The 65,729-nt window shown below is 35.8% G+C and overlaps 1 protein-coding gene across 1 annotated transcript; it reads right to left on the bottom strand.

Annotated features, from left to right (window-relative positions):
- Window positions 1–16,746: 16,746 nt before the first annotated feature.
- On the bottom strand, window positions 16,747–34,853 carry LOC142343035 (uncharacterized). Its single transcript, XM_075394721.1, has 4 exons — window positions 34,227–34,853; window positions 26,911–27,039; window positions 23,098–23,232; window positions 16,747–17,090 (listed from the first exon to the last, which is right to left on the bottom strand). The coding sequence occupies exons 1-4, from the start codon at window positions 34,672–34,674 to the stop codon at window positions 16,969–16,971; spliced, it is 834 nt and encodes a 277-aa protein (XP_075250836.1). The 5' UTR covers window positions 34,675–34,853; the 3' UTR covers window positions 16,747–16,968.
- Window positions 34,854–65,729: the final 30,876 nt, after the last annotated feature.

Raw genomic sequence — 65,729 nt, 5'->3', positions numbered from 1 at the left:
CTTTGTCTATATGTTACGCAGTTGCGTTAAACAAAGTACACATATGCCTTTTTTGTTCTAAGGCAAGGTGCAAATCTACCACCTCTAATGTCTTTAAAGTCGTTATTAATTTACCGGCTTCGCCACGGGTTTTTCTCAAAGAAGTAAAATACTTTCCGATCTTTGTCTTTTTTTGACTTTCTTATAGTAGACTTTAGATATTTTAAACAATTACATTATTGCATATGGTTCCATTAAAAAATCTGATTACAATGTTATGTCTGTTTTTGACCTTCTTTTAGTAGTCGTGAGACGTATTCTGAATATTTTCAGGTCTTAAGCACTTTCTTTCGACGAATAAATCAATAAATTTTTTATTTCATTTTTTAGCTGATGATTTTAATGACATTGAAAATGATTTTTTTCAAAAATACAAATCATAAGACTTATTTTTGCCTTTTTTTGTCTCATTGTTACCTTTTCTCATTAAAGAGATCTCAAATACCACAAAATTGTTGTTACGGGAAGGCTCAAATTTGTTCAGGCACATTTTGTTGAACAAGTTTTGATCTTTGGAGGCTTTCTATCTGTTCCTCATTTAGCAGACTTTTATGCGTAAAATCTAGATAAGTGGTTTTAGAACTTTATATGCCAACGCACATTACCGAGCCTCATTGTATCTGATTTAGGTTTTATTTGTAGCAATTAATTCCAATAACACTTCTGATTTCTGCTTTTTGTCTGTTTTTGACGTTCTTGTAGTAGACATGAGACATATTTTGAATAATTGCAGGTCACATGCTCTTCCTTTGAACAAATAAACGAACCTGTTTTTATTTCATTTTCTAGCTACTGGTTTTCATGACTTTGAAAAAAAATATTTTCGAAAAAACAAAAAAAACTTATATGTGTCCATTTAGTTTTTTGTCTTCCTGTTACCTATTTTCATTAAAAAGAAATCGCATACCACATCATTATCGTTCCAGAAAGAGCCAGATTTGTTCGTACACATTTTTTAAATTTTTTTTTCAATTTTTGTGGGCTTTCTATCTGTTCCTCATTTAGTAGACATTTACGCCAAAAATGTCGATGAGCAAGTTTAGAAATTTATGTGTCAAAGCACATTACCGATTCTCTTTGTATCTGATTAAGGTTTCAATTATCGCGAATAACACTTCTGATTTCTGATTTTTGTCTGTTTTGGCGTTCTTGTAGCAGACGTGAGACATCTTTTGAACAATTACAGGTCTTAAGGGCTTGCTTTGAACAATTAAACGAGTTTCTTTTTTTCAATTTGTAGCTAATGGCTCTCAAGATTTTGAAAATATATGTTTTCGAAAAATACAAAAGTATTACTTAATTTTGCCTTTTTCTTTTTCTGTCTTCTTGTAACCCATTCTCATTAAAGAGAGCTCACATACCACATTTTTGGCGTTCCAGAAAGCCTCAAATTTGTTCATACACACTTTTTTGAAAAATTTTTCAATTGTTGTGGGCTTTCTCCCTGTTCCTCAATTGGTAGACATTTATGCCAAAATTATCGATTAGCGGATTCGGAACTTTATGTGCCCACTCACTTTACCGAGCCTCCTTGTATCTGATTTAGGTTTTGAAAACCGCATATAGTTGAAATAACACTTGACATCATTTTTTCCCGTATAAAGAAGCATTGTACACAATCAATAACAAAATATTGCTAGCTTTTCAAACATGATTCATAAAGGAGGGTTTTGACAGCTAATTGCCGTTTCAGCATAGGGTTTTTTCACGAAAGAATCTGCAACATCAGCATACTATAACGAACTACAAAAATATATTCAAGGTGAAACTACTGATAATTTACAATAAATTCCTTTGTTGTATCAATATTTTTAGACTTTTCACCAAAATAGATGTTAGGTTGATTTACTTATTAGTTGGCTTCTGTTGACGGCTTTATGTCTCCACATAAACGATCAAGCCACCGCAAATAAACGCTCTAAGGTAGAGCAACAAGAAGCAAACATTAATTAACAACGAATCGTGTACAATAATTTTGAGGAAGAGAGACCTCGACAAGATGCTTTCGCCAACGCCATTATAAAACTTACAAACCTAAGAGATCCAAGTAGTGTCAGAGAAATGCCAATGAAGAATGAAAGTTCCAAATGGAATCAAACAGGAGTTTCAAATATACAAAGTAAAATTAACAGTAACAGCAACAAAAGCCGGAAAAAAGTAACACCACGCTTTGTTATTACAAAATTTTGCCAGATGTTTGAAGCGCATTTCAAGAACAATTGAATCAACAAAAATTAAACCCAAAAAGATGTTCAGATTCATAAGCAGTGTAACAAATCAAGAAACAAGATAAGTTGAAGATGAAAATCAAGTTAAAAAGCAATCATGAATGGTTTAGTATTGTGCCTACAGATGTGAACCGTCAAAACAGCTACCAAAATTGTGCAATGCTTCAAATTGCAAAGCACATGGTCACAAAGCAGCAAACTTTGACAAGATGCCGAAGAAGCGGTGGACACCACAACATCAAAACTGCAATTAACATGATACTTGCTGCCCAAATTGCAAAGAAAAGCCCAGCGCTGCATATAAAAGCTGTCAAAAAGCAAAACAACATGGTCATATACAGAGGCCCTCAAAAAAACCAGAAAACAAACAAGGACGAAAGAATAGCACAAAAGAATAGCAATTGATGCTCAAAATCGAAAGTATGCTGTGGAATCACTTTAGCAAACTCAAAAGCAAAAGAGAGCAGATAACAAAAATTGCAACTGAGCGACCCACAATCAAACTCAGGAGTCAAGTTGACCAATTAAACGCAAGCGCACAAAATAAAATAATACGAAATGAAAAACCAGAGAAAATATTAGGAAAAGACTCATGGAAGACAACACAAATGTGCTATGAGGAAAACTAAAAGACAACCAACTGACAGTAGATGAACGGAAAATTAGATAAAAACTAACCAAGTTCGAAAACAGAACAAAAAACCAGAACATTCAGCATTGAAATAAACAACAAGTGGAAATAACTTAAAAATGAGAACCGTTTAAAACTAGAAGCACAAGGATTGAAAAACAAAATTTACAAAAGACGTTAATAGTCATGCAAATAAACTGTCGCCGACTAAATAGAAAAATAGAAAAATATAGTAGAAAAACTCAAGCCGACATAGCTTGCCTCAACAAAACCAACTTGAAAAGTAAGCCATAAAAAACCACCGAAACCTAAAGGGCTTTACCTTTGAAGGAAACACTAAACAAAGCCATTTAAGATCTGCAATCTAAATCAAACGTCAACTAGATAACGATCTACTGGAAACGAAAACATGTGAATCAAAAAGCAAAATATGACATGAGTGTATCACTATAGAAAAACTCTACATAACAAACAACTATGTATCACGGCAACTAGAAATAAGAACGGACCAAATCACGAAAAAACAAGACAACAAAGCCCACTTAATTGCTGGTGACATCAGTATGAAAACACCCAATGATTGGAGTAATTGACCAACTCTCTAACAGAACAGGAGAACAATTGAACAATGGTTTGACGAGGTAAAAATTATAATACTTAAGAATTATGAAGCTACGCACAAAGATGGAGGAACACTAGACGTGCACCTAGCCAACTCGAAGCTAACAAATTTATTTGATAAATTTTATGTCTTTAATGAAAACCCTCCTGATCATTACCCAACTGTGAGCACCTATAACATAGAAAAACCAAAGCAATCGCATAACAGAATTAACTGAGAAAGGTACAAAATCATATCTTGCATAATTCAAATGCCCTAGATAGGAACATAATGAACAAAGTAGAATTAGAAAGAAACATAGACAAAATTACACAAAACATTCGAGCTGCATTGAAAAGAAGCGTATATGTGAAAACACATAGCTACAAACCATCAAATCAAAAAACTGACAATAAAAAAACATAAGTTATGAAGAGAAAAAAAAACAAATTAAGAAGGGACGACGAAATAAACACAACCCAACTCCACATAAAATGAAAAAAAAAATCAATATACTTACGAAAGAAATAAAAAGAATAACTAACACAACAAGACACAACAAGAAAATAACCAACAAAACAAGAAAAACACAACAAGACAACAAATGAAACTAATTGACAAACTAAACCAATCAAGAAAAAGTAATACCTTTTGTAAAGCTGAAAAAATATTACTTATCCAGAATCAGAAAAGCAACCAAAAATTTGCAATGAATAATCACGAAGCTGCAGAAGCCTTTGCCGAAAAACTAAAAACAACAAAGAAAACAAACGAATCAAAAACAGGTAAGTAAAAAAACCACGAGATTACTGTCTCACTGAAAATAACAGAAATACACTTTCAGGCAATCAACCTAAATGAAGAAGAAAGAAGTCACACAGAAGTAAAACCTGCAGAAAATCTTCAAAAAATATCAAGAAAATTAACGCACCTGGACATGACGGAGTAAGAAATCAGATTATTGAAACAACTATCATTAAAAACAGAAAAAACTTCAGCTCAAACAATTCAATTATCAATACTTTTCAGTCATGTACCAGCCGAAAGGAAAATTACAATTGTAACATTGATAGGAAAAAAAGAAAAGATTGCAAAACGCTAAAAAGGGACAGACCAGTACCATTATTAACCAGCCTTAGAAAACTATGCGAGTGCACTGTAAATGAATACTTGGTAAATCACTGTGAAAAAATTGTTTGGAGACCCAAAAAACGCCTATGGATCTGGCAGCTGCACTACAGACAATCTTCTAACACTAACGAAACAAACAACAACAAGCATTAAATGGAAAGGTGCCACAACTGCTGCCTTCTTAGTTGTAGAGCAAATTTTTGACTCTGTATGGCACGAAGGTATCGTGTAAAAGCAATTGCAAATCAACTCTTCATGGTGAATCACAAAACAGACTGGCAGCTTCCTTAGTAACAGAAAAGCCAATGAAAATTACAACCAAGCGGTTTCTATAAGCTTTACACCGGAAGCAGGGGTCTCCCAAGGGAGCATTATAAGCTAAATCTTCTTCAATATGTGTGTAAGAAAACCGAAATGTAAAGATACATCAATTGCATAATATGCAAGTGACATCGCTATATACGATACACATGAAAAACAACAAAGAACTACTAAGCCTCTACAACGCTGGATAAACAATACACATTTTCTTCAGTAGACAAATACTGAACACAAATCTGAGGTTAAGATAGGGTGAGACATTAACTTAAGCAAAAGTGTAAAACTTCTAAGAATTGATTTAATTTTTAATTTGATCTTGACAAATCATGTCAACAAAATATTCACAAAAACGCAACAATCAAAATAATCAGACAACTTAAGGCAAATAAAAATAAAATCCAATAATATTGTTTACGTATATAAAACAATGGTGAGACCACCAAACATGAAGACAAATGCAAATTGGGCAAATGTTACAAAAATTGATCTAAACAAGACACAAAAAGAATAAATTAAATCTATAAGATTTGCATATAACCGGCCATTTTGGACGATTTTAGATGCACTACATCAATAAGGAAATTAAAAAGCAGTAAGCAAAACAGTCCAATAAATAACCGCAGACTACCTCGCGAGGGCTATAATAAAAAATAAAAAAAACAGTAATAAAAACATTTGTATATTAGGAGCCAGTTCAAGATGAATCAAACGCATTTGCTAAACATTTCATAAAACATCAACCATTGTTGGACGCGGACGTCTTCGGGTATGACCCGAGACTTGAGCTGATGTCATTTAAAAGGAAAATAATAAAAAAAGGAGTTGAAAGGAAAGAAAGAAAAAGAAAAACCAAAGCTCTAAAACAAAGGATGATGTGGACGTCTTGGGGTATGACTCGAGACGTTAGCTGAAGTCATCAAAAATAGTGGTGAATTTTCTTAAAATCTAAACTAAAGGAAAAAAATGTGGATGCGGACGTCTTGGGGTATGACTCGATAGGTTAGCTGAGTCATTCAAATAGAAAAAGAAAAAAAAAGAGCAGGAAGGAAAAACTTTGACAAAAATCGAAAACAAAGGTGGATTGGCATGTCTTGGGGCATGACTCGAAACGTTAGCTGAAGCCATCAAAAAAGTAGAAAATTTTATCAAAATTTAAACCAAAGGAAAAAAGTGGATGCGGACGTCTTGGGGTATGACTCGAGAATTTAGCTGAAGCCATTATAAATAGTGGCAAAATTTCCCGAAAAATAAAAAATAATCCACAATAAAGGTGGGCGCGGACGTCTTGGGGTATGACTCGAGACGTTAGCTGAAACCATCCAAAAATACACTGCCTGGGCTAATCAATTTTTTATTTTTATTTTTTTTGTGCATGAGTGATTGTATATGTGTTTGCATTTTTGTTTGTATGCCTGGATGCCTGATGTGTGTGTTTGTGTACATACTAACCAAAAAATCGATGAAAACCACATCAAAAAGATCAGTGCGGGAGACTAGACTGATCACGGGAAACAGTCTAGGTCTTGAAGCTGATCTGAAACCAGGGTACCAGTATGGGAGGGCAGCACGATCGTGTGAATCATGCTGAGGTTTTTATACCGGCCCTATACTCTAACTCCAGTGCACCAGTAAAAGAGATAAGCATGATCTTTGGAATCACACTGAGGCCTTGATACTAGCCCCACACTCTTTTCGCGCTTGGGATCAACCACTCATCCCCGCAAGGGCAAAAATACCCGCCTCAATAAAAGACATAAACTGAAAGCCTTTTAGCTCTCCTCTCAGTGCACAAGCCGACTGCTTTTTCTCTGAAAAGGGGGACTGGCTGCCAGTTGTGCACTGAGGGCGCCTCCTCGTTTCTTTCTTCAAAGACTCTATTTTTGTCTCTCATTCACTACAAGCATCAAAACCAACGACAAGTCGCTGTACTCTCGGATCACAAACCGGTTGCTTTTCCTCTGAAAAGGGAGTCTTGCTGCCGGAGCTGTACTGGTTAGAGCTACGATTCAGGCTATTCAAATGATTAAAGCTATTGGCTGGCAATCACAAGCTCTATATGTGATGTTTAAATGGTAGTGGATACGCTATCAACCGGCTAAAGAAAACTTTCCAAAAGTAGGAACCAAGGTCATCCTGCTCTTTGACTCTGCCGTCAATAGACTAAACACAAATCTTGCTTTACAGAAAAATGAAGAACTCTGTCCATCGCTTTTTAAATACAAATCACCTTTTTTTGGGGAGGGGGGGGGGGGTTAGGAACACCATGCCACCTTCTAATTTCAGATTAAATCTCTAATAGGCATTTTCACGCTTCGACTAGTTTCAGTGCTTAAGAAATAATCACTAGACAAAATATAGAAAATCTAGGATGAAACAAGCTGTTCTAAAAAAACGTTACTTGATTACCGAGCATTTCAAAAGAGATCTAACCAGAATGGCAGGCCAGAATAGAACACATCGAGTCAAAAGGTACATAAAACATACTTAAGCTATTAAGTCCTTTTTTCCTTAATTTTGTTACCAGTTAGTGTCAAAATCTTTTCAAAAAAACTTATCTGATGCGTTTCTGATTGCTTCAGAAAATCAGGATATATACGAAATAGTTTTATCGAAATCTCCAATTACATATGAAATCTGTAAAAGTTCTTTCAAATGTGCTGCTGTTTTAAACTGTTTCTAAAAGCCAGTTATGTTTAGAGATTATTAAAAATATCCAGACCTAAAAGTGTCTCCAGACCTAAAATGAGGCCATGCGGGGGCGTCGTGCCTTCGAAATAACATAGTCTGTAAATATCAAAAAAGCAGGAATGCCTGAACATGAATGCACGAAACTCTGGGCTTAGGCGCACTGGATGTGAACGAAAAAAAATTTGTGATGGCCAAAAATCTGGTGAACGCACGAATGGCTGGACATGAACGCACAAAAATCTGATGGACTCACGAAATTGTGGTGAAGGCAAGAAATTCTGAGCATGAACCCACGAAACTCTGCTGAACGCACGAAATTGTGAACATTAACGCACAAAAAATCTGGTAAAGGTACAGAATTTTGCTCATGGACGCAAGAAAGTCAGGAGAACGCGCTACTGTTTAGACATAAATTAACAAAAATCTGGTTAACTCCAAAAGTCTGGACATAAGTCTTTCCGTCTTTGAAAATGTGGACAGAGATACTGTTCATCTGAGACGGCCTGGACATAGCTGATTCCGCCTGGCTACTTAACTTGAGTAGTGTGCTCTTGATTGTTCAAAACGGGTAAAAAAACCAATTGCACATCTTGAAAGAATTTGAAATGAAGATCAATTTCCCGTTTTTTTGGCAAGAAAGCCCGAAGAAAAGTACCATCGAATCTTAAATTTAAATAGGTTGAAATCCTTCGGCAGGAGTTGCACCAAGTTCCCAGACATCTACTAATAATCCAATTAGTTATTCGGTAATTAAATTATTATTGTCCTGTTTTTCCTAAATTTTTTCTGGTTATTTTCATAATCACTGAAAATGTTATCTGATGAGCATCTGATTGCTTCATAAAATCAAGATATGTACGTAACAGTTTAAGCAAAACCTTAAATTATATAAATTAACTGAAAAACGTATTTCAAAATTACATGCGATTCGTACTGTTTCTAACAGGCAGACAGGTGGTTCAGGTTAATTGTTACCTAGAACTCACAGTATACCCAGGTTGAGGTCCTAGGTGGAATCAAGATTGTTCAGACGTCAGACGAGGGGACCGTATTGAGTTCACAATTGCAAAGTCTGAAATCATCAAAAAACGTACGAAAGGTTAGACATGAACGCACGATAGTCTGAGCATGTAGGCACAAAAGCCTATCAGGAGCGCACAAAATCTTGTGTAGGCAAGAAAGTCTGGTGAATGCACGGAAGTCTCAATATGAACGCATAAAAGTCTGGTGAAGGCACGAAAGTCTGGACATGAACACACGAAAGTCTGGTGAACGCACAAATGTCTGAGCAGGAAAGCACGAAAAGCTAATGAATGCCCAAAAATCGAGGCATGAATGCACGAAATGCTGATGAATGCACGAAAGCCTGAACAATAACGCACAAAACCTACCCAGTGCGAGCATTTAATGTTATTTTGCAGCAAAAACTTTTCCCTAAATTTTCTATAACTCGGACAAAGGCACAGAGATCACTAATTTTTTGGTCTGATTATCTTTTACCCAGAGTAAATTGCTTCGGTCAATCACAACAAGGTCAGGCAACAGTAGACTCAATATATATTTTTTTCTGGAGACGAGCTCATTAATTTAACAACTGCATTTACGACAAATTAAAAATTGGTGTATCAAATGGATGACAAAAAACACAATGCTACAATCAATTCGAAGGCCATTTACTTTGATCACAAGTTGTCAACGAGATTGATTAGTGTCCACTAATTTGAATACGTGAATATCAATAATGAAGTGAAACCGAAAATCAAAATCAAAATATTTAATTTAATCAAATATGATAATTTACTATTATCAATTCCTTATTGCCATGTATGCACTTGGTACGAATCCAACTTTGACATAGCAATTGAATCTTACGGTTGGTAGGGGATGATTTTTGTTGTCGGTGTAGTACGTTCGACGTAAATTCTCCATGGTTAAAAATTTTACGCTGACATCAAGAGTGCATTTAAAAAGTAACTTTTGACCACATTCTATCGACATCTTTATCTACACCCAATCCTCTTATTACGCAATTTTGACACGAAATACATGTGAACAACTCTTTAAATATTGCTTGAAGATCAAACAAATTCAGAAAAAAACTCACAGACTTGGTCTCTCAAACACATGTACATTGAGAATTAAAGTGCATTTTTTGAAAGAACAAAAAATTGGCTACTGTGTCCTGTTTCTAGATATCAGTTTAATTTTTTTATATCCTAACTAAATTCGACTTGTTAAGAGAATACGATTTAATATTTTCAATGACTTAGGAGGAAAAGAGTTCCAAATTGTGCAGTACTTTGTACGAAATAATACGACAGTTTCTCTTGCTGGTTTTCAATAGCTTAGCGTTGTCTCAATTTTTGTGTAATCCAAAGCAGCTGATTGAAAGCATTCAAAACATGGTTTTTGTTACCTTTGCTAACATTGATTGTCAGATAAAAATTTCCAAGAGCATTAACAGATCGGAGATAGAGAGCTAATAACCCCGTTCAGTAGCTAAAACAGTTATCTACGATTGGACGGAGGTCATTTTGCAAATTCAATTTATTACTTGAGTTATTTTAAAAACTCGAGCAGTGTTTGACAGCTTCAAGTTTGAGTAGGTTCGCAAAACTGAACGATTAGTTATTAGGACTAATTGAGCTTGAAGTAATGCAAGTGTATGCTATGTTATAGGATCGATTTCATTGTCATTTTTGGGAGAGCAGCCATTACATTTGCTTCATGGACGCAGAGAGATGAGGGCAAATGGTAGTTCAACTCGGTGATCACGTTAAAAGAAGGCACTAATTATCGAAAATTGAATAGAACGAAAAAACCACGAAACGCCAGCAAGGCAAAACGGAAGGTTCAATTAAACAAAAAAAAATGAAGTTAGAAACCGACTTAAAAGGAATAAGCAAAACCAAAACCAAAGCAGTCAAGCAAATCAAGCAGGTGAGATACAGAGCAAAATCAGCCAGTACGAGTAAATTTCTTATTGTAAAAAAATTAGTTTGACTTTTCGAACCACAAGTTGTACATCTGCACCGAAAGTCGTGAAGATCAACCTGAACTACAACTTTCTCTCATTTTTCATTAGCAACGAACAGATTGTTTTTTACGCAAAAAAATAATTGCTGAAATGATTGGATAAGAAGTTCAGGTAAATCAAATTTTAACCCAAAACTAGAGTCAAAAGTGTCCTGTTTTACATGTTTACTATATTCTGATAATGTTTTTACGTGCATATGCTTTTTGAAGAGTAAATTTACCCACACGTTGCTATCTTCCACTTTCTGTTTTTGGCTGCTACCAAGGAATTTAAAAGTTTATTTTTGAACGTGTAAATGCTTAAAAAATTTTTCTATTAGGGAATTTGAGTGCTTTTCCCTAGTTTTTAGCATATATTTTGATGCTGTTTGTGCGTATGTTAACTGTTGGCCTCAAAGATCTAGTTAAGAAAACCGTCCCAGATCGAGGTTTTCCTTTGTCCACGTTTATGAAGCAGACCGTTTTTGACGCACACATGGGGTACAGTGCGTTAAAAAAAACACAATTGAGGATTCTTTGCAACAACTGAAGCAATAACATTAACTGCCCAGGTTTAGACCTCGACTTATGAAAATACTTTGACTTATGAAAATACTTTATAATTCTAGTAGGGGGTCTTCATTGACTATAAATAAACAGTCCAGAACTTAGGTAAATTCAAGGTAAAGTCTTTTCATGTGTCCAGCTAAGTATTTTCATAGCCAATTAAAGTCGAGCACGGTCTTTTAAAAGGTCGAGCATGGTCTTTTTATGAGTCGAGTATCGCATTTTGTGGGATTAATAACAGTTAACCTTTCTATAATTCTATTTGTAGTTGAATAACATCTACCAGCAACGCCAAACTAGCGTTACAACAGGCATTCCAACTTCGAAAAACAGGTGGATTTCCGCCAAACAATCTTAAGAAATAATGAATTCTTAAGATAAATTAGTTTTCGCAATTAAGCAATATAGCGAATTTGTTTGGCTGAATTCAGCTAGTTAACAAAGCTCTAACAATCGACATTTCTTCATCCATGAGCTTAGTTTGTTATGATTTAGTTCATTTGGCTCTAAAAGTCGTTTTTTCAAATATATTTATAATAGCACAGTTCGTTTTTCTGGAAAACAGTAGAAACATTGAAAAAATTGAACGGTAAAACCCGTTGACTACGTTATAAGCAAAGACAAATTTGCAGTGCAAATGTAGATTTTTGGTTCCAGCATGAACATTTTAGTTCGAGGTAAAGTCGAGCATCATATTTAGGTCGAGCTAAAGTCCAGCATCAAAAATTTGGGTGGAGCCAAAGTCTAGCAGAACGATTAGGTCCAGCTAAGTTCTTATCATGGGCTGTTTGAGCCCAGCATGGTCTTTTCATAATTCGAGGCCTAAACTTGGGTGGTGTCATGAAAAAACGATGGTTATTGTATGTAACTCATTGTTCTAGCGATCTTTATGTGGTAACAAAGCCTCCTATTAATATAAAAAAAGAGTTCATTGTGGGTTTGCGTTGATATTAACTTGAACTAAGGAATTATTGAGCCAATACTGCAATAATATAGTTATAGTGGCTTTTATACCAATTTCTAAAGAAGAAAATTTGCCGTTGCAATTATCCCACTAAATGATTGGTGAGTTTGGGCCGAATAATTTTGTAAACTATCTGTAAAACCAATCTATTGCAGTCCGGAATCTACAACATAGAGGTTGTTCTCAGCTAACAAATTTGAGTTCCTTATCTGCATCATTATTCAACTACTAATCATTGACTAACCTTATTCAACGACGATTGGGCAGCACATCCTCAGGTAGTTCAATACATGAATACAATACAAAAACTGCTTTGATTCTTTTGGATCTCTCCAAGTTCTTTTTTTTCGGAACATTTACTGGAAACTTCCGGACTCATTATTAGTTCTAACACGAAATTAATTTGAATATTAACGAAAGTGAAGCCCCTTTATAAAGGACTGAACTATTTGCGTTAACAAATTTACTGCCCTAAAGGACACTTTTCTTCCCAAGTAGTTGTGACAATTCGTTTTTTATAGCAGGACTGCACAAGAGTGTACAAACAGCAAATCAAAATGTATCAAACTTATGTGACCATTTAGTAATTTTTTTCGCTAACTGGACTACGGAACAACAGGATTAGAGATATAAGATCTTTGTTAGTTTTTTAGAGTCAGCTAATGGAACCATAAGACGAGCAGTTACTACTAATTACAAACTGTTGCATAAGTTGTACTTTTATTTTGAGCCAATTTTTTTTCCTGGTCCATAGCTTTCAGCTGAAAAGTTAGATTTTTACAGTCCTGAAGAAATTTTTTGACAATTGAGCGCTCAAGTATTTGACTAGTAAATTTGGAGATAAAAGAGATCTCCCCAGGTATTTTGAGCTCTTTTATACTCCAGGTAGGGAGTGTGTTCTTTTTTGGTTGTCTAAATGACGGTATGAGCTCATTTTTCAATTTAAAAAACTAGGTCGGTCTTTTTCATTTGAGAAAACTTTCTGTAGACAGAATGGAATGTTTAGTTTTAAGGTCACGCGTTGATTTAATTTTTTCTCCACTAAAAATTTTCGAATACTTGTATATTTTATTTAGTAATTAGGTACTTGTATATAGTTACAAATTCTTGCAAACAGCATTGGTGCAAGTCCCCATTATTATAACTCCACGTATTATAATTTAGCTCTAAGGGTTCGGTTTGAATCCATTGAAGTGGGCCATTCAGCTCAATGACAACACTTTGAATAACTTCAATAATTTCTCTTTTTCAAAACAAAAATTGTTATATTTCTGCACGTACACAAAAAAAAAACTTCGGATAGAACACAGCAAAAAATAACAATTTCTTGAAGATCAAAAATTTTGTTTTAGTTTTCCAGTATGACTGATGCTACTTGACCCCTTATTTTTTATTTTGAAGGCTGAAACTAACACAAATAGCCAGGTTTCCCAATTTGGTTTTGGGTAAGGATATCGTGAATAGTTGCTCCGGATTTTAATAGACAAATTCTGACGAGATCCATTCAAATGATCGATTTAAAAGATCTGTTAACATTTTAGGTCTAAAAACTTGATTCTACCATATGTTGTTCAATATTATTAGTTGTTCCGCGAAAGAAAAACTGTATTTTGGAATACATTTTAAAGACTATTTTGATTCTTGTTTGTTATTATTTTTTGGAACTCATTTGGAGTATTTTGTTAAATGCTCTTTTTTATTCTGCATAATTCATTTTGGCATCAGTTTGGTGTATCAACTTACTTCGCATTAGTAAAGTTGGGTTTAAATTAATTTTCTAATGTTCAAATTTTTTAAATTAAATTTTTGCAAAATCTTTTAACAGTTAAACTATCACTTCGATGAGCAATTCATCTCGATTATAACACTCAATTATTTCGTTCTTATTTAATGGTTCTAAAATTCTGCTTTGGTGATACTTTTCTCCTTGGGAAACCACAGTTGGAGGGATTGGAAGTATTTAAACTTTTTTAATTTACATCTATTTGCTTCCCTTGGTAAAAAGTGCTAGCTCTTGTTTCAATAATCAAAGCAAGCTCAGCATACTACAACCGCTTCGAATTCAGCAACAATTTGAACCTATGATGCTTACTGTTCTCTATCAATTTTAGTCTTTTGACAAATTAAACCGCAAATATTTCCATAAAGAGACAATCCGCCATGATAAAAATCAAACTCAATACAGCACTCAGAGATGACCATAAGAGATAAATACGTTTACATACCGCCCGGTTGGAATCCCACTGAACTCCACTAGTGGTCCACTATAATTCCACTGAACAACATCGGTGGATCATCACTGTTTCATTACCATTTTATAGTGGGCACTTGTGGACCACTAGATGAATTATTCTGGGACACTAGTGTCCGGGCTGAGGTTTCAACGCTAAAAACGCAAAATTATGTAAGATTGGCGTTGAAACTATTGAATTTATGTAAGATCAACGCTTGAGCGGAGATCTTACATAAATTCAACGAATTCAACGCCAATCTTACATATTTTGCGTTGAATTTTAGTGTAGATCTTACCTATCTTGCGTTGAATTAAAAGTAGATCTTATATATTTTGCGTTGTAATTAGCGTAGATCTTACATATTTTGAGTTGAACTTAGCTTAGATCTTACATAAATTTAACACATTCAACGCCAATTTTACATATTTTTTCTTGAATTTAGCGTAGATCTTACATATTTTGCGTTGAATTTAGCGTAAACCTTACATCCTTTGCATTGAATTTAGCGTAGATCTTATATATTTTGCGTTGAATTTAGCGTAGATATTGCATAAGTTCACCGCTAATCTTACATATTCTGCGTTGAATTGAGCGTAGATCTTACATATTTTGCGTTGAATTTAGCGCAGATCTCACTTAAATTAAACGCATTCAACGGCAATCTTAAATATTTGGCATTGAATTTAGTGTAGATCTTACATAAATTCAACTCTTTCAAATTCAATCTAACATATTATGCGTTGAATTTATCATAGATCTTACATACTTTTGCGTTGAATTTAGAGTAGATCTTACATTTTTTGCGTTGAATTTAGCGTAGATCTTACAAATTTTGCGTTGAATTTTGTGTAGAATTTACACTTTTTGGCGTTGAAAATAGCGTAGAGTTTACATAAATTCAACGCATTCAACGCCAATCATAAATATTTTGCGTTGAATTTAGCGTAGAACTTACATATTTTGCGTTGAAATTAGCGTAGATCCTACATATTTTGCGTTGGACTTAACGTTTTTTTTGGGGGGGGGGAGGGTAAGTGTGGGCCGTATGTGTTTTGGGGGGGTTTACGAGGGGGGTTGGGATGGGGGAGCGGTTAAGTACAGTCAGGGAGGTTTAGTTGGGGGCTACGTGAGGGGTGGGGGTACGTGTGGGGGGTATAAGGGGGGTAGTAGTAAGGGAGGGTACGTGGCGGGAGGAGGTTTGTGCGTTGGGTGGGGGGTACATGGGGGTACTGCGTGTGGGGGTGGACGCTAAGTGAAAGGGGCAATTTTTTGCGATTTTTTGAAAACATCAGAAACCTGTTGCGTGGAAGAGAAACTGGAAAGAGTTGAACAGACAGAAAAGTAGATTAAAAATTGAACAAGAATCGAATGAGATCTAAAATGAATTCAACGAAAAAAAATATGTAAGTTCAACGCTAAATTCAAACCAAAATTATGTCAGGTCGACGCTTAGAAAAGCCAAAGTTTTGTGAAATCTGATGTTACACTCCGATCTGTAAAGAGCAGGGTTCCTGAGATAATTAAGGTTCTGTGATATAGTGGTAGAAGAGGCAACAAGTACGCAGGAAGTCAGTTTGAGTCACATACCCAGAGTTCTACGCCTTGATTTTTTTGTAAGATCAACGCTAAATTCAACGCAAAATATGTAAGATCTACGCTAAAATCAACGCAAGATAATTAAGATCTACGCAAAATTCAACGCAAAATATGTAAGATCTACTCTAAATTCAACGCAAAATTAAGATCTACGCTAATTTCAACGCTAAACATGAAACATCAGCGGTAACTAGCGTCGACAAATCGGAAATTTCACGGCATTTTTTAACATAATCTGGCGTTGAATGCGTTGAATTTTTGTTTTCAAATTCAACGTATTCAACGCAAATTTATGTAAGAAAATTGCGGTGAATTTTCCGACATCTCAACGCTAGTTGCCGGTGATCTTACATAATTTTGGCCAAATTCCTCGGCCCGTGTGGATCATTAGTGGGACACTAGTGGAATATTAGTGGAACACTAGCAAAAGTAGCAGTAAACGATTATTTTAGTGGAAGATTAGCGTATAGCTGGTGGCGAATTGTGGGAACCCAACTCGGGCGAACATACCGAATCTTCTAAAACCGAACATACCGAATCTCTTTTGCATCCAAAAACGACGATGCCGATTCTTTCTTACTTACGATCGAAACCGACAATGCCGGACAAACTGAACGTACCGACGCTTTCTTACGTTTGAAACCGAACATACCAACAATTTCTTACAAGTTTTTTCGTCCTTTGTTTCGGTCGTCTCAACTAGGGAACTCGTTCTCTGTAGGAGAAACTAATTTAAACGATAACGTTAAATTTTTTTAAAAAGGAAGCCTTCTGATCAATTTTACAAATAGATACAAAACTTTTTAGTTGTTGCGAATTCGTTTCTTCGTTCGTCACTAAAGGTCATCTTTCAGAAATGTGATCAGACTAGTTATGATTCATTTCTTCATCAAATCAATTACTGTTTCCTTTTTCATTGCAGTTTTTTTTTGCTCACGTCCTCCTAGTCGACGTCAGATATCAGCTATGTAAATTTGCCGTCTCATGATATCGGTTAGGTTCCACTCGGAAGAAAGATAGTCCAATGATGTCTGGTAGGAACTGGCTCTGCTCATTGAAGAGTAGTAGTCTGTCTCTGAAATACATCACCCAGTTTGAGCACTCCATAAAAACTAACCGCAATTAAATGTGGTATCTTTGACAGGAAATGAACATGCAATATGAGCACTGTCATCTAATGATTGCAAAATCCGAGACCAAATCAAAATTGATGCTAACAATAAAAATAAAAAAAACGAAAGAAGTTTGAAGACGGAAAACAAATATTAACATTACGCCGCAAAACGTATACAAAAACAAGCAAATTTGCTTAATTTCATTGGGGTTTTCAGGGTCCATATTTTAAGATCAGAGTTATAACCTACTGTGGAAAACAGTGACAGCAAGATGAATTTAGTCCAAATTTGAGAAATTTTGTAAATATCCTTAAAATTTGTCCACATTTTCTGTTTTTGAGCTACCCTCGAACGAGAAATGCGATCAAAGTGCCAATTAAACAGACATCAAAGAAAACCTAGTTGATATTTAATAAGACAAAAATTCTGATTTTACTAATTGTTCCGACCCCTTTCTGAGGGGGGGGAACTATATACTCAAATGGGTTTTTTTGTTCAGTCAATTTTGGCCGATCGATATAATAATCGTAGAGAGCTGTGAGTGGTATCATTAGAAAGCCCGTCCAGTGTAGAATATGGAACTAAAAAGATTTTTTCAATTTTTGTTTTTCATAGGGAGTTACCGAGGTTTAAATTTTTGTGAATATTAGACGTAATTCAGCTACTTTTTTCACATTTTTGACCAAATTTCCGTCAATTTTGACCAAATTTTCGCAATTAATGCCAAAATATTTTAAAATTGTTAATTGTAGTGTTATTTAATCTATCCCTAAAAATAGAGGAGGGTTGCTGAACTGCTGGATTCTAGTTTTTTGGCTAGAATTTATGCTAATATTTTCAAAATTCAGAAATTTTTCGTCGAAAAACGGCTTTTTTAGCCAACTTGCTTTAATTTTGCTGGAAGTAGCCACCTTTAAATTGCAACCATAATCTTTTTAATCTCAACAAGAGCCACATCTACTCGAGCTAGCTATAAGAGTCTTCTGAAATTATAATTTTGCCAATTTTTTTGCAAAATTTATTGTCGATAAATATACAAAATGCATTATTTATTTTTGACAAACTGAAAAATTTTGTATAGAAGTGATCTATTTTGCAGCAATTTCAAAAGTTGAGTGTTTTGTTAGACGCTCAGCAACATCTGGGCTGATCTTGATCTCACCATGAATCCTTTTGATGTAATTTTTATAGATTTTAATGAGGCGCGAACTTTTTTTTTCAAAATTTTCCGTTATGTAAACGTTTATTATGTAAATTACGGACAAAAAATTCAAATCAGGGCTCAATTATTGACAGATATTGTTTGCAATAAACGAGACTGAGCTACATTATATTATGTTTTCATGGCTCACGGTTTTCATGGCTCTGACCAATTGTTTTCGTAAAGATTTTATAGACTTCTTGCGTTTTGTTTTCATTTCTTATGATTTTTGTTTTACAATGACTTAGTGTCCCCAATCAAAATTTCATTTTTTTAAAAAAAGTATAAAGGAACCTAGACATTTTTTTCAGATGTTATCTAATGTCTGTTAAGACTCTGAATATATATTTTTTGAAAAAAAAATCGGTGAACTTTTGAACTTTGCCATTATTTTTCTTTTTTCTCTCAACTTCGGGCGCAGTCTCAGTAATGACATTCGGAAACTGACTTCCTTTGATCAATAAATAAATGCCGGCAAGGGTTTTAAATTCAACTAAATGTTTCCTTGTCGAACTATCACATTATTGGCAAGTACAATTAGAAAAAGTTATTGTAGCAAAAATGCCTAACGTTGGAAAAAGGCGTATCAGGTATGTTAATTGTATTTGTTGAATAGTTATATTTTTCGGGCTGAGACACAGTTATCTCGCAAAACTTTGTGGGTTTTTGATTTTGCCTAAGTTTGTCTTTCTTTTCGTTGTTGTGCGCGATTTACCCATTAAAGATAGACCTAAATTGCATCTCAAAGACGTCTAACGCAACCGAGTTGAAGATTTCAACTTAAGCTGTTTGTTCAAGCGACTTTCAAATTAGAAATTAAACAAAAATTTTTTTTATTTAACTCCTTTTTGCTTTTATTTTCGTCACCATGTTACTCGATCTCACTCATTAGAGATTTTAAATACTTTTGTTGATTGGAATTTAATTTTGGCGCTTGATTATGCGTTGTAACTGATTGCTTCGACCTTGTAATTTAATTAAAAATTTCGAGATTATGTACACTTTTCGGTTTTCTTTTTGTTGTCATGTCGAAGTAGTCCTTTTATAAAGAAGATTCGTTGATGAAAAGAAAAAATAATGGTTACAGTTCTTGCAGGTTACATCTTATAATAGTTCCTTGAGCAGTGTCATGTTGTAAAATTGTTTGAAATTTTGGCTTCTTTATGAATTCATTTGTTTGTGAGCTCGTTACTTAGTCTCATTATTAACAGGTCCAATTGGCTTCCTGAGTTGTTGAAACTTAATCCATCGCTTTTTGTTGTAATCTTAAGTCTTTTCCGGCTTTTGAATATATCTGTTTTCAAAAATAAGTTTTGGTTTTTGAGCTTCGTCTTTTTTGTAGAGGTTTTCGGTTAATTTTTATCTCTGTCTCCCGTGAGCTATGTTTTAATCGTTATAACGGCTTTAGTTGCAATTGTTCGTTTCTTGGCTTGTTACTTTTGCTACCACGAGATTTGGTAAAATGTTATATTTTTATATATTTGTATATTTCATATAATTTTTGGTTTCTTTTTAAATTATAACAATAATCGTTGATCCATTGGCTTTGAAAATTTGCGCCATCGAACATTGGATAGTGACTTGTCTCAAATGCTTCCTATGTAGATATAAATGAACATTTTAGTGTTTTCAGTTGATATCTAATGACAATAATAATTGTGCATTTAATTGTTCTCAAAAATGGAAAAGTATTTTTGAATTTCGCACTTATTTCCTCCTTTTTGTCTACCTGTTAACCAGTCACATTGGGGACACGTCCCATGTCTTTTCTAATGAAATATAGGTTTAATTTTTTTGGTTTTTATCTGATGCGAGTTTGATTTTGTTATGATTTTTTGTTATAGATTTGATTAATATATTTTATAGACTTTATTATAGTTTTGGTCGTAAAAAATCTTTGTTGTTTGATTTTGATTTTTGTCCTTTCTCGTAGTCCTATTATCAGAAATTTTCATTGGCCCTCTAGCGTGGCGTAATCGTATTTCATTGGTTGTTTTTTGAACGATGTGTATGTTTTTGAGTGTTTTATATCGCTTCATTATTTGGTAGCCAATTAAGTCAAGAATGTGGATGAGCGGGGTCGGAACATTATATGCGTATGCACATTACCTAGTCGCATTGTTGCGTATAAAAATGCAAATGGTTGGTTTGCAGGCAATCATAACAAGGTAAATAGTATTATTTAGTTTCTGAACTATGTCTTATATCATAAATAAAAACACTTGCTACTAATAAGAGCACTTGCTGTAGAATAACGGATAATTGAATGTAGAAAAGACCGTGGAAAGCAGTGAATTAAAGATGACAAGGTATTGTCAAATTTGTCCACGATTTTATCAGATTCGCCAAAAATGGCCGAAAATACGTTTTGTGGTGTATTGAAAGGCGTTGTTAAAATTTTGAAAAAAAAAATTAGTTCTATATCACTCTCAAACAAAATGAAAAAACAAATTAAAGAACTGCTAACAATGTAAATCTTGCAGACATTTGGTCGATCCCCAAAAGCCCGAAAGACATATGTATGGTTTAAAAAACTTCAGTAAAAAGCTACATTTCACCGAGAATTTTTAGTGTTGAAGTCCAACAAATTAAGAACTGCTAACAAAAACTTGCAAATTAAAAACATCACAGCTTTCGTTGCAAATTGTTAAGAAAGATGAGGCAAAGCTTCAATTAAATTAATAAGAAGAACTGCAAAGAATAATGAGAGCCCTAATGTTCTTAAAAAGCAATAGTTTTTTCCGAAGGAAACTTAAAATCTGAACTAACATAAAATAGAAGTTAGAAAAGTTGAAAAACAAAAAGTTGAAAGGATTGTGTAATTCTTTGAAATTTAAAAAAAATATGCCATCAATACAAAACTTTCTTTCAAAGAGTACGAAACAAAAGAACTGCAATTATAAACCCTGAATACCAGAAAAAGAGACAAATTTATCTAAGACGATTTGAGAAATGAAACAATTTTGATAAAAATAAGTTCAAATTGACACAAAATATGCTAATATGCACAAGCAGTTCAAATACCCGCAATCTATATCAACATACAATGTAAAATATGAAAATTTTCTTGTGAAAAACCAGAAGTTTTTCTCTAAAAGTCAGAAGTTCCTTTCCTCTAAAAGTCTTGCTCTACCATTATTTTAAAGACATTTTACATCAGTGCTTTATTGGTCTTATTTAAAAATGACAGAGCAGATCAGCAATACGATCCGTTCTACAATCCGACAGAGCAGACACATAATCATTAATTTCATTTTACTTATATCTAATTTTTTAAAAACGTTTGAAAACTTTAAACGCTCGAAAATAGACAGAAAATTTAAATGCATCTCGTAAGATAGCATAGATCAAGATTGCTATATGGTTTTTTATGAACTGGAGAAATTTGAGTTTATATTGGCTTATCATATGTAATTAAATGAATTTTTTAAAGAGCAAGAATGATATTTGAGTCCTGACAATTAGGATTAGAGACATTTTCAAGAAACACACTCATAGGCAATTTGGACAGAATTTGAAAAATAGGGAAAAGTTATTGTTGTATTTAAGATGCGACAAATTGAGAGAAGTCCGTTTTGGAAGCATAATGGAGTTGCTCCTCGTCATCGAGAGTGTTTTCAAATTTGCTCATATTCAGAGCTAGCAAGACTAAAAATTAAGTGTTTTGTGATTGTGTCATAGTGTTCAGAAACAGAAGAATAGCTGCCAGAGTCCCCCAAGTTTTACCTCCGTTTTACTAAATCCCACCAGATATCATACAAAGTGTTTTTTTTACAAATGTTTTAATGCCCAGCATTGGTCCAAATTTGAGTTATGGCAAAAACAAGAAATCTAAAGCTTGGATGGGGATAATGATGTAATTCGATCCTACCGATTAGTGGGATGCTAGTCGGCTGATCAAATTGATCCACTTTCCGTGCCCATTCACCATTTCCTGGTAAGTTGTTTCTCAGTTACCGTGCTTCAAATATCTCTTAACCAACGCGCGAGGTAGCAATTTTTTGCTAGATATTTGAAAAGATTCTTAATATAATTTTTAAAAAAAAGAAAAAGACAGAGATTTATTATAAGAAGCAAATGCAGAATATTGAAATGTCTTCGAAAACTCATCTCACCAACGGTTGATCTCCCACCAATCTTCTATAATTTTTACACCAAATCAGCGCTCAATGCTATCAATGTAATCAAATTTTAAAAAAAAATTTTAGTGCCTTTCTAAAAATTTTCAAAAAGTAAAAACAAACGATTTCGGCTGGTCTCTCCATTACTATGGTATCGACATGATATGTGATATACAAAAATATTAATTGTATCAAACACTCTAATTAAAAATAAGACAAACTCGTAAAATGAGCATATTTCGTAAAAATGTGGACTTGATTGAATAAGGGTGCTGAAATCTTTGGTTAACCATTTGTGTCAAAAACATGCAAGATTAACGCACCACTGTAGGCAATATGTATATTCACCGCTAAAAGACAATCAATCAATTTTTGTTTACTCACCGCATTTGTCACATTCATTGTATTGTTTTAATGCTTTTTTTCCCTAAATTGTGATTTCAATAAATTTGAATCCTAATTTAATCGGGTGAATTTCTGTAATTTCAGCGCCAAGTTGCGCTGTTTTTTAGCGCATTTACCCTTCATTTTATATAATTTCATTCTAATCACCGCCGTTTTTTAATCTTTTTGTAGAGGAAGGCGATGATAAATAGGGTAATAAAAAAGCTTAAAGACGGCGTCAATGTCTTTTATTTCGCATACCTATCGATTCAATAGATAACGTGAAGTTGCTGTTCATTGTCTTTGCATCATCGTCCAGGTCATCGTCACTGTCAATGTGTTTGTACCTTTCATTGGAACCATTGCCTTCGTCCTCTTCAGTCTTTGTGAAAGCAGCTGCTGGATTCCGACAGTGAAGATCATCAGGATCTCTCCGGGGACTCCGAGGGTATCCTATACTTCTTACGAATCGTGGATCTCTTTGATTCTCGGGACTTCGAGGGTTTCGTGGACTTCGTGAACTCCAAGGAGTTCTTGGACTGGCAGACGTTTTGGGGTGGGCGTCAAGGTTCTCGTCAGCACTGGATGACTGTTTTGATTTGTCGTCTTCGCGATGACTGTTGCTGCATCCTGTGAGATGGTCTGATTCTTCTCGGATTACTTCTAATGCAGTGCTGCTTTGAGTTACAATCACATCTTCAAATACGGGACCTAAATAGCAGAATGAACATACCATTAAATCTAATAAAGCAACCTAGTGTATACCATCGATTTAAGCTCGATTAATAAGTGATAGGAAAAAATCATACTCGATCAACTAAATGATGAAATAATGAGAATAAACTAATATTGGCAACCATCAAGCGACTTTTTTCATGAGTCGAGGTCTTGACCTGGGAAGCTGCAAGCACGATCACGTCTAATCTAATACCAAGCAGACAATGCCAGATAATTGTTTAGATTAATGGATTTCCAACGTTGAAGAGACCGATGGTTATTTCAGTTATACTACTCGAGCTATGCAAATAACTTGCTACCCAAAGGATTGAATGTTATAAGCCTCGCAAATTACACAGACCGAGATGGAGGCTTGAATATGATGGGTTTGCAAGGGCATGAACCAAAAGCGGAGGCGAAAAGGTCCGATGATTAGGCCGCAATCAAAATAACACACACTGACCACTGAAACATTGTGATAAATTCAGCTGAAGGTGTAAATATAATATTTAACGTAAACGCATTTGAGAAAATAACTTATAGAAGGCAAATATATTTATTTGAAAACAACTTGTATTTTCGTGTTTGTTGACATTTGATTTGACGTTTTTCACTCTTGGAAGTTTTCAGGACGAAGAAAAACTATATCAAGAATATTTCACTATTCGCTTTGTTATTGTAAACTGCGTCGATTTGAATAATGAAGAAATTGAGCAGGCAAAAGAATGAGCTTGTGAATTAATTAACGCTGTCTGGAAATTACTACAAACTGAGATCAAAGCTAGCTGATATTCTGCGACTAAAAAAATCCTAAAAACGTAAGAAAAATCTTTAATTTTAAATTTTGCCAATGACTTTTTTATTGTACAAACAGTAGGCAGGTTGCACAATATAAAACACTAAGACAGGGAAACGTGAAGACTTGCTCGCAATTTTGTTTTTGTTACATTTTGGATAGGGATAAAGGCAGGTGGCTGACGAGGCCCCTGCACAGTCTCCTTGAGACAAGAAAACTGTTTGAATGTTGTAATAACATGTTTTCTTGAAACTTGTCAAATTGAGTTTCCAATTGCGTGGCAAAATTATACAAACGAGATTTTTTTGAATTACTATTTGTATGTTCCATAGCATCATCAGCTCATCAGTGATAACAGTATACTACACATAAAACTTTTTGGAACGTATAAAAAGTTTTATATATTTCAATGATAGACAAGTGTTGTTTGTTAATCCTCATGCACAAATAAGGATTAAGAAGGCTGCTTTATATTAAATGTGGGGGGAAAATTTAGTAGTAATCAGTCTATTTCATGCCTTGCAAAAACTACTTTAACAGAAATATTTTTTTTTCATCACATACCTTGAATGATAGTAGGCTACAGAGTAAATTATATTCTTAGCAACAACTACACACTGTAAAAATTTTAGTGTGGGCAAAACTGATTGTGTCAGTCTTTCAAAAAAGGACTCTGGAGGAGACCCAATTTTTCTATCGTCCTTCAAACGTTGTGCCCAAAAGACAAGACTGACCATGATTATGGAAACAGATTGAAGGGACTCCGAATGCCATTTCTGCGAGTTACAAACACACGAAAATAAATTTTAGCGGATATTTGACCAGTAGCTTGAATATCGCTCTATCACCTGATAGTTCGGCTGGCTCGGAGCAAAATTGCCCTTGGACGGCTCACTTGTTGGCAATTCCGGGTACCAATATTAACTAGTTGTCTATATTATTTCCGGTATAAAAGTTAGACTTGTCTAAAATAATATCCTGTCTGCAATAATTCACATAATTGACATGACATGTCTGTTACATTTTTTGGTTTTTAATTTCATCACATTTTTTGTTCGTTCCTTTACAGATTATTGCTAAATTTTTCTGTTCTCAAAACAATTTATTTTCTAATGCGTGTTTTACTTTGTTGTGTTTATGTAGAGCTCCAAAAGAACACTAACACTCTGGTTTCAACAATTGTTCCGACCCCACTTGTGGGGGGGACTATATACTCAAATGGTTTTTTTGTTCAGTCAATTTTGGCCGATCGATATATTCATCGTAGAGGAAGGTGAGTGATATCATTAAACAGCTCGTCCAGCGTAGAATTTGAAATTAAAAAGATTTTTTTTAATTTCGTTTTTCTTGAGGAGTTATCGAGGTTTCAACTTTTGTGTGAACACGTGATATTTGACATGGTTTCGTTCACTTGTAGCGTAATTTTTGTTCAATTAAAGACTTTATCTATCGCAATTTTAGTTGAAAGTTGGATTTTACGTTCCAAAATGAAACAATTTTGCGTTCCTGATATAGGAAGGGCAAAAAGACCAGTTTTCGTCTCATAGGGAAGTTTACTATCATGAAAATCGAATTCTATTGGAAACCTGTTCTTTTAAATCGTTTAATTCTTTTTGTTTTTTTACGTACTTTAGAGACTGGTCACTTTTCATATCAAAGTTCCAATAATGATAAACGTCATTTATAGTCAAATGAGGCCCAACGAACAAATAATTCTCATTCAAGGAATTGCTCATCATGTTTTATAGTAGACATTGAGTTTTTGTAATTTTTTGTCGAGTATCGATTTTCTTTTTGAGCTTTGAACCTTTGTAGTCCTATGGAATAGAATCGTTCATTAAAAGTGCAATAGGTGTTTTAATGAGTATTAGGTAAACCTAACAATTGCTTTGAGTGGACATCTAATGTCTGTCAAGACATTAAAAATAATTATTCAAAATTTTCTTTGAGCATTAAACGATCTTAATTTTTTCCTGCGAACTTGTAGTTTTCTGTCCTACTAATGACAGAAGCCCTATTTTTATAATTGAAATCAAAACTAATCTGATTAGCGGTTTTTTCTGCTATGTATTTATTTTATGACTTCGATGACACTTTTACTATTTTTCTTTTAGTTTTGTGCATATGTGTTCATAGTTTTTGTTCCTTTGGAATTTCTATCACATTATTCTATATTGACAGTTACGACTGGCGTCGAGAGGACGTTCATTGACCATAAAAAAGTTTTCAGATGAAATTTTATGGGTTTTAAAGGCTTTGACCCTTTCTTTTCAAAATTTTCTACTGAATTTCGGTTTTTGCCTGTAGTTGTCTTTTTCTTAGTCAAAAGGCTTATTTTGATGACTTATAAAAGGAAGATGTCATTGTCCTCTCAGCTAGGCTCTCTCTAGGATCCTCATCATCAGGATCTCTCCGGGGACTCCGAGGGTATCCTATACTTCTTACGAATCGTGGATCTCTTTGATTCTCGGGACTTCGAGGGTTTCGTGGACTTCGTGAACTCCAAGGAGTTCTTGGACTGGCAGACGTTTTGGGGTGGGCGTCAAGGTTCTCGTCAGCACTGGATGACTGTTTTGATTTGTCGTCTTCGCGATGACTGTTGCTGCATCCTGTGAGATGGTCTGATTCTTCTCGGATTACTTCTAATGCAGTGCTGCTTTGAGTTACAATCACATCTTCAAATACGGGACCTAAATAGCAGAATGAACATACCATTAAATCTAATAAAGCAACCTAGTGTATACCATCGATTTAAGCTCGATTAATAAGTGATAGGAAAAAATCATACTCGATCAACTAAATGATGAAATAATGAGAATAAACTAATATTGGCAACCATCAAGCGACTTTTTTCATGAGTCGAGGTCTTGACCTGGGAAGCTGCAAGCACGATCACGTCTAATCTAATACCAAGCAGACAATGCCAGATAATTGTTTAGATTAATGGATTTCCAACGTTGAAGAGACCGATGGTTATTTCAGTTATACTACTCGAGCTATGCAAATAACTTGCTACCCAAAGGATTGAATGTTATAAGCCTCGCAAATTACACAGACCGAGATGGAGGCTTGAATATGATGGGTTTGCAAGGGCATGAACCAAAAGCGGAGGCGAAAAGGTCCGATGATTAGGCCGCAATCAAAATAACACACACTGACCACTGAAACATTGTGATAAATTCAGCTGAAGGTGTAAATATAATATTTAACGTAAACGCATTTGAGAAAATAACTTATAGAAGGCAAATATATTTATTTGAAAACAACTTGTATTTTCGTGTTTGTTGACATTTGATTTGACGTTTTTCACTCTTGGAAGTTTTCAGGACGAAGAAAAACTATATCAAGAATATTTCACTATTCGCTTTGTTATTGTAAACTGCGTCGATTTGAATAATGAAGAAATTGAGCAGGCAAAAGAATGAGCTTGTGAAATAATTAACGCTGTCTGGAAATTACTACAAACTGAGATCAAAGCTAGCTGATATTCTGCGACTAAAAAAATCCTAAAAACGTAAGAAAAATCTTTAATTTTAAATTTTGCCAATGACTTTTTTATTGTACAAACAGTAGGCAGGTTGCACAATATAAAACACTAAGACAGGGAAACGTGAAGACTTGCTCGCAATTTTGTTTTTGTTACATTTTGGATAGGGATAAAGGCAGGTGGCTGACGAGGCCCCTGCACAGTCTCCTTGAGACAAGAAAACTGTTTGAATGTTGTAATAACATGTTTTCTTGAAACTTGTCAAATTGAGTTTCCAATTGTGTGGCAAAATTATACAAACGAGATTTTTTTGAATTACTATTTGTATGTTCCATAGCATCATCAGCTCATCAGTGATAACAGTATACTACACATAAAACTTTTTGGAACGTATAAAAAGTTTTATATATTTCAATGATAGACAAGTGTTGTTTGTTAATCCTCATACACAAATAAGGATTAAGAAGGCTGCTTTATATTAAATGTGGGGGGAAAATTTAGTAGTAATCAGTCTATTTCATGCCTTGCAAAAACTACTTTAACAGAAATATTTTTTTTTCATCACATACCTTGAATGATAGTAGGCTACAGAGTAAATTATATTCTTAGCAACAACTACACACTGTAAAAATTTTAGTGTGGGCAAAACTGATTGTGTCAGTCTTTCAAAAAAGGACTCTGGAGGAGACCCAATTTTTCTGTCGTCCTTCAAACGTTGTGCCCAAAAGACAAGACTGACCATGATTATGGAAACAGATTGAAGGGACTCCGAATGCCATTTCTGCGAGTTACAAACACACGAAAATAAATTTTAGCGGATATTTGACCAGTAGCTTGAATATCGCTCTATCACCTGATAGTTCGGCTGGCTCGGAGCAAAATTGCCCTTGGACGGCTCACTTGTTGGCAATTCCGGGTACCAATATTAACTAGTTGTCTATATTATTTCCGGTATAAAAGTTAGACTTGTCTAAAATAATATCCTGTCTGCAATAATTCACATAATTGACATGACATGTCTGTTACATTTTTTGGTTTTTAATTTCATCACATTTTTTGTTCGTTCCTTTACAGATTATTGCTAAATTTTTCTGTTCTCAAAACAATTTATTTTCTAATGCGTGTTTTACTTTGTTGTGTTTATGTAGAGCTCCAAAAGAACACTAACACTCTGGTTTCAACAATTGTTCCGACCCCACTTGTGGGGGGGGACTATATACTCAAATGGTTTTTTTGTTCAGTCAATTTTGGCCGATCGATATATTCATCGTAGAGGAAGGTGAGTGATATCATTAAACAGCTCGTCCAGCGTAGAATTTGAAATTAAAAAGATTTTTTTTAATTTCGTTTTTCTTGAGGAGTTATCGAGGTTTCAACTTTTGTGTGAACACGTGATATTTGACATGGTTTCGTTCACTTGTAGCGTAATTTTTGTTCAATTAAAGACTTTATCTATCGCAATTTTAGTTGAAAGTTGGATTTTACGTTCCAAAATGAAACAATTTTGCGTTCCTGATATAGGAAGGGCAAAAAGACCAGTTTTCGTCTCATAGGGAAGTTTACTATCATGAAAATCGAATTCTATTGGAAACCTGTTCTTTTAAATCGTTTAATTCTTTTTGTTTTTTTACGTACTTTAGAGACTGGTCACTTTTCATATCAAAGTTCCAATAATGATAAACGTCATTTATAGTCAAATGAGGCCCAACGAACAAATAATTCTCATTCAAGGAATTGCTCATCATGTTTTATAGTAGACATTGAGTTTTTGTAATTTTTTGTCGAGTATCGATTTTCTTTTTGAGCTTTGAACCTTTGTAGTCCTATGGAATAGAATCGTTCATTAAAAGTGCAATAGGTGTTTTAATGAGTATTAGGTGAACCTAACAATTGCTTTGAGTGGACATCTAATGTCTGTCAAGACATTAAAAATAATTATTCAAAATTTTCTTTGAGCATTAAACGATCTTAATTTTTTCCTGCGAACTTGTAGTTTTCTGTCCTACTAATGACAGAAGCCCTATTTTTATAATTGAAATCAAAACTAATCTGATTAGCGGTTTTTTCTGCTATGTATTTATTTTATGACTTCGATGACACTTTTACTATTTTTCTTTTAGTTTTGTGCATATGTGTTCATAGTTTTTGTTCCTTTGGAATTTCTATCACATTATTCTATATTGACAGTTACGACTGGCGTCAAGAGGACGTTCATTGACCATAAAAAAGTTTTCAGATGAAATTTTATGGGTTTTAAAGGCTTTGATTCTTTCTTTTCAAAATTTTCTACTGAATTTCGGTTTTTGCCTGTAGTTGTCTTTTTCTTAGTCAAAAGGCTTATTTTGATGACTTATAAAAGGAAGATGTCATTGTCCTCTCAGGTAGGCACAATTGCTCGTATTCATTGATTCCGATTGAAAATTTGCGAATTTAAGGGCTTTTTAATACGATATCAAAAATGTTTTTGATATTTTTCCGTCAAAAAATATAAGAAAAGTTTTAACAGAAAAGGTATCTTTTATTGGCTTTGGCATTTTTCTCTCTCATGTTTTTTTGAAATTTCTGTTTTTGCCTGTTTTTTGTTCTTTATGGTTACAAAAACGATTTTATATGCTGAGAGGTCTCATTAGCGCCCAATTGAGGAATAAATGAATTTAATCAGTGCAGCCAGTTTGTAGCTTATAGTCTCAAAGTTTATGATACTAATAGCTTTCAAGAACTTTCAACTTTGAACTTTTCATTTTTTGTTGTTCTTCTTGTCAACTTGTAACTTATTTTGACAATTTAGAAGTCGCCTCCATTTCCTTGAAAATCAACCATTAACATGTCTATTGAAATTATGCCTGACTCATGCTTTGCTTGTTGAACAAAATGCGTTTCAGGGAATTTTTTTGATTTGTCAAATATGTGTTTTTTTCTTCTTTCAGCACATTCGCATTAGTAACAGATCCCCTTGATTTTTCAAGACGCCCTTTAAGACCCAACAGAAAATATTTAATTGGTAATTTTATTTCTAGCTAAATTAGTATAAATAATAATTGAATTGAAATCTAATATTCAGATAATAGGTAATTGTTTTTTTGGCTTCAAAACTTTGTGTTTTCGTTAATTGTTTGTATATTCTTTAGTTGTCTGCTTTTTTGGTCTAGTTCAAGTGTTTATTAAATACAAAGATATGTCCTATTGGTTTCTTGAGTACTTTTCAGTAAACTTATCAAGAAATTTTTAGTTAAAAGCTCATGATTTTATGATTTTTAAGACTTTTGTTGAAATTATTTGATTGAAAGATGTTGATGGATTTTCGAAATCACTTTAAATTATTTTTTCTTTTTCTCAACTTGTTACCTAGTGTCATCAGGGACAAGTTGCATCTGCAAAAAACTAATTTTGTGTATTTAAAGTTTAATCTGATTGTTTTTTGACTTTCGTACTAGATACTTTTAAATTTATATCTTGAATTTTTGCCAGGAAAAAGCGTTTTTGTATTTGCTTATTTTGCTTTTTTTCTTTCTTTGTAGTCTTAACAATGGCAAATCTCTTGAGTGCTCCATTATGGCATGCCATTATTAAAATCATTTAGTAGCTAGGGTGTGTAACGATCTTTTAAACCCCTGATGCCTTCATTTTGATTTAGAAAAAGGAACCTTCATCGTTACCTGGGCTTTGAAGTTCAGAGAGTCTCTGAACCAGGCCTTTCACTCTAACTAAGACACACTTAATAGTTGCTCCGAACCCTCTTGAGGGGGGAGGGACTATATACCCAAATGGTTTTTTTTGTTCAGACAATTTTTCGCCGATTGATATATTCACCGTAGAGAGTTGAGACTGGTATCATTGGAAAACTCTTCCAGCGCAAAAAAAGGAATTAAACTAAATTTTTTGTTTTTTTCCCAGTTTTCATTGGGACTTGTCGAGGTTTAAACTTCTGAGAAAAGTAGAGTGAATTCCGTTGTTTTTATTCACATTTCTCTGGAATTTTTGCCTAAAGTTTCGTCAATTTTGCTAAAAAATGTGAAAAATTTAAACAAAAATGGTGTTGTTGATTTTGTTTTTAGAAGACAAAAAAAATATTGTTGACTAACTTTATGTAAATTTATTGTGAAAAGTTCTGACTAAATAAAAAAAATTTCTTGCCTTTTTCATTAAAAACAGCACGAAATAAGCTTCTTTAGCTCACTTTGATTAAATTCGCCAGAAGTACACCCCCAAACACCACTAATACAATCCTTGTAGACTGAAAAGGAGACTAGGGCTAACCCTACTTCAGCTTCCGTTTAGAGTGCTCTGTAACTAAAACTTTGCCGGTTTTTGCTAAATTTACTCGTTGATAATCAAAAACGCAACAATTTTCTTTATTTTTAACTAACAAATTATCTATAACTATAACAATCAAAATATTAAGTGTTTCTAATTGATTAAATGGATTAACAGCATCAGCAGGGCTGGTTTTGAAGCAATTTGGACTGTTACAATTCAAAAGGAATTCGGATTGTAATCAGTCGGTTTTTTATAGAAAAAAATCTTTTTTAAGTTAAATAAGGAACAGAACATTTCAAATCAATGATCATTAGTGATAGGTCCAATTGGCTTCTTAATCAGCTCCAAATTAATGCGTCTAGTTTTTTACTTGAAAATTTATGGTTGTTTTACTTTGGCTTATTGAACTTCGCCTCCATTTTTTTCGCAATTTAGTCAACTTGAAGCTTAGTGTCAGCAAAGCAAGAAAAATTCTACTTTCAAGTGATTTAAACTTTAATTTCAGTTGTGGATTTATGCCTTGAGTTATGGTTTTCTTTCTTTGATACTACTAGATTTCATGTTAATTTTATTTTTAGAGATTTTACCCATTTTTCACGTTTTCTAGTTTTGTCACAATAACACATTATTGAATGTTCCCATATAACAATATCCGCGTTCAAATAAGGCAAAATTGATCATATTAAAATCCTGAAAGATATAGATTATGGTCTTAACAGCTTTGACATTATTTTTTTTGAAGATTTTAATTGAATTTTTTAATTTTGTCTTTAACTGTCGCTTTTACTTTGTCGTTTTAGTCGTATGAAATTTCCTGTAAGATGGTTTCATCGGTTTTCTATGGAAAAACAGAGGAGCCGATATTCTGATATTAGTAGATAGCTGATGGCTTTCAGGACTTTGAAAACAATTGTTTTCCAAAATAAAAAACTCTTTTCATTTTCGCAAATTTGTTCTTTTTCTTGTCTATTTGTTACCTAGTCTCGTTAATTACAAGTCAATTATGACTTTATTGGTTTGAAAAAAACGTGTCAAAAGGGATTGATACCACAAAATCTAACGTTTTGAAAGAACTCGTTATGACTTTACTGGCTTCGACATGGATTTTTCACAAAAAAAAGTAAACTAATTTTTGATTTTTGTCGTAATTGACGTTATTTTTGTCGACGTAAGAGTATATTCTGGATAATTTTAGGTCTCGTGGGCTTTCTTAGGAAGAATACACGAACCTATTTATTTTTTTTTTATTTCGTATTTAATGGCTTTGATGACTTTGGAAGTAAATTTTGTTTCGAAAAAAAAAACAAGTATTACTTACTTTTGCCCTTTTTTCTTTTCTGCTTGCTTGTTACCTAGATTCATTAATGAGAGGTCACATACTACCTTATCCGTGTTCAAAGAAGGCGCAATCAAACTAATTTGATGGCCAAAATATGGCTTTACGGCTTCGACAGCAATTTCTGGCGCAATTTAAATGAATTTTTGTTTGTTTTCTTTTTGTTGCTCTTTAACAGCATAAAAAATTTTAAAAGACAGGTTAATGCCCGTCTGCAGAAGCAGTGGTAATTGTAAACCTTTGAGATATTTTAGTTGAATTCTAATGGTTTTCATTATTTTGAAATTAATTGTTTTAAATAAGCAAATTTTTTTGAAACTTTACTGTTTTTGTTCTTTTTTTGTCTAATTGTTACCAAGCCTTTTTATGGACTGGTGCCATATCTTTTCTGGTGAATTACATGTTATTTTGTTTAATTTCATTTTTATCTGACGCTATGTTGACTTTGTTATTAAGTTTTGTTTTTTAAAACGGACATAAAGTTTTTGATGTAATTAATGTTTATTGTTGTTGTTGTTGTTTGATTTTGCTGTTTGTCCTAACTCGCTTTCTTAATATTGGCATATCTCATCATTCTTATGCACAATTCATTTTTAATTCCATAGAGTTATTTGCTTTGGAGGCTATCTTTTCGTTCATACACTCTTTTTTTTAAATATTTGAATTTTTGGGTTCTTCTATCTGCTCTTCATTTGGTAGATAATTATGCCAAAACTGTGGATGAACGGGGTCGGAACCTTATGTGCCATCGCACATTACCGAGCCTCCTTGTTTATATATCATATTAGATAATTTACTATTTGCAAGAGGTATGCAGTTCTGTTGAAGGAATATCTCCAGTGATTTAGCTTTGAGGAAGTCGGCGTGAATAGGTGAAAATTTGGGGTAGTATCCATTTAAAATCTTCCCATGTGAAATAATGTTGGGCAGACTTTCGACTGTCTGACATCCGATGTCCTCTTTCAGATGATACAAATCAGACTCATTGCGCCTCTTAGGGTTCCCGAGGTCCTCGGATCCAGCTCGGGAGCTCCTCGAAACGTCTGATTCCTTGCCATTTGATGGAGTTCGTTCAGCTGCAAGTGATTCACAACTTTGTATCGGAGTAACTTTCACAGAATTTGTGAACAAAAAGGCAGCTGCAGAAGATTCAGTGGCAACAACTTTTGGGCAAATAGGTTCCTCAAATGTTTCGTCCAAATTACTTTTGTCGTCTGGGTGTTTTTTGCTACACGAACAACCCATTTGATTAGCGTTTAGTATATTATCATTTGCAATTTGAAGTCAAGACATGTTTGCAAGTATTGCACGCGCCAGAAAACTGTGTTTTAGATGTGAAAACAAACATTCAGAGTGTAATATTTCAAAATAGTGAATGCGTATCCATTCAAATTAAGTACCAAAGTTTTCACTGTATTTGTGTGCACCAGATGTTCCCTAGTCAGCATGAATTGCAATAACATTCCATTTAAGTATTGTCTTGTCTTCAGTCACAAATACATTTGTTGGTTCTATTCCCGGTTTTGCAGTTTGTTACCATCAAACGAACTTCAGAGCAAATAGAGGAGTAATATACGCTTCAGCTAAAAATCGAGTTCATTCTTTCATTTTTATTGTATGTATTGATATCCAGGAATAAAGATTTTAGTCTCAAAAAAAGCTCCAGTATAGGAAAAAGAATAAAGAATTGAGTTTAAAATTTCCCTGCGAACACATTATACTTTGGTATTGCACTTACAGGCAGGCCTGGCGATCATACTACATGAAACTTCCTTTTTCAAGAGTATATATTTTTCATACATCAGCTGCAGAACACAGTCGAAACTTGTTGTCTAGATCTTACAAGTTTCGTTGTACACATTTATGTCTCGAGTTTGAAGACTCGTGGTTTTTTCTTCATTCTGACAATTTTACAAGTTTGCTATCATTGAAATTAACATATAATATTAAATCAAATAAGTTTATTATATACCATATAAGTTTGAATAAAAAACCACCATACGTGAAGCACTCCGAAAGAACTCAACAGCCATTAATTCCAATAAACAATAATCCGAATCGTGGAAAAAATGCCTATATTTGTCACTTTTTTTGTTGTTGTACGACATATACCTGATAATGATAGGTCTCAATTGCTTCCTCAGGACATATAACTGAACCTATGTACAGATTTCAGTTTATATCTATTTGTTTTATTGATCTTCAAATTAACTTAAAAAAAGATTTTTGAACTGTCTCCGCTTTGGTCTCATTTTTGTCACCATGTAACTCAAACTCAGCGATAAGAAGTCTCAACTGCATTTGTTGATTAAAAAAAGCGAATGCATTGGGAAGAGCAAAAGTTTGAAGCAATATAGCGCTTTCGTTTTAAGTCAAATATGTACACATGTGAACTCACATAGACACAGATAGACACAAACATAGCTGAGGATCATCCCAAAATAGTTCTGATTAGTTCTTGGACATGTAGTTTTAAAGTTTCATTAAATATTAAAAAGATCTAAGAAAAACAAAGAAATTCCGGTCTCTATCATTTGCAACGATGCGTTTAGTTGATCTATAAGTATAACTCAAGTACTAATTCTGGAATCCACTTATAATAAACCTCAATTGGAGTGATGAATTGACCATAACTCTTTGATTTAAAAAATGTAAAACTCATTTTCAGAGAACAAAGATAATTTTTTAACAGTTTAGTTTTTCACACCATTGAACAAAATAACCGATCATTTATGAATGAAGAAACACGCGGCTTGTCCAACTCAGTCGAAATAATGCATGATGTCTCAAATCTAACAAAAACAAAGGTTAAGAAAAAACAAAACAAGACAAGTTGTGAAAAACAGTCCGTCAATTTTAATGAAAAAAATTTCTTACTGAAAGAACTCATGTGAATCGATAAAAATGTAGTTTTTTGTACTTGAAAATAATAAGGTAGGCGAAAAACAGAAAAAAGATTTAAAATTGGTCTATTTCATAAATTTAGGGAAGTTTAAGTTCAAATTTACTACATGGTACCAAAGATCAAACGTATGGACAAATGTGAACCATTGATGAAGAAGGCATCAAAAAACAACGAATGGGATATTTATTCAAAAGTGGAACAAATGCAGCGGCTATTAACAGCAAAAACAGAGGTCAAAGTGCGGTGCATGAACAAAGAAATCCAACAGCTTTCTCAATCTGCTTTAAAACCAGACAAGAACCACCCGCACCTTAACGAAACGCAAATTTTGTGACCTATAGTGCTTCCTCGTGACTAACATTCGTTTAAAAATGGACTGCCGAATCTCAATGCAAAAAAAAAACAATGGAAAACCTTATATCCCCATTTAGCTACCACATTAGCAGATATTAATCATAAAGACAAAAACAAAACCACGAACGCAAACACACACACAAGCTGGCATGCAATTATTCGCACAGGTAACACGCAAACAGACACACACACACACACACACACACACACACACACACGCACGCACGCACGCACACACACACACACACACGCACGCACGCACACACACACACACACACACACACACACACACACACGTATACATACACAAACGCCGCTTTCACACACATATTCATTCATAAGCACATTATCCCACCTCCCCTTTATCACACTTTTCTACACAATAGTGAGCTGGCATCCCTAACTCACACCATGCGCAAACATGTGGGAAAAAATACAATAACGGTAACTCTACTGATTTGAACGAACAAGAACACAGAAAAATAACCCTTGGTGTCTTCTGAAATGAAAAGAACATAATCACGAATCAGTTTAGTTTTGGATGAATCTTTCTTTGATTCATTTTTGATCTCTACTGAAAATTTATCATTTGGCCACAGACTTCGGAACAAAAAAATTTCCAGGTGTAATAACTACCTACAATTTTTTTTAAAAAAATCTGTTGCAAGAACAACGCTGAAAAATTTACAGTGTCAAAAAAGGAAGTTGACAAATATGAAAAGACAAAACCTGATTCTAACTATTTTATATACAGAACTTTTCCCGTTGCTGCAAGGATTTTTGTTTGCTGTTCTTTCATGGATTTGCCGTTTTGCGTGAGTGAATTTTTGCATATGGATTGAGTACGGGCTACAACACACTACTTTTCATAGAAAGATATATATTCCGCTTTTTTATCACATTTTTCTTTTTTTTGAGAAAGTTTTCAAAAACGTTGTTAAAATATGTTAAAACTGATAAAAGTAGTGTTATTGATATACAGATGGAAACCCATTATAACTACAGATGGAAACCCATTTCTTGTGAGTTATCGGTTAATGTCTGTAACGGTTTTTTATTCAACTGATCAATCCCTGGCTCTGATACAAAGAGATTTCAATATTTTTTAACATAACTGCTCACTTTCTAGGTTCATTTTGTTTACTTATCAATTTACCACATTTTTGAGAGATTCAACTATAGAAAAATAATTAGGAAATCAGGCAGCATTGTAAAAAATCGTATCTGAAAATGTCAATTGTTTTTTTTTAAAAAAAGTTTATGCTTTTGGGCTGAGACACAGCTCTCTGGCAAAAAATAGATGTCTTTTTTGTTGTTGTAAGACATATACCTGATAATGTTAGTCTCAATTGCTTCCTCAGGACACATAACTCAACCTATTTACAGATTTCAGTTTATATCTATTCGTTTTAATGACTTTCAAATTAAATTGTTTTTCCAAAAAAAATTCATTTGTCTCCTTTTTGGTCTCATTTTCGTCACATTGTAGCTCAATCTCACCAATAAGTCACGATTATTTTTGTTGATTCAAAAATTATTTTCTCTGTTCGATATATGTTTTGACTGATGGCTTCGACCATATCTATTTATATACAACTTTTGAGATCTCATTACTGTCCAATCTTTGGGTTTCTTTTTGTTGTCATCTCGTAGTCCTTTTATGGAGAAGAACCGTTGATGTTCAGATGAGAAGCAGGTGATGATTTACGCTTCTTGCAGTTAACGTCTTGTAATTATGGTGCCTTGAAAATTGTGGTGTCGTAAAATTGTTTGAAGTTTTGGCTTCTGCCTATATTTGCTGATATTTTGGAGCCTTGTGACTTAGCCTCCTTAATAACAGGCCCAATCCGATTCACATGAGGTGTTGCAACCCAATCCATATTTTTTTATTGAAATCGTATGTCTGTTATGTTTGAAATTTTTTGCTTCAAAAACATTTTTGCTCGTCGCCATTTTTAAGTCCTTTTTCGGTCGCCTTTTAGCTTAGACTCTGTAAGGACAGGTCACAAACCGTTTCCAGTGAGCAAAAATTTAATCTTTACATTGGTTTTACTTTCGACCATTTATTTCTCGGCTTTGTTACTACGGCTATTCCCAGATTTCGTCAGAATGTTTGACGTTTTCCTATATTCGTAAATTTTAAAGGGTTTTTGAATTCTCTTTAGTTTATAGCATTAATGTTAGGTCCTGTTGGCTTTAAAATTTAGCGCAATTGAATGTTTTAAATGCTCTGTGTGACTAGTTTATGGTTTTAATGGCTTCACTGCAATTGTCGCGCAAGGTTTAATTGAACTTCTTTAATTTTGCCGGTATTTGTCCTCCTTCTTGTGGTCGTGTGACGTAAACTGGATAACAACAGGTTTCAATTGGTTCCTCTGGAAATACAAGTGAGCATCTTAGTGATTTTGGTTAATATCTAATGATAACCACTTTGAAATTAATTATTTTCAAAAATAGAAACGTATCGTTTAACTTCGCACATTTTTCCTTTTTTTTGTCGACCAGTTATCCAGTCGCATTGAGGACAGGTCCCATATTTCTTTCATGAAGTATATGTTAGTTTTCTATTGAGGTTTTATCTGATGCAAGTATGATTTTCATGTGATTTGTTTTAAAAAATGGACATCGAGTTTTAGTCGTAATCAATGTTTTTTTCATTTTTATTATTCTCTTTTCTGTTAGTGCTATTAACAGCAAATTTTATCGGCCCTCTAGCGTGGCATTATTGGATTCCATTAAAGATTTATTGAACGATATGTAAGTTTTCGAAAGTTTTCTTTCTCTTTATCATCTGGTAGCCAATTAAATCAAGAATGTGGATGAGCGGGTTCGGAACATTATGTGCGCACGCACATTACCGAGCCTCCTTGTTTGTGTTAGTGTGCGTGGTTATGTTTGTCTTCATGCTTATCATCTGCGATGGTTATTTCTGATGAAGATATAAGGTCTTGCCATGTTGTCTTCTTCGCATCGAGCTTCTGCAGTCCAGAGAGTTAGCACTGAAATTGTACTCAATCTTTCTTTGTAGTCTAGAAACATTGGAAAATGCACGGAAGTCTGACCATGAACGCACGCAACTCTGGAGAACGCAGGAAAATCTGAACGAGACTCTTTCGTTAGCTCCCTTTTAGACATTTAGACTCAACACCCTGGTGTGAATTCCAATTGTGCAGTCCAGGATGGAACTCAAGCCTATATCGACACTGAGCAAGTTCATCAAATATGGTCGGAATTTTGAGAAATTATTTTTCAATTTGAATCAAAATGTTTCTCAGAAAAAAGCTTTGCTAAGTTTTTCACTATTATTGAATCCTACGTTCTTGCTGGCGCTAGAGAAAATCTCAGAAGTACCAAAATAAAGAAATTTTACTGCAGGTCAATCAATTTCCCAATTGAGAAAATGGGAATATTGTTTTCTGATTGGGTGATTGCTCAAAAACTTCTCCATGTTTTAAAATAGGATAAACGTTTTAACATAAAATTGCCCAGAAATCGCGATAAGCCGAAATAGAAAACTTATCTTTTTTGGGGGAACTAATCTCATGTTCGGTTGTGAGATTCATAAGTCCCACGGGCCGCTGAGGCATGGCCAGATGCGGTAAAAATAAAATCTAACATTAGGCGATGCCCAATTTAGGCTAATTGAACGCATAAAGGTACAGTGCTTTAAATTTATCAACCAATCATATTCGTTGAAATTTCTTAAATTTGGTGTCTATTTGTTAAGACGTCACCAATTTTGCTCATGAGTTGTACTCATGATCAAAGCAATTTCAAAGAAAAGTTCCGAAAATCGTCGCGTAAAAAAGTTATATTTTGGTCCATTCGCGTCTAACTCTTAGGGTTGTTTATATCAGTACGTACTGCATCTTGCATTTCTTCACGCAGAATTTTTTGGCGTTTTTGGCCAATAGAACAAAACTAGTCATTTTAGACAAGCACTGCCTACATACACCTTTTGACAAAAAAATCGATAACTAATCTGTATAGCCAATGTGAAAATTACGTTTTAAAAAGTAGGAGTTCGTCAAAGCAAAATCGAGAAAGTTTAAGAATGAAGATCCAAAATTTGATTATTTTGCACATTTTAGCTGTCGATAAACTGTTACTGGCCTGCTTTTGTTTTCAGGCAAAGAATGAGTTTCGTCGTAAAATAAATTAATTTGTACATGTGACTGTAACTGACTGTTGAAAACGCTTAAACAGCACCTGTTTCTCTATTATTTCCTTCGGCTCACAAAAATAACAACCTAAAGGTATTCTCAAAAAGACAGCAAAACACGGCTCAGTATGTTTAAGAGATCATATTTCAACTAGGCAACAGTTTCGGGAACTTAGCCATGCAAGTCATTCATTGTGGTCGCCTGTTTTTTAAGTATTTTTTTGGTTTAATAAATGCTTTCATCATTCTTTTGCAGAGAAGGCTCTAGTTGGGTTCTTTTGTGCAGTTCGATTTAGGTGAACATTCTTACCAGATCTGATTGCTCGTATGAGTTACAGAACTCTTATTTCTACGAATGAGGCAACCACAAATCTTGATACAATCAAGAAAGCGTAAACTTTGTGTTCCAAAAACCATTAAACGCGAAAGCAATCCATGGGACAAAATGATTTTTCATTCGTGTAGCTACGTATAACAATGCTTTTTTCATTCTCCTACAATCTTTTCTGGTATACGACTCTGATGATTCTCAAAACATTCCAAAGAAAAATGACATTATTTGAGGAGCACGCAATATCTAAATTCAGATACTACTGCTATCCTTCTGGATGTGATCCATTACAAAACCTAAATCAAAATTGAACCTCCCCTAAGTGGCGAAAAAACCAAGATGGTGGAAACCATGTTTGGTTTGAAGTCATTATTATTATTATTATTTGATTATATGTAAACAAAACACCGCTGCAAATTTCGGATGTCTGAACAGTGACTGCATGCGTTAAAAAATGCGAGAATGTCATGATGTCCGCAGACTCATGAGATCCACGTTTGCTAAATGCGTACAAAACAGTAAAGTAAACGCAATAACCGTTCGGAACTCAACTACTTTAAAATTTGTTCCACCTGTATCGACCTTTAAAACGTGACTTTAGCGGATTTCAATGAAGTTAATAACAACAGACACAATTGGTCACTAGTCTTTACTGATCACCACTATATCGTAAATTAAAGTAAACACCAAAAATAATTAACTTGGTTAACAAAACGGTGATTGTCAATACAACAGATCAACAGTTTATGAATCTCATTTCGTCGGCATTTTTTAATTTTTCGCATGTAAAATGTATGTTTTTATTCTCCCCACTTTGGTCAGGTAAGAATAAAAAATTCAACAACTGCACATTGATAAGTCTCCCGTTTGTTGCAATCGTTTTGGCGACTTATCATTAAAGGACCAATCTCGACTCTTCTGATTCTGAATTTGTTAAATCTGGCCATAAAGTGCGGGTCAAAATCATTGAGGCAGACCCCTTGATCATATCTGTCGACAATGATTGCAACAGTACTGGATCAACCATCTCCCCTCCGAGCAGTCGAGCACCCAAAAAGCAAAACAGTCTGCTATGGAGCCCGTGCCAGCAACATTTCCGCTGATCCCCGAATAGCGGTGATTGACAAGGATTGCATTAGTTTACAGAAAGCTACAGACAACCCCTGCGCTTGGAAGGAACGATTGTCACTTAACACAGCCAACCGCTTGAGTGTTTTCTTGAAGGTTGCCGATATCCCGCCAAGGACTTCAATTGCAAGGGGAACAAATGTGATTCCCATCTTTGCGCAGTTATAGTCGTGGAGACAATATTTTCTTTCATCTGCTGCATCAAGTGCGTATCCTGCCTTTGTAGCCGCATTAGTGAGAGAGTTGGATTGCAGCGACGAAGTAACAGTTACGTCAAATGCAGCAGGTTTTCCCGCTTTCCATGTAGGGACAAAGATGTCTCCAGGGCGTGACTGGTTTTCTGGAATTAGGTTCTTTTTTTCCACTACTGGTGAGAGATTCGCAGATGAGCAAGCAGACACTAATTTATCTCGAATACGGTCATGTCTTGCAATTGCGTCTCCCCGACCGTGACACGCAATGGCATGATCCCCATAGATGTCAAGAACTCCTGCTTTACAGAACGGGCACTTCCTTTCGGCGTCGTAGACAGGGACACCCAACCTGTACTTTGCACTAATTCTAAACTCATTGGGTGCCATATGAAGCCCAAGAGCTGGAATGGGGGGAGCAGACAACCAAGCTCGAGCATGTCGGACAGACAATGAGAGAAGTCGGGCGAATTCTCTCTCACAAGCTAGATTCTCTTTGAGAACATGAATCTTTTCATTATCAAGAGAATGCTGAATCGTCTTTTGTGAGAGGTTTGAAATGTCCAGTTGTGCTATACTGGAATAAAGATCCTGAAAAACTTTTTCGGGCTCTCACTTTTTCGGGCAGTTTCTCGGGCTCTCACCGGTTATTTTGGAAACAAGATCTTCAGAGGAGAGAACAGAGCCAACGTATGATGCTTTATACTGGGCTTGGCATTGGCGAACACACAAACCTGAAAGGGTTATGGGTAGGGTTGCTTGAGTCCAGGATTCTTCTGGAAGAACAGTTCCAAGGATATTCTCAAGTTTTTCGCGCTGTTGGGCATCAAATTCTTTTAGGGATTTAATAACTGGACGTGTGGGCGTTTGACAACGCAAAGAATACACCATTTTGGGGGACCCAATACAGTGGCGTAGGATACCTAGGGCGCAATGAGGGTCATCAAGATAGTCCAACTTTTCGAAAAGTACCCCTATTTTCCCTATCCTTTCGTTAAGTTTCATGCAGACAAACTCTGGGGGTTCCTAACGCAGCTCCAAGAACCTCAAGGCCCGAAATCTCATTTCGTTTTATTCTTGTATCCAGTCTGTCTAAATCTATCGTGGACCACAGTTCGCACTTATCGAACCTGATGTGGAGGCCGCGATCTGGTCCGAGCTGGCATAAAAGATCCCAAGATCTAATGAGATCGTCCTCTGAGCCCACCAAGACACCGTCATCTAGATACCAGGAATGCTGTTGAAGCTCTGGCGCAGTTTCCTGAATTTTCTCTATAATGGGCCAGAGCGTCAGAGAGAAAAGCAAAGGGCCTAATGGGTCGCCTTGTTGAATACCGCTTTCACTGCTAACAACAAATTTGTCATAGAATAATTGGCTGTGTTGTGAATAACAGGAATTGGTAAAATCAGCAATGCCTGGCATTGAATTTGCAACGGCTTTCAGCATTTCACTGCGTTTTATCGAATTGAATGCATTGCAAAAGTCAATTTGCAAAATACCCGAGGAACTGGACGAGGTGAGTATTTTTTCATACGAAATCTTAGTCGAATGTATGATGGCTTCCGCTCCTCCCTTCACTCCCACACCCAATTGCAGGCTCTGGAAAAGTTCCTTTGCTTCTGAATTTGCTTCCTTTGCTAAATATTTAGCTATTAGCCTTCTCAAGACTTCTCCGACTGGAATAGGGCGAATACCGCCTTTCTTTTTCAGCAAGGCTGATAAAGATGCACTACATAGAGCTTGTGAAACAAATTCGGGAAGTTCCCCACGGCAGCTTATGTTTACAAGCTTAGTCAGTACTCTCAAAGCAACTTGTGACTGATCTGAAGCGGTACACTGTACAGCATGCAGAAGATATTCGGGAAACATTTTTGAAGGACCAGCTGCTGTAAATCTTGAAAACGAGTTCAGCTGTTCCGAAACGTTTTCCTCACTGAATTGATAGGCTTGTGATGAAAAATTTTGGACTACAATAGGCTTTACTTCAGGGGGATGCAATTTTTTTCAAACTATCGAGAGTTGCCTTGTTGACTGGTGCAAAACCATCAGAAGCCAAAACTTTTGCTGCTCTGCCATATTGGCCCTGGAAGCACAAATTTTTTGCACGTTTGATAATCTCTTCGGAGTTTGTATCGTTTGATCGTTTTGATTGTTTCAAAGAGCAAGCTTCGTTCCATAGCCCTCCAAAGTCTCCGCTGTTCCAGCGATTATTTTTTTCTAGCCTCGTGTTTTTGCCCGCCTCTGTTACTGGCACGTAAAATGCATTTAGACAATCCGAAGAGTTTTCTCCAATTTAGTTCTGTATTAGGATCTTCAATGCAATCAGTAATGACGTCAGAGAAAAGCTCTGACCATTTGTACCGTACATTGATAGGGACATAGCGGATAGTCGGGACTTTAGTGTGAAGCAACGTTTTTATATCTGGAAGGTTGCCATCTGTTCTAATTCTTTCGGAGTTCAAACCGGTTAATGCTTCGTTTACATAGAATGCGCTCTCGGCATTAATTAGCAGATCGTCAATTTTGTCTGATAGTTCCTTGGAGATTCTTTTCAATTTACTTAAAGGTTTTTTGAAACACCAATAGGACCATATTGATTTTGAGTTGATCCAAGAGTCGTAATCAGGGCCCCATCCAATGTATCTTACTTTCGTTTCTTCCAAAAGATGTTCTAATACCTGGATCTTATATAATTTGTCGGCTGTGTCAGGAATGAATAAAATAGAGCCAGGTGAAATGTGGAACTTATTTTCTATTGTAAGGTTGGACATCGGTTGAGTTAAACCACTGCTTGGGATGGGATTTACCTCATTCTCGGAACGAATGTCTGTCTTAGGTGAATTTTCAATTGTCAAAGCTTCTTTTGCTCTTAAATTGTAGTTCATTTTTGAGCGTGTGAAAAACTGTTTATAAGAAAACAATATACTACATCTTCTCTTCATAGACTGCCACAGTACCAAAAACTGGAATTATCTCACCGGGGAATCTGCAACTTGAGACTGATAGAGTTGTTCCACTCGGTGGGACTTCGGCCCCCACAGCAACACACTGCTGAGTCGACTTCTTGTAGATAACAGCACTGATTTAAAAAAAAATGTGGGGGGGGGGGTTCAAATTTGGGTGCTAATGATTCATATTTCAAATGTTCTAAGTTCTGGTTTTGCTTGTTGGATCTGAGAGATCAACCGGATGCACGTGCATATTAATATCCACTATATCACTGATGACAGTTCTCGGACAAAGTATACCGACGTTTTCAACGGAAAATTATTGGCTTTTGTTGGTCATCCGGGGACGTAACCTCACCAAATATGTCTTTGAGCAGTTTTCTCATCATAGGCGCAAAATCCTGAGGCACGGGTGCCAATCGTCGACGACTGGATTGTCCGTGCCAGTAGTGGTAGTCAAAAAAGGAGTCATAATCTCCAAAATAATCGTAGTCATAATCATAGTCACCGACAGAAATGTTGGTCTTACGTCAGCGTTGTATCTCTGTTGCTCATGTCTTTTCGCGCTTCAAATATTGCTATGTCACAAATTGTTACTTCAAGACAGCAGTTTTTTTTTTATTTTTGCCGACATAAGTTCAGAAAATTGCTTTCACCGAAACAGAAACAGTTCTACATGCCTATTGACAAATCCAGGAGAGGTCTTTTACATACTCATGGTAAAAGTAAGTATAAACTCCCATACCATTAAGTTATGCATCTTTCAGCTCAATCAGCTGAAGCCGTAATCTTGAGTAATGTGCACAAACATGTACAGCATCGCGCTTAAATTATAGACTGCTTTTAGATACAGACTGTAGTTTTTTTTTAAAAAAAAAATCTTCTTTTTCGAAGCCGTGCTATCAAACAAGCATGTTGGACTGCATCCGGTACGGCCAATTGACATTGCATGAAAAGTAAAAGTGCTTAGATAAAGTTCTGAAGTAAGTTAAGACATCTTTGCATTAACTACTTCAAGGTGCATCGTTAGTTTTTGCTTCTCTTTCAATCTACTCTGGACCGTGCCTGCTTTATTGGGATTTTTGAGCGGATGTTGTGATACCTTTAACTCACGCTTTGAATAACTTTCCACTATATTGACATCGTGAACCGTTCCCAGATTTAGGTGCACGACTCTAGACCGCTCTGATCAGACCATTTCCCAGACTTTGCCCTCTGAACAGACCATCGTGCAACCCAAGGCCGTAAGGCGACCGTAAGGCGACCCAAGAAATCGTGCGACTATAGTGCGACCCAAAGACCTCTGATCAGACCATCGTGCGACCCAAAGCCCTCTGATCAGACCACAGTGCGATCAGACCGTAGTGCGACCCAAGAATTTGTGCGACCATAGTGCGACCCAAAAAACTTGTGCAACTTTAGTGCGACCAACGCTCGCTCTGATCAGACCATTCTTGAATACATGTCATAAACCGTTGTTATTTGTTTAAATTATTCAATTTAAACCTATATACTCCTCGACTTAAAATCTAATAAATTAGTATATCTTGTTAAGGTTAGGACAAAACTGAGTGATAGTAATATAAACAGAAAGTCATATTGAAGTGCCTGCAATTTTTTTTGGGCTATCAAAAACAGTGACAAAAAACTGAAGTCAAATATATATGGTCAGTTAATGCTCTGTGGTCAAATTTTGGGGAAACTTGTGTCTAGACTTTAGTCTCTGATCAGTCCCTAGTGCGACCATTGTCCAGATTTTCGTGCGACCTATGATCAGTCTAAAGTGCGACTTTGCCCTCTGATCAGACCATAGAGCGACCATTGTCCAGACCATCGTGCGACTCAAGCGTTTCCCAGACCATGTATTTTTGGTCGCACCACGCCACCAGTGTGCGACCCAAATGGTCTGATAAGAGCAGTCTATGGTCGCGCACCTAAACCTGGGCAGCGGTAGTCAAAACAGTACTCATAATCTACAAAATAAAAGTAGTCATAATCATAGTCACTGACAGAAACCGCCCACAATGTTGGTCTTACGTCAGCCGACTTAGGCTTGTATCTCTGTTGCTCATGTCTTTTCGCGCTTCAAATAGAGCCATATTGCTGTGTCACAAAATTTTACTTCAAGACAGCAGTTTTTGTCTATTTTTGTCGACATAAGTTCAAAAAAATGCTTTCACCGAAACAGTTCTACATGCCTATTGACGAATCCAGGAGAGGTCTTTTACATACTCATGGTTAAACTAAGTATAAACTCCCATACCAATAAGTTCTGCATCTTCCAGCTCAATCAGCTGCAGTGCTAAATTTGAGTTATGTGCACAAACATGTACAGCATCGCACTAAACTATAGACTGCTTTCAGATACACACTGTAGTTGTTTTAAAAAATTCTTTTTCGAAGCCGTGTTATCAAACAAGCATGTTGGACGTGCGTAGGAACCTTTCGCTGTGTTTTTGTTGTCACACAGAGCTATAATTCGCAGATAATTTTGGCAGGATACAATCGCTTATTGCCGTTTTTATCTGGTACCCTAGTTGCGTTTGTATCATAATAATAATAGGTATATTTAGAAGTAGCGTGTGTGACTGCCTATCCACAACTTGCTTGTTGTGCAGCGGCTTTTCGGCATCTAAGCGATGGTGAATGACTTGCGGTCACCGGGTTAAAGGGACCAGGAAGGGCATCGTCAACATCAGGGGAAAGGCGCAAGGAAGGCGGATTATTCTGTGCAGTGAGGTTGTGTAGGACTTATTGTATTAAGTACAGCCATTTGACCAGCTCTACTGTTCTTTCCCACAAGTGAATCACTTTCAGGTCCGTGGTGGGTGCTCTTACTTCAGTTAAAAATGTGGTTTACGTTATTTGGTGGTACATCATATTGATAACGATAACGAATCTGCACAACTTCTTCAGAAGTCGGTTTTTCAGACCAGCCAGACTGGCAAATTCAGTGCTTGTTAAAACGATTCCTCAATCGGATTAGTATAAAAGGAAATTCTCCAAGAAACCTGTTGGTTCTATTCTTAGGCAATTCAAGTACTTCACAACTTCTGTTCTGAACGTCGTTGTTGCTTTCGTAACTGCCGCACAGAGTCGCATTTCTCTGGTAATTTTGGCGGGATAAAGGCGCTTATTGCCGCTTATAAATGGCACCCTGGTTGCATTTGTATCATAAAGATAATAGGTACTTTTAGTAGTGGTGTGTGACTACCTATCCACAACTTGAATGTGGTGCGGCAACATTTCTGCATCTACGCCATGGTTAATGACATGCGGTCCCCGCGTCAGGGGGACTGGGAGAAGCACCGTCAAAATCAGGGGAAAGAGGCAAGAAGGCGGATTAGTTTTCGCAGTGAGGTCGTGTGGGACTGATGGTATTAGGTCCAGCCATTTGGCTACCTCTACGTGCCTTTCCCCCAGGTCGATTAAATTCAAGTTCGTGATTTTCTTACTTCAGTTGAGTACTTTGGACTTAACTGGTATTGATATTGTTTATAGTGAGGTGTGGGTCAAACTTGACCTCCTTGCTTCAAGTTGTAAACAGTTGCACTTGACTTTTTGGCAGAAAACTTAATTTTTCTTGTTTTCAGCCAGTTGTGAAAAGCATTTAGGTATAGACTTATTATGTCACATAATTTTCCAACCTGTGGGTAAGAAGTAGTTAAAGTTATATCATCAGCGTAAGACGTGATGCTTGTATTTTTCGGGAGTAGAGGCAGCTTTCGCATGTAGATGTTGAAGAGCATTGGCGATAATACATTACCTTGGGGGACACCCTGTTTGAATTTTCTCCACTTTGATTTCATATTGTTACAATCTACGTAAGAAAACCTGCCTTTAACTCCTTTAGTAAGTCCTTTCTGTTAGTTTTGCAATGTTGGAGAGGAGTGCAATTGGTCTGAAGTTTTCAGATTCGGCTGAGTTTTCCCGGCTTGTGTAGGGGTATAACACTGCCAACTTTCCAGACGTTCGGGTCTTTTGAACTGTTTAAAGAAAATTTTATGGTGTCAGTGTGGCATCTCATTGCTATTTAGCCTAGAAGGTGTAAGTGGATTGGCGCTGTTCTATCTGGTTCCAGCGCCTCTCTTCTCTTTTTGTCTCTTATAGCTTCATTCACTGTGTTAAAATTAACCATTCTGCCCCCTATTTCCACTTTCCTGATTGTTCTCAGTGTTGCTATTTTCTGTTTTTCATTTTTCTAGGGGTGTGGAGTGTATTGTTGGTTAAACTTGTTGGCGCATTTCCTTGGATCATAGCGAGGAGTAGTTTTCTTTGTGTCAAAATATACGGCTGTTTGCAAGTGGTTTAACGTTAATTGAAATTCATTTGACTATGCTGCAGAGTTTAAAACAGCTACCTCTGTGAGTGAGTGTTTGTACAAACTCGATCAACTTTCTGCGCTTTTGACTTTCAACAAACTTGTTTTTTTCATGGATTAGTTGCGTTGTTTTGGGCTCCCCTTGATATTTTCCTTGAATTTCATCTCGTTCAGAAATCTTTACTGCTTCGCTGGGACAATTGGCAACCACTGTTTTGATTATGCGTTGTGGGATATGCCTGCCAGCCGCTGCATTTATGGCGTTCTGCGTGGTAACCATTTGTTGGACTTTTAAGTGAATGTTCGACAGTTGATGTTCCGTGCGACAGTTGATGTTCATTGCTATACTTAAGCTGGCGAGACTGATTTCCCGGGGGCTTTTACAAGAATCAGTTACTGTTATGCTGCCTTTTTGTTTAACACTACATGATTAGAAAGGTCTATATCACTTGCAATATTGTTTCCTCTTGTGTCCTTCGGTAGTTTCGAGTGCCTTAGAGGGCTGTGAGCATTCAAATCACCGACAATATAGCAGTCATCTAACTCGAGTAGTTTGTTGATTAATGTCCTGTATACTGCATCACAATTATACGAAGGTGGTATGTAGGTGTTCACTAGCTTGACGTTATTACCACCTGCGGTGCCTTCTATAAATTGGACTTCTAGGTGTTTGTCAAAAGTCTTAAGTTTAAATTCTTGAAACAGAATTGCGTCCTTAAAGCTACCCCTACATTTTTGCCTCCTTCTTTGGGCCTATTTTCATGAATTATGCAGTAGCCAAGTGGGCTTTCGATATCGGATGTTTCATTGAAAATGGTCTACTGAATGGCAGCTATTCGGATGTTATTTGTTTGCATCCAGTCTATGATGTTGTCTAGTTTTTGTTTGAGACCATTACAATTCAGTTGAGGAATGTTGAGGTGTGTGTTGTCGTGAGTGGCAAAAATTTCCCTTGAATTTGCTTCTATTGTCTTGCACCAAGAGCAGCGCCTACTGTCGAAATTGTTGCTCTGTGGACTGTAAGTTTCTGCGATTCAGATGTGGAGGATGACCCATCCTCTGCGGCCGCACCAGACGCCTATTGATTCCAGTTGGTACGGTGACAAATGGAACAAGGCGTTGAGCCGGGGTTGTTTCAATGCCGCTTAGGATGGAGAAGAAGCAGGGCAATTTTGTGTTTCCCAGTCAAATTCATACTAGGGATCAGAGAGACTGGGCTTGCTTGATCCCGCCGCAAACAACCAATTTTCGCAATCTGTGTACGGATCCTGTGAGCGGTTGCCCGCTCGTAGTTCTGCCGCTTAGAGCCGTCCATACATGAGAAACATCTTTCGCCATAACTGATAACACCGGACTGTGTCGGATAACGTGACGGAGAACGGACATGCGACAGCAATTTGGAGAGGCTTGTCGGATAGCAGAGCCAATTGTAGGCCAGACTGTTTAGCACTACGACATCCAATCGCTAAGAACGAAAATTTATTGACGTCCAACCCGTCGAACATGGAATAAGCGCATCCCTACAAGTTACGACAGCGAGCTTCTGACTATGTTATTTCTCTTTTTCGGTGCAACTTTGTCCCGGAAGCATTGCCTCGAGCGATTGCTCTCAATAACTCGATTACATTAATTGTACTCCCGTGTCTCTCGGAAATGAGTTCAAACTGCCATGAGAACCATTTCTACACAACTTCTATCTAAACTATAACGTTATCAAATACATTGGCCGCTGCTTGCGCAGTTCCAGGACATGATTGAATGAATTTACACGAGCATGTGTTAATGTTTACCAATTAGTGGATTATTTTAAGTGACAATTTATCTTTTTTAGCTTTTACGATTTATGTACTGTTGAAACCTATGTGCGCGCTACAGTTGAGCTGGACCATCAACTGCTGTAAGCGAGCCAATAAATATTTGTCATTAAGATTATTGTGAAAACTTCTGCTTTTTAAAATTTTGTACTCGAAGCTCCGCAACTGAAGTACCGTCACTCTTGAAGGTGCGTCCCTGGAAAGAGCACAATCTCCGAGCTACAGTTTCTTAATTTCTCTTCATGTCTCTATGATTTCCATCAAAGTTCCAGACACTGAAACGCAACTGCAATGCCTGGTGAACCAGTTTAGGAGACCACACACGTTTGACTTACAGCACTCGAAACGACGCCATCTTTGTTCCCACATTTTTTGAAAAAATGCGAGAACTTTAAGCTAGCCCCACTCTTTTGTGCAGTCAATTTTTGACTTCTTTGAGGGAATCCCAGACGGCCTTTTGTCGTATCAATTTAAAGTTCTCTGTCTAGAATCTTACTACAAAGAGAAATTTAAGCATTTTTCCTTTTTCTAAAAAAACTTCGACAACAATTTTGAACCACTATTTAAGGTAATATAGCCCAAATTTTTAACAAATTTAGCTTAAAATTTAGTCACAATTAAATGAGTTCAGTCAGTTAAAGTTTTTTCGATGGTATTATGGAAAAAAGAATATATCTTTTAATCAATGCCTCCATCTAAAGCAAAATACAAAAACCTGCGTTATTTGAGAAAATTGACACAAATTTTCAACAAATGTTAAGCCAATTTTATGAATTTTTAGCGCATTTTTATCCCTTTTCAGCGAAACTTTTATTCGATGTCAAGTTCCTGTGCGACATTTGAGAACTAAGAAACAGGGAGAAAACATTGAGATCTGTGTTTTTGTGGTTGTTACAAAATCTTTTGAAAAAAAATGAACACATTTCATATCGAACATGAAAAACTAAGAAAAATTGTTTTAGCGATAGCATGAAATTGGCCTGCAGGCGCAATTGACCGAAAAACGAACAACATAGAAAGTTTCTGCTTTGGTTACTTTTTGAGCTAGACTGAGATTTGAAAAATAAATTTGATAAACTTAGTTTTTTATCACATTTTATGCCAATATTGGAATTCTCTTTTCAAATGTCACTCAATCATTAACACAGTAACCAAGATCATTTGAGCCGCTTCATGTATCCAGTCAACAAAAAATTGTCATGCATCGCAAGGATATTGAGGTTGCTTGAAAAACGATTTTGCGGCCAACTCTTAACAACTATGAGTCCGAACAGCAGAATGGGTCGCAAAAATTAGATATAGGGCGCGAAAAGCTGTTTCTGTAGAAAGAGTTTTGTTGACATTCGGTGCTTTGACTGCTATTTTTACTGTTATCCACTTATCAAAATCGTTTTCTTCCCGACTGCATTTAAAAAAGAAAGAGTTCAATTGGTGCTGAGCTTTTATTCTTTGTATCACACTACATGATTCTGACAACTTTCATGGCAATGAAAAAGTTCGAAAAATTTTGGATATTTTTTCAGTTCTAGCTCTCCTATTTATAGTGCTTATTGATGATTTGCCTGCTCAACATTGAAGAGGACCCTGTATTGTTAACAAGCAGTTGCTTTTATGTTTTCAGTTGTTTGATTTACCTATGAAGCAATTGCTTTTCCAAAAAAAATTCCTGATTTAATTTCTCTTTGCTGATATCATTATTTTATTGAAATCAAATTTATATAATTCAGCCTTCAATTGGTCGGCATCTTATGTTCTTTAACAACTATTCCGTCGTTTTTCAGGAAATATTTTACAGCAAAATTTCAAAATTAAACTTATCACTGATGATCAATTTGTTTTCTATCCGAATCAAAAAATAACAGACAGTTGTCGAATAATTTAAATTTTCTTTTCAGCACTTTTTGCACGTGACTTTTTTTCGCTATGACCATTTATAATAACAAATGGTGTGTGTGCTATTGTGCAACCTTTTTCTCTCAACTGTGTTACCTCATTTGCCTGATCGATTGTGAAACATCAGTAGTAATGAATCCAACCATGAAATCAATGAAATTAATTGAATTAATTGCAAATAATTTTATTGTTTCCAGTATTGTGAATTTTTGAATCCAAATTTCATAGCCACGAAAAAAAGTCCATGACAAGGTTTTCACTGAATACACATGATTTGAATTCGCTGTTTCCTTGATGATTTTTGGTTTTTAATTATCTAGATAAAAACTTGAAAACATTATAGTCTTAAAATAATGCAAACTTCTACAGCAACTTTTGACCGAAGCGTTCTGTCTGAGAAAAATAAGAAATTTACGATCAGTAAAACAAAATGTCAATAAAGCAAAAAATTTCAAACCTAAATGGTTTATGTTTATTAAAAACACGTTTGAGCAAAAACTTGATAACCTTTCTCAAAAATCTATAATTAAATTTATAACCTTTTTCGAGGCAGCTTGCATAAACATAGTTTGGTGCTACATTTCACACATATTGATATGATATATCTCATGCTTTCAAATGCGAAAGTGCAAACATTGTGCTACGCAGAACAAGCAAGCCCGCCTCTTGTTGCCATTTTGCCTGCTATTGTATTGTTGTCCGGTACATACTCTTTCTAACATTTCAGAGTCTAATATATGGTCAGGCATCATAGGAAGATGTACGCTTACTTGGGGGTCCGCAATACATGACATTTAATTAGTACTATATGCATAGGTCCAGACCAAATCAGTTCACTTAAAAGTCAAATAAGATGCTACCGTCACGCGTAATCAAAACCAACCTGATTAAAGACAATAACTGAAGAATTAAAAGCCAGGACGACACCGAACCTTAGTTTGTTATGAATTAGAAAATAATAATATTTGATTAATAAACTAATAACATGTAACATTAACCAAGTGGTTATTTTAATTTACATGTTTCAGATTTTTAAAAATATATATAGCGCTCTTAATTCCTACGCGTCATCTATCCTAGGGAGGGAAGCCTCAACAGTACTTTTTATTATCTAAAGCCATCGTTAACAGTCAATTTGCGATGTGGAACAAAAAATTATTTTGTTTTTGTAACTTTTATAGCTAAGTAATTATATCTCAGCAAGACAGGGGGCAAAAAGACGTACCAATGTATAAAGATTACGTATAGCCTATTTTTATCAATTTTCCAAAGACGTACCTAAAAAAGAGTGAGAACAATAGACCTGTCATCTTATCATATTACCCCCAGGGGGAAATGCGTCCAAGTGGGATAATTGATTTTCGATTATTAATGAAGTTTTGTTTCGAGCAGTTTCCAAATTATCGGAAGTTTTTCACAGAAACTTCTTGAAAATTTTTTTGAAAAATACTAAAGCACAGAAAACCATCACTGAAGATTTTTTTGTTTTTTCTTAGTTTCAGATTCTGAGAACTCAAAATAAAAATTTTTTGTTTGAAATTGTACGTTACAGTACAACTTAATAGGGTATTTTTCGAAGTGGAATTCAATTATGGTAATTTCAAGGTCAATGATAGAGTATAGTTTTGGGGTTTTTTTAGTTTTAGTTTCTCAATCCTCAAGTTACAAGTGAGTTCTCCGTGATTGGTATGCTGTATTAACTGTCTATAGTTTATTTATATACAAAGCATTTGATGGTGATTTGTTTAACCCTAAGATTTTACATTTTTTTTGGTTTTTCCGAAGTTTCATCTAATACCTGAAACCTCAAACTCTATTTTTGGAATTGTATGTTACAGTACATCTTCGTAGCCAAATTTTTAACACAGAATCCAGTGGACATAGTTTAAAAGTCGTGAAAAAAGAAAAAGTTTGTATTTTTCAAGATTTAGATTCTGAAAACTGAAACCAAAAATTTTTTGAAGCTATATGATCCAAAACGTCTTTATATGGTTTTTAACGTAACCACTTAAACACCTAAATTCAAACAAAAGCTCAGCTATGCTGCTACATAAGATGAACTGCTAAAATCTTCCAACAGGACAAAAATAGCTCAAAATTGCATTTTTAAGTCTAATATTTGCTCCAAAATTTCGAACATGGACCCAAACGTACTATTACAAGTTTGGATAAATGATATAAACACTTTTGGCTGGAAATTCAAAATCGCTTCAGATAAGCGGCACGTTATCAAAAAATATCGCTAGCTTAGCGCTAAATTAATTAACACCTACTTTTCTCGCACTCTCACAGTATGTTACTTGAACATAGACCACTCTAAAATCTCTCTGCTTGATTTTGTTCAGCAGATTGGACTATATACTTTTTTTTCACGTGTGGCATTTGACTTCTCTAAAACAAATCCTCTAAAAATAGAAATCACCGATAAAATAGATCACCATTACTCCTCTTCGAGTCGTAAACAAGACAACAAGACTGAAAAAAATGCTAAAATTCCTTTGAGAGCAATTAATAAACATACACAATACATTCCAATAGAACGTTTTCTTTTTTCCCGCAGGTTCTTTCAGAAACATGTTTTTCATAGATGTTTGGCGGTGAAAAACAAGCATCTAAGACACACGTAATCTTTTGTTTATAAATCGTGCTAGTACGTTCGTAATTTGTTAGATTGAAAACCATTGCTCGTTAATGAAGCAATTCTTAAAGGCAAGATTTTGCAAAAAAATATTGAAGAGCATATCTAGTTATGGAAGAGTATATCTAGGTAAACAAAATTTAAAATTTTCTCTTTTTATATTTGAAGAAAACTATTCCATCTTGGAAACGATTCTCATCTTTAAACATTTAATTTTTCTAAAAACTTTTTCATTAGGGAATCGTTTAACATTGCAGCATAGCATCGCTACGATGATTTAATCTCTCGGAAAACAACGGTATGTCAAGACTTTATTGCTTTTACTATTACCAATAAAGTGTTGTTAGACTTCTCACCTGAGTAAATAACATTCCTATTGCTTCATCTTTACAATGAATAACAAACAAAATCTGCATAATCCATTAACTTGTTCCATGTTCCTGGTATTGATTTTGAAACCACAAACTTAGAATAACCAGATATTCTAAAATCTGCAAGGATAGCATGTACCGAAACTCACTAAGGAACAAATAAGTTTACGGAGAAGACACTAATCGATGAAAAGATATTAACAGAAAGCACCACTCACAAATAGAACAAGATCAATCGCACAAAAGCAAATATTATTATTTACAATTCACACCAATCTCAATCAAACAAAATTCAAAACTTCGGATTTCACTTTTACGTAGTCACAATACGAGCAGCCAATATACAATTTTCAAATATTCATCATGCAGTAAACTATCAAGTAGACACAGCCTCGTTTTTGGTCAAAACTAATTTTCTGCATTCTAATTCTGGAACTCTTTTAATCTTTCTACCCCCAAAAATCAAACGAAGTAATCGAGCAATGTATGTTTTAATCACCTAATCGTATATATTCATGCCCCATCGGTATGTTATTGAATGTGCTGCAAAAAATAATGATTGGTGACTTAATTGTTAGAGTCAGCAACAAAAAATTAAGGGTTAACTGTTGGGGTAGAAAGGAGGAGACAAACTCAAGTAATTTTAACACGATATTCCACCAATTGTTACATGACTTCTACTTGACGATATCGAACAATTTGAGCACCGGCCGCTCATCGCAAGACTTTGAGTGTCAATTGAACTGCGGGTACTCAGATATGAAGCTTCAGTTTGCGTCTCAACGTTGTTTTGGGTCCTGTCAATAACGTCGTTTTCTTCATTTTCAATAATTTCAGTTACTTCCACGGCAAAAACCGAAGACAGCGACTCACTATTCGATAATAAATTGTGTTTTTCGGGACTTTTCGTTTCAACTTTGACGTCGCTGCGATTCAATTCAGAGTCATCGCTGAAATATGAGGGGTGGCGAATTACACTTTCCCATGAACTCATTTTCTCGTTCTGTGTTTTATCTTCAAACGTGATTGCCTTCTCGTTACTAGATGAGCTTTCAAACAGTAATCTGGGGTCTTTTTTGAAATCTGTTTCGATGAATAAGTTTTCGTCATAACTTCGGTGAGCTGGGAACACCGACAGCGAGTCACAAGCCTCTAGATTGAGAAACTTGGCAAAATCAAAACTGGATTCCGTCTTATTAGACATGAAAATAGATCGCCCTCGACGTTTGCCTTTGCTCGCAGACTTCTGCGGCTCATTTTTATCGCCATCACATCGCATTTCATTTTGAGTTGAGGTCCTTGTGGTAACTGGACGCGACTCAACCTTGACAGCATTTCCTTGAGTAGAATTCTTTGGTCCCAAGGGCGTCTCGTGATGTTCAGCAGTCTGAGATGAAGCACTGCTAGATGCAGCGTAAGGTGATCCACGTTGATGGTGAGGTTCGCGACTGACATTTCTCACGTGACCAAATGGCGGTTTATGTTTCGGCGTTGACGTTGACATAGATGATGCTGGCCGAACAGATTCCTTGACACTGAATTCATTAATCTTTGTGACGTCATTGTACTCAGGAAGCCCCGTGAGAAACTTCAAAGGAAATTGATACAAGTCAGACATGCAGCAAGGAGCTTTAATAGAGAACTCATCGATGAGCGGCAAAGTGGAGTTACACAGCTCAGAACAATTATGTAGCAACACAAATCTGCTTGTTGTAACATTTCTACCAGACGCACTTAAAAGCTCGTCAATTAAATCGTGGGCAAACGTATCTGCCAAGTTCGCTGATGCAAGCCTGGATGTGTTCCTGACATCTCGCCGACTAATTGAATACCTTCGCGAAGATTTGCTTTTCGCGAATACCTCCAAATCTAAGGGCAATGATCGAACACCTTGTAGCACATCTAATGCCCGCAACTTCAGCATTCTGCCAAGATTGTCAGGACTATCTTTCTTAAGATTCTTATCTTTCATTTCGAGTCCATGATCAAATTGACTTCATTGCTTCCTCGAAGTTCTTATATCTACTTCTACTCTAATCTGAAACAAGAAGGATCTGTACTGAGCGAATCAGTCTTCTGCTATTTTCAATAATTTAATTGAATATATTAATTTTGAACATAGTTTTACTATTGAATGGTTTTGATCTCAATAATACAAGCGATTGAGAAAAACGTTTATCGAGGCTCATTTCAACTTAACATCAATTTTTTCCACTTTCCAAACCCTCATCAAATAACAACCCCCCTCATGGTATATTTACGGTAACTAAAGGTGGGCCATACAGACTAGTATCACAAGGGGGGTAATACTGGGAGAGGCCCACATTTACAGGCAGGTTGAAACCGACCCTCTGAAAAAGGCAGGAGACGAGTTTTCAACGTTTACACAGTTGTTGTTAATATACAGCGTAGGCTGAAGGGTTTCCTTTATTCACAGTCGTTTAAAACAATGTCCACTTTTTTCTACAGTTTTAGAATCACAGAATGCCACGTACAGATTTACGATCGGAAAACATGTCTTCAAAATAACTCTACATAAAATAATTATATTTGTTTCTGTTCTAATTCTAAAATTCTAATCTATCTGTCTCTTTGATGTTGATAAGTTTTCCAGACATTTCATAACGTAAATGTCTGGAAAACTTAAATGCATTTCTCGTTTTTTCCGTTTGCGTTTTTGGCAATTTCAAGATTACAGTTGATCAATTTTGCTTTTTCTTAGGCTAGGCAAATGCATACAAATTCCAGTTTCATTGACATTTTTCGTTTATCTGGTGCCGACTTTCAGTGTTCCTTACTTGGACTATATTCTGTGATTTCCCCGATTGCAGAAGGTACCAAACTACAACTATGGACTCGAGAACAAACTACAATGGGAGCAATGATCGCTTCCGCTTGATGCCGTAAGGCCCTAACAACAACAATAGAAACTCTTCGATCAGGAATTGGCAATTTTTAACTCTTAAATTTACGAACGTGATATTATCTAACGCCGTTTCAATTTCGTTCAATATCGTTAATTGCTAACTTTCGTGTCCCTGAAGTTCACCTTAGAATTGCCAGGAGCTCTTTCCTCATGCTGAAACTTTGAGATCATCCACAAAATTGAATAGTTCGAAAAGCATCAAAACAATGATCAGGTCATTTATGATGGTGCAAAAAGGACCTAGTAAGGATCCTTGTGAACACTGCTTGTGATTTCTAGTACGTTTGAGGTTGCACTGTCAACGCGTACAAACTGCTTTTGGTTATCCTTCTGATCAATTGGTAATTCTGGAAGACAATGACCTCAAGACAACAACCGCAAGAAAACCACTTTTATATAAACAAACTTTCTGCAGTTCGTATTGTGGAACTTTGCCGAAAGCTGTCGAAAAGTCTGTGAAGAAGGCGATTAAATAGTTTCATATGAATGTATGCTTGAAAAATGACATCAGGGAATCAGAGAGTTAACTCTACTAAGACATCAGTCTAATGCGGCCAATGCAAGAAAGGAGTCAAAAAGGATGACGGTTCTGCGATTGGAAGCGAAAGTTGTAATTTTTGGTTTCATGGTACCTGTGCTCACCTCTCCGAGGAAGAAGTTTAATGGCTTGGAGCTAAACGCAACTGTGTGGCTTTGTGACTCGTGTGTCGAACAGAATGGCATCTTCACTTCTTAAAGATTAGAAGCTAAGTTGAACGGCTTATTTGATTCTTTTAAAAAAAACAAGATTACATCATCAATTGCAGAATTATTTCCTAAAGTTGTTAAGAGTCTATTTCTAGTCATTTATACGATGACATCAAGAAAGCTGTTAATGACACCTTACCATCTTACGCTGACATTAGTTCAGGTCGCTCAAACGCTCAGAACAAAAATCGTGATCTGCATTTTTTATAAATGGTGTTACTGAATCTGAAGACTCGTATTTGAAGCCAATCGAGGACTCGATTGAAGTCAAAAACATAAAATCACATATGGGGTTAGCTTACGACGGCAATGCGACAGGTGTTAGACAACTTGGCAAAAAAGTCAATCCCCTGAACAAACAAAAACGAAACTGCCGTCATATACTTATCACAATTTCCAACCCCCTTTTCCTTCAGAATTGCTTTGCTAGAAGTGACTACGTGCATAAAATTTTGTAAAACCTGTGTACATAAAGAAGTTTCTGACATCCAGTAAAAGACAGAAGGAGACAGATGTCCTCGGAAAAAGCTTCCATATGATTCATCAGGAAGGAAAAAATGAAGAAGACCTTCGGATAAAGAATTTGAAACATTACTATCAAGGACGTGAAGTCGAAATGAGCGTTAATTGACTGACACTAGCCAACTGCTTGCTTCTAAATTGTCAGTCAGTTTGGAAATTGTGTAAACGTCAAGAATTGGAAATATTAATGACAACAGCATCAATTTACTTAAAACTTTAAACTGAAACATGGCTCTCTGAATACATTTCTGATTCAAAATTTTTACTCGGATCTCATTTCAACGTTGTGGCACGGTCCGATTGCAATAAATGGGAACACGGAGGTGTTCTCAATGCTGCTTCTAGTTGCATCCAAACACAGTTAAATGATGTTAAATTACCACAACATCCTTTCTCTGTTGCGTGTGGTCTTCTAGATAAAATACCGTCGTTTTTCATATTGAAGTACAGACCCCCAGTCGGATCTCTATTTCACTTCAAAGTCGAATTGCTCACTGATTGACTGAAAGAATACCTAGCAAAAATCAAATGTTGAGTCAGCAACTTTTCGCCTACGACAAAACTTTATATTTATGTGCTCGGTAATTTTAATCTTCCCGGTATCAATTGGGAAACACTTACATCGATTAACTCTCAGAAAGTTAGATTTTTAGATTTAATTGACGAACTTAATTTGAGTCAATTTGTTAGCCGTCCCACTCACAAAATTCACAAAACGTTGGATCTTATCCTGTCTAATGTGGATCAATTATCTGTATCTACTGGAACCAATACTTTTTCCGATCACTACCCGATCTTCTTTTCTTGTAACTTTGATCTGATTGATGCTAAAATTAAATCAAGTTTTTCATGCTCATCATTCAATAGGCAAGCTTTCAACTTCTATCTTTCTGACTTGCTCAAATTTCTAAGTTTCAACGATATCAAGACTTTGGACTATCCCGAGGACTGGTGTTTTTATCTGCAGGAAAGTTTTAGTCAATGTGTTGAAATAAAAAGAGCTAAGCGACGTAATGCGCCTATTTCTTTTTCCTCGAATACAAGTCTTCTCTTGACATACAAGGCATCTCCTGAATCAGAGAGAGACTAACCGCCTTAAGCTTACAAGAAACTGGAAACTTTTGCTCTCACTAAAACTTAATAAATCACTTAACGAGTCAATTCAATTAGACAAGAAAATTTTTATTGAAAAATTCAACCTTTCATGTTCGTCTCACCTTTTAGGATGCTGAGAACACTTGGCTTCAGTAAGTTTTTACCGTCTCTTATGTCCTATAGCGGAGTGTCTCTGTCTTCTAGCTCAGAGATGGCATTTGGTTTTAATACTTTCTTTGGTTCCGTTTTTTGTCCCAAAATTAAATATGATATGCCAACATCTTATGAATTTTGCCAGAATTGTGTACAGACAACGTCACGTTCACAGAAACAGAGATAGGAGCCTTATTATTGTGCTGTGATGATTAGAGCTCTATGGGTGCTGATAATATTCCTTCATTCGTTCTACGTGAGTGTGCGACTATTTGATCTCCCACAGTTCAACAACTCTGTTACTGGGTTACTAAAAATTGCGCCTGGCCTTCTTTATGAAAGGTATCGTATATAACGCCCTTACATATAACGGGATCACTGAACTTGGTTGAAAACTATCGTCACATAAGTATTTGATGTAAACTTTCGTTGTTATTCGAACGTATTTTGTTTGATTTTATTGATCCAAAGGTGAAGTTTTTAATTTGCAAATAGCAACATTTATTCATGAAAGTAAGGAGCACCGTAACTCGAAGGATTGATTACTTAGATATTGTTTATAAATCTCAAAACAATGGCTCTTCTGCATTTTCAGTTTATTTTGACATCAGGAAGGCCTTTGACACAATTATTGCTGTCTAAACTTCAAGATCTTGGCTTCTGTCCTGGTTTTATGGTGGTTCTTGAGTCTTATTTTTGTGATCGCTAACAGTCCGTCAAAATGAATGACATCTTCTCTTTTTTTCTGGAATGTGGCATCTGTTGTACCACAAGGCAGTGTCTTTGGACAAATGGACATGTGCCAAATGTATTCTCATATGGATCGCATTTTCTGTACGCTGATGATTTGAAACGTTAACATGCTGCGGGTCACAACTTATACAACACAACCTTAACGCCTTACAGCAGTGGTTAGTTTTCAATTGCTTGATCTTTCATCCGTCTAAATGTAAATTTTTACATTTCAATTTTGACCGTTCGCAAGTATTAAATTTTGGTGACACAGCACTGGATTATATTGACTATAATGAAGACCTTGGCTTCACCATGCCAAGTAAATTTAGCTGGCAGCGTCACATTGGTACAAAACTAGCTAAGTGCAAAAAGATCTTCTATTTCATAAAACGAAACGTGCCTTTCACGATCCCAGCAAGGAGGAAACTCTTATCGTATCAAAGCCTCGTCCTCTTCATCCTTCTTAACGGTTCTGTAATGCAACCGTCCGTAATTTATATGCACAAGATGAAGAGTTTTCAATCAAGAGTTTTCAGATGGATTATTTCTGATAGCGATTATATTTCTGCACTTCAGAGATTTTCTTTCTTACCAGTTTGCTACCAGAAGATTCAGTCAAATATGGTGCTACTTTGGAAAATGATCAAAAAACAAGCGGATGTTAAGAGTCAAATACAAATTAGTTTTTTCAACTCAAAGTCAGCGAGGTTTAGCGTGCCTAAAACGCTGAATTTTTGCTCTGAAGATAATTTTTTTGTCAAGTTCACCAGATGTGCAAATGAACTGCTAAAGCTAAAAGTTATTAATTTCGATATGCCACTGGGCATATTTCGTACTAACGTACATATTTTTGTAGTTAAAAACTATGCTCATTTTAACATTGATTCCTCTTGTTCTTATTTTGTAAAATGTTTTTGTAAAAATTGTCGCTCTTAATTTCTCTTGATACCTGGACCAAATGATCTCTTCACTCCTGTTTTGGAATTGAGTCTTTTAAAACTTCTACTACTACTACTACTACTACTACTACTATTACTACTACTACTACTACTACTACTACTACTACTACTACTACTACTACTACTACTACTACTAATACTACTACTACTACTACTACTACTACTACTACTACTACTACTACTACTACTACTACTACTACTACTACTACTACTACTACTACTACTACTACTACTACTACTGTTTGAACACTTAAATTCCAAAAAGAAATAAAGGAACAATGACAATAAATACAAACAAGTTAATAGAATGCATATAAGTTTGAGCTTATCTGGGTTTATTTAATCCAGGAAAAGCTGTTCGACAAAACTGTTGAAGCGGGATTTAGACTCTCTTTTCGCTTTCTGTCGTAAGGTGATGTAGCTCATGTTGTTCCTTGAGCAATCTTCTTCAAGTTGATCCATCCTTGTCTTGCGTTGACCCCCTGGAGCTCGTTTAGCATATCGATATTTTTCTGTCGGCTCCCAGGTGAAGGCTCGTAGCGCTAGACGATCGTCATTCATCCTCAGGATATATCCAAACCATTTCAACCGTTTAATCATGATCATTGCAGAAAGTGTCGACATACGTGATCTAGCCATTAGTTCTTCATTTGTCACCCTCTCCAGATATGAAAAACATAGTATCCTTCGCAGACAACTGGTGTGAAAGCTCTCAAGTTTCCGTTGCGTTGATTTAATCATGGTCCACGTTTCAGAGCTATATAAGACCACTGATAACACGAGAGCTCTGTATAACTTGCATTTGAGGGGAATACTAAAATGTTTGCTCTTCCAAAGCTTCTGAAAGCTCGCAAATCGCTGTCTCCCTTCCGCCAGCTTGACACTGATTTCCTTTAGGTCACCATGTTGCAAGCTCACGAAAGAACCGAGATACTTGAAAGCTTCTACATTTTCGAACTCCACTCCATCTCGATCGTGGACATTGCAGGAGAAAATGCGAGATCTTCCAGCCTTTTCTCTGCCGCAGTATCGTGACTCGTGAATTCGTCGGCCTTTCGTTGCGAATTTCCTAGTGCACTTCTGACAAGTGAGGCTTTTCTCTAGCCAAACAAACTTTGACGCGCTGTCTTCGACCCTCTTCGAATTCTTAGGCTTGCAGAATCTGGCTTCATGCACTTTGCAGCCTCTTGCAGTGTCGAAGCGACGTTTACAACCTGAACATACACAACTATCGTCATCAGAGACCGCAGATGATCTTTTATTCGCCGTAGACACTAGATCAGCAACCACTGACCTCTCGTCGCTGCTAACTGTCACAAGCTCAGCCTCCGCTGAACTCTTCAGTCTCAGTTTCTCACCAGCTAGTGTCTCGAACCAGCCCGCATTCTTCTTCTTGCCCACCAGCACCTCTCTGCCAATGAGTAGTCGGGATTGGTTTTCGGCCTCAATGAGAGTCCCAAAACGGCCTTTGCGGTTTCCTGTAAGAACTTCCACGTTCCTTTGAGCAATGGGTACACTGGCTCCGGGTTTTTCGCATTTAACACCCATATTCTTTGTCTTCCCAACATTGATCATTAGGCCAACAGCCTCGGCTAAAGATTCAATTCTATGTAGATTTGCTTGAACTTCGGAATCAGAGACGCCCAATAGGGCAACATCATCGGCGAAGTCAAGATCAGCAACACAGCGTCCAAGGTCGATACCTCCTTGAACTGAATTAGCCAACACATAGTTTATCACAAGGCCAAAGAGAATAGGCGACCATACATCACCCTGGCGAACACCAGTTTTTACGTCGAACATCTGGCCCTTCTCGCCCTCTGTCTTGACGCAGCACTTGAAGCCTTCGTAACTGTTGCGGATGACATTCACAACTTTTTGTGGGAGCCCGTAATGTTTCATTATCTTGTACATCATCTCGCGGTCCACCGAATCGAATGCAGCGCGGAAGTCAATGAAACAAAAACTGACGTCCAATTGGAAGGCCATGCATTTCTCTAGTATTTGCCTAAACGCAAACAATTGGTCAGTGCAGCCCCTGCTTTTTCGGAATCCGCATTGTTCTTCTCTGAGCACTTGATCAAGTGCATCTTTGCATCTATTCAG

This window comes from Convolutriloba macropyga, chromosome 7 (genome assembly GCF_964194025.1).
Source record: "Convolutriloba macropyga chromosome 7, txConMacr16.3, whole genome shotgun sequence".
NCBI lineage: Eukaryota > Metazoa > Xenacoelomorpha > Acoela > Convolutidae > Convolutriloba > Convolutriloba macropyga.
This window is presented reverse-complemented; position numbering and strand designations above follow the sequence as displayed.

Excerpts from the sequence above, each read along its gene's own strand:
- LOC142343035 (XM_075394721.1), bottom strand. The coding sequence starts at position 34,674 with ATGGGTTGTTCGTGTAGCAAAAAACACCCAGACGACAAAAGTAATTTG. Across the intron at positions 27,040-34,226 it reads CTGCATACCTCTTGCAAATA|GTCCCGTATTTGAAGATGTG; the intron begins GTAAATTATCTA and ends TCTGCTATTTAG. Across the intron at positions 17,091-23,097 it reads GTTATCTATTGAATCGATAG|AGACAGACTACTACTCTTCA; the intron begins GTATGCGAAATA and ends GATGTATTTCAG.